This window comes from Lygodium microphyllum, chromosome 9 (assembly GCF_053477565.2).
Source record: "Lygodium microphyllum isolate KBCC chromosome 9, Lygodium_microphyllum_v1.1.10, whole genome shotgun sequence".
Taxonomy (NCBI): Eukaryota; Viridiplantae; Streptophyta; class Polypodiopsida; order Schizaeales; family Lygodiaceae; genus Lygodium; species Lygodium microphyllum.
The window spans coordinates 85,876,134-85,948,222 of record NC_141143.1 but is presented as its reverse complement, the minus strand read 5'-3'; the positions used below and the strand labels follow the sequence as shown (position 1 = coordinate 85,948,222).

At 41.0% G+C, this 72,089-nt stretch overlaps 1 protein-coding gene across 1 annotated transcript; it reads left to right on the top strand.

The window, feature by feature from the left end:
* Positions 1-38,924: 38,924 nt before the first annotated feature.
* On the top strand, positions 38,925-42,352 carry LOC148031260 (uncharacterized). The gene is made up of 5 exons (XM_087685713.1): positions 38,925-39,305; positions 39,528-39,796; positions 39,921-40,360; positions 40,570-40,690; positions 41,073-42,352. The coding sequence occupies exons 1-5, from the start codon at positions 38,965-38,967 to the stop codon at positions 42,197-42,199; spliced, it is 2,298 nt and encodes a 765-aa protein (XP_087541839.1). The 5' UTR covers positions 38,925-38,964; the 3' UTR covers positions 42,200-42,352.
* The last annotated feature ends 29,737 nt before the right edge of the window (positions 42,353-72,089 follow it).

The following is a 72,089-nucleotide window of genomic DNA, read 5'->3' as shown; positions in this document are numbered from 1 at the left end:
GTCTCAAAAACCTCACAACTCAAATGGTTTGAAGAACTTTGTGCCAACTTAGCCATCTAATCTTATGAATGTTCTTTACATGAAGTGTAGAACAATCAAACTCTTACTCTAATTGTTCTAACATTTTTACACATGAAGGACTTTGTTTTATGAAGGTATCGATTTCATTAAGAATCATATATACTTTACATGCATAATCACTTCTGCTCATTGCATCACTTGCACATAGATGCACTTGATGTGCAACACAACGGATTGCAGTAAGAAATGGACTAATTTTCTTTAGCATAGTAGCAGGGCCATTTTCTTTTCCCACCATTACTAATGCACCATTTGATCCAAAACTAACCATCTTTGACACATCAACTCCATGTTTTGCAAAAAATTCTGAAAGCAATGCATACAATCCTTTTGTTGACTTGTCATGTACTTCCAACAAACTAAGAAAAGAAAATTTTGGCTCATGTCTCCACATGTAGCTAACATATACAATCATATGTGGAGTAGATGAGACATTTATAGACTCATCTACATATAGCCCAAAGAAAGAAGATTGCTTTACCTTGTCAATAATGTCATTTTTCATAGAATCAACAATAAAAGACATAAACATGGGTGCAACCTTGTCGTTGTTATACATGTATTCTGGAACACTTTTAGCCCCACAACAATGCAATAGTTCCAATTGTGGAGAAAATTTCAAAAAAGGCATAATATGCTTTGCAATGAAATAAGCTACTTTAAACATACATAGCACACTGTCATATGCATTATCCTGCTGTCTTTATAACCCATTTTCAAATTCCTTTTGATTGTGTCCTTGCACATAAGCTGCAAACTTATGTGCCTTGGCATGCTACTTTATTATGCTAAGTTGAATATTAACAAATACGGTAGTGTCGTACTCACTTTTACACTTCTTATGATTTTTGCATATGTTACAAAATACTCTTCCTAGTGATTTATCAAAATATACCCACTCAAAGAGGGATTCATTCCATGTATACCTTGCTTTTTTAATACGATTTGTCTCTCCCTTACCGACATGTTTTGTAATACTTGCATCTACCTTCGAGAGGTACTACCATTGCTTTCAACATTCAAGTGCTTAGAGTTTTCTGCTTTCATTGATGTAAAGCCTTGTATACTTAAGAGCGATGTTTGCCATTGCTTTTTTTTACTATCTTTTATTTTTTGCAATTAAACAAAAGAAATTTAAGATTTCTATTACTTTTATTTCAAAAGTTTACCCCATCAATATTAAAGCCTTTTCATAAGATCATTGGAAACCATTGCAAAAGGAGTGTAAGCTACTATACTAAAGGTTCTTCCACTTAGATTAATTTATAATTAGTGTAGTGGAAGATCATGCTCAACTGCCAAGACCCACGAATCACTTACTGTAAGCGAGCACAAATCTCTCTCTCTCACCCAGCCAACACACCTTCAATCCTACAGGGGTGTAGTGAGCTTACCTTGATGCCCAAATGAGTAGCCTCCTTCCTCAAGCAACCCAGTAGCTCCACGATTTGAGATGCAAGTGCAAGCAACCTCAAGCCTCCACCTTCAAGCTCTATCTTCCATAGCCTCATGCGAGACAAGAGAAGAGAAGATAAGAGAAGAGAAGAGAAGAAGATGAGAGGAGATGATGGAGAGCTTCTTCTCCAAGATCGCTCACACTCACTCCCTCACTCCCTTACACTCCCTCTCTCAAGCACACAAAAGCAAGTCAGAATGAGAGAAGAAGAGATCACTTTTGCCACACACCAAAGAATGAGTCTTTTATTCACTTTTTGAGTTTATATACAAAACCCTAAATCCCTTGGGCACCCATCCTCTTTTTGAGTTTATCTTGCCAAGACCCTCTTTCTCTATTCCCTTCTAGTTGCCTTATACCTTCACCTATGTCCGTTTAGACTTTACAACTTGCACAGGAGGGAGCCTGGCACTCTTATAAAATGAATTACATTGTGTCCCAAACTTTCCCTCAGGAAGTTCTCCCGCATCCTTGAGAGAGCTTTGCTAAAATATTTGGTGCTTTCCCACGTTCTTTCTAAGCATCTTGTTGGAATATTCGATGCTCTCCCCATCATCCTTGAGAGCACCTTACTAGAATATTCGGTGCTTTCCTTCATCCTTGAGGAGGGCACCTTGCTAGAATATTCAGTGGTCTCCCATGTTTTTTCTGAGCTTGCCTTCTCCTCCACTTTTTCTTCCTGGGTAGAATGAGCTTCTTCATTCCCTTTTTGATTTGGGATTCCTCGGTCTTTCTCTGCTTCCTTTTGGTTGCATCCTTGTCCATGACATTTCTTGTATTGTTGCAACATTACCTCCCTCCTAGATGCATGCTAGTCCCATGGCACTTGCAAGTTCAAATTGAGGGAGATTCGATGAGTTGATAGGTGGTCATGTGCATCAATGATGATAGGGCCTTAGAAGTCGGTGGCTTGCATTGTGTAGAGTTACATGTAAAGAAAAGAAGGTGCACTACTGGGGGTATGTCTATCTGACCGTGTGGTGCCTTATGCTTGTGTGAGTGGAACTAGGAGTTGGGTCGACAGGCAAGCTTGGGTGTTGTCCCACACTTGAGGACCTAGTTTGTGCATAAAGGTGATGCAGTGAATGTGGCTTAGGGAGACAGGTCTAGATGTAGGCAAGAGTGACCTCCCTAGGTATTTCTTGCCCTTGATGCTCCCTAAGCATGATGAGAGGAATCAAAATGGGCTAGGGGGTTAGAGACAAAACTAATCGATCGAAGCCATCAAATGTTTCTAACTTGAGGACCCCTAGGTGCAGTGACTATGACCTATGTGTGATGCATTTTCCCTATGATTTCTTCGAGTGAGATCTTACTATTTTCTTTTCTCTACTTATTATTATTATTATTATTATTATGGGTATATATAAATATATAACTAGACGAAGACCTAGTCCTCGTCATCAGAGATAGGAGAGGGGGAGATTAGGGGCTTAAGAGATTTGCTAAGGAATCTTTAGCTTTGCATGTAACCTTTGAGGTTCATTCATGCCTAGAGAGGAGTGGTGGAAAGGAATGGATGATTTCAGTGAGTGAAGCAACTATCATTTATATCTTCTAAGAGATCTAAGCAGAAAGAAGGGAGGAGTGTGGCTCACATCATTAATCTAGTCATCATGCAACCATCTATGCCATTGGGATAAAAAAAAGAGTGGTAGCAGGCAGTACTCCTGTGATGTAGGCTCCTATTTTAATAGCATTGTAAGTAATCTAAGGTAATTACATGCGGTTAGGAAGGCGGGGTCTGGGCATGAGATGAATTCATTTAGGAAATCGGTTATGGAGTCATGTAGATTTTGTAGCATAAAGGTGAGGGCTTCTTCGAGATTTTTGGCATTGACATTGTATGTTTTGGAAAAGACATATTGACCGTGGTTGTCAGGGTCTTAATCCACTCCTATACTTCTTGGATACGGTTGGAAAGTGGGGTTATTTCTTTCAAAGGGTAGGGTGCTGCAAAATGACAATCAGGTGTCAATGTTACACTCCTAGATGTGCCTCCTCCACTTCAGCCCTTTACTATTCTTGGCACTTCATAAAATTTATTTTCCCAATAGGCTAGAGTGTCTGTTCTCCATTGGGTAGGATTTCTATCTTTCTCAGAGGTCCACCTATCTCCCAGCCTCCTTTCAACTTCGATCACTTCTTTCACTACCTTGAGTGATAGTACCCTGCTTAACATAGTAGGAAATTAGAAATCAAATTCGAAGGGCTTGTGATTATTCTCCCTCTGCTCCCAAAATATGAGTTCAACATTATAGACAAGGAACTCTATAGGTAGAATGTCTTCAGTCCCATAGGTTAACTTGAAGGGAGTACATCCTATCATTGTCTTATAGACTATTCGATAGGCCCATAAGGCTGCCATCAGCTTATTATCCCAGTCGTTGCACAAGGCAGAGACCACTTTGGTTAGGACGTTCACTAAGATCTTATTGGTAGAATTAGCTTGACCATTTGCTTAAGGGTAGTAGGGTGATGATTTTCAATGGATAATTAAAAAGGTTGATAGGAGTGAGTGATTACTTCATTAATGAAGTGCGTGCCTTGATCACTAATGAGCTCAATGGTACAGCCAAATCATGAGATCACCTGCTCCCAAAGGAACTTAGCAGTAGTTCTAGCATCATTTTTCCTTGTGACTCACACTTTTGCTCACTTTGTGAGATAGTCAGTAGCTATGATGATGTACTTGGCTTGCGAGTACTGTGCCAAGGGACTAATTAGCCCAATGAAGTCAGTTCTCCATTTCTCGAATGGTTTTCTTGCAATGATTGGACTTAGTTCCATTTTGTCCTTGAGAATAGGTACTTTAGTCCATTAGTGTTCGTTGCAGTGCTTTACAAATCGTGCCGCATCTCGAAAAAGAGTAGGCCACCACAGTTGAGACTGCAGCACCTTGCGGGCCATTGTGTCTCCACTTAAGTGCCCTCTTACAATTCCACCATGTACTTTTGCAAGTACGCCATGCATCTCATATTCACATACATATCTATGTAGCAAGCCATTGTGCCCTAACCTATAGAGTTGTCTTGCAATCCATTGATAGGGTTGCATTTTGAGGATGAGTCACCTAAGTCGGGGCCTTCTTGATATGTCTTTTAGGTAGTCTATGCTCAACAACTTGGACTACATTGTCTACTCAGTATGGCACCAAGTCAGCTCTAAACAAGTCTCACTAGATAGGGTAAACAGATGTGCATTAAGAAAGTCATCTATGATGCCCTGTCTAGTGGCTTCTCCTGTGGGTAAGTTAGACATATGGTCGGCCATGTAGTGCTACTTCCCTTTGTGTACAACCATTGGCTTCTCCTGTGGGTAAGACATATGGTCGGCCATACAGTGTTGCTTCCCTTTGTGTAAAACCATAGAGAAGTCGAACTCTAGAAGCAAAAGTAACCATCAAGTGATGCATCCCATAATGCAAGGTTTGTTAACAAGATAAAACGAGCCTTGATGGTCAACAAAGAAGACAAAGGGTGTAGCCAAAAGGTAATGCCAAAATTTCATCACAGCAAACACCATGGCTAACCCTTCCCTTTCCATGTGGTGGAGTAGTTCATCTCGATATCCGTGAGTTGTTTGCTAGCAAAGCTCATTGGGTAGTCTAAATTGTGTTCACTTGGCTAGCATAACACAGCCCCCCTGGTAGACTTTGAGGCATCAATATGAACGTGGAAGGTTATGGTCCAATCTGGGGCTCATAAGATTGGTGTTGTGGTTAGAGCCTTCTTTAGTTCTTCATATGCACACTGGCATTCCTCAGACCATTCAAATATCATGAACAATCTGTATAGAGGCCGGCCTAGCGATTAAATCATCAATAGTACCATGTATGGTCGAGGAAGCAATGAACTCCCTTGTATCGGTTGGTGGATGGAGATCAATGATAGCCATGACTTTTGAGAAGTTGGTGGCAATGCCATTCTTTGATACCACATGTGCCCTAGGATGCATCCATGATTCACCTAGAATTGGCATTTCAAGGGGTTCAATGAGAGATGATACAGTGTGCATCTTTCAAAGATTGCTTGGAGCTTACCTAGGTGTGCCTTCCAAGTGGAGTGGACACATAGATCATCGACAAATACCTCTAACCCTTGCCTAAGCATGTCTTTGAAAATGGCACACATGAGCCTTCGAAATGTGGCTGGTGTGTTTGTCAACCTGAAGGGCATGACTACATAGGTGAAGATGCCCCACCTAGTAGCAACAACGGTCTTGTGCCTATCATCCGTTTGTACTTGCACTTGGTTGTATCTGAAAATCTGTTCAAGAAATTGTAGGCCTCTTTACTAGCCACCCTCTCAAGCATATTATCAATGTATGGAAGTGGATAATTGTCTCTCTTTGTGGAAGCATTGACTTTTTTGTAGTTGATGCACACTCTGATTTTTCCATTCTTCTTCATCACAATCACTATGGGTGACACCCAGTCTGTGCGATCAATCTCATAAATGAATCTTGCTCTCAATAGCTTATCAATTTCCTCCTTGACATCATGAGCATGTTTGAGATTCATTGGATACAATCATTGCTTGATTGGTGTTGCATCAGATGTCATTAGGATGTTATGAGTCACTACACTCGGATCTACCCCTCTTAGCTCATTGAGGGACCAAGCGAATATGTCTATGTATTCTCACAAGAGAACAATGAGAGTTGCCTCCTCTTCCATGGTTAAGTTATCAGCCATAAAAATAGGTCAGGGTGTCTCCCCTTCCTCAACTAGGTTGACCTCCTTGAATTTGGTGGGTCCTTCTATAAGCTCACTTGCTTGACCTCGTCTCTTGGCCCCTAGCAAGACCACTACCCTCTCGCCCTTCTTAAATATTATGAATTGTTTCGGCAAGTCTTGCGTCTTCCTATACTCCTCAGCTTGCAAATCCCTAGGATGTTTTCTCTTTTCCTCCTTCAATCCTCATCACCTTAGGTGAACTAGTAGGTCCCCTTTGGTGCACTTGGTCTTAGGTGGTCAGGGTAACTTGGGGTCACTGTTTGAGCTTACCTTTGACTCGGAGTCATACTCTTCGTCTTTGCTAGAATAGGAAGTCTCTCTAGGGGGTCGTAGCTCAGATGGTGATTCCATTCTGAGTATTGGTGCATCATGCAAGACCCACTCGTTCATAATCAATGGCTCCTATGTGCTCCAACCAACTGACTCCTTTTGCAATTGTGAAGTTGCTCTTTTTCTGTGATCTGGAATCTACATGTATTTGTTCAATCTCATGCCCCTCCATGTCATACTCTATTGTGTTGATCTCTTCTCTACTCTCGTCGTTGGAGGAACAACAGTATTCATACTCATTGTTAGAATCGTCCTCATCTGACTGCTTGTCATTTCCCACGTGAAGTTCCTTGTTGTTGGTGGTTAAGGCCCAATTGTACATCAAGTTTAAGTCATGCACCTGGGTCCATTGCCACTTGGGTTCATCCAAGAGATCCTTGAGCGGTCTAAGATTTGTGGTTAGGTTATTAGCTAATTTGTTTGTTAGGTGCTCTAAGATCTCGTATAGGTCCAGTTTGTTGTAAGGGATGTGAAACGTGATAGAGGCGAGTCACCCATGCGAGCTCCTACCCATCATACAAATCGGCACTGGAGATGTGCCTTTAGGCTTACTAACATCCTTAGTATCTTACTCAGATTCCTCATAATCTGAGAATGGCAAATCGATTGTGGCTAATGGATGCATCCAAACTCACTCATCCTCCGAGTAAGGGACATACTTAGTCAGCAACTCGTAATATTTCCTAACCTAAGCATCACCCTTGAGCATAGTTGAGATGTGTTTAGGTTGACTAGTGTATTCTTCTAAATATCCATCTCCACCCTTACCCCTTCCATTTGATTGCCTAGGAAGATCATACCATTATCCTAGTCTTCTATGACTCGTGCGTTGTGCATCCAGGGTCGACCTAACAAGATATCGTAGTCTACTCTTTTCATGACTATAAATTCCATGGAGAAATGAACTCATGCAATCTTCAATGGCCAATTTCTCAGCACTCCAGATGGCCTCACTTTCATTCCATTGGCCAGCGTGGCATTGAACCTAGCATTCTCGACACGCGGGTTATCCGAAGCCTGAAGTACTGCGTGGCTAAGTATTCGGACACTTGTCCCCATGTCCACGATCCCTTTCCTGCTGGTGTCACCTAGAGCTTGTTGAGATTCAAGCTCATAGTCCTACCTTAGTTGAATAAGGTTAAGTCATACTGACTTAACCATGGTTAGTACTAGGTTACTTGCTTTGTGTATGTGTGTGGTACACAGTTGACTTTAGACTGTGTTGAAGAAATGGAATGTCAGGGATCATGTCTGCTACCCTTCGTGCTTGAGCCTTTTTCATCTCTCTCTCTCATTTTTTAATATGGTATCAGAGCATATGCAGAGGGCACTGCCATTGCTTCTGTTCCTCCTACAAGCTCACAAGCTCCAATGAAAAGAGCAAGGTATATACACTTGTTGCCAGAAGCTAGGAGAGAGTACCACATCATCTCATGAATTTTATTAGGGAAACGCATAGGCATACATTTTTCCAGAGCAAGATGCACTGCAACAATGTTTGACTTCATAAATCCTTTGAAATCAAACTCCTAAGTAAGCTTCTACTCAATTGTGGCCTCACTAGTAACATGGGCAGATGTCGGGGGAACCATGGATTTGGTTCGAAGCTAGACAACAGTGAAGGAGGGGCTCCCATTCATCATAGCCTGTGGCAAGAGGAGGATAAAATAGACGAGTGAACACAATCCCTCTTCATGTTATGATTTGTCCCTAAGACAGGTGAGGTGTAAGCGATGGCATTGATGAGAGGCCCCATTTCTCCTCATATTCTGCATGTAGTTAAATGCATGGAAAACTAATAACAAAAGAAGAGAAAGAAAGAATCAAAAGAAAAAAAAACCCAAATCAGGAGGAGGACACGAAGAGCAGAAGCTTTAGGAAGCCACACGCCCAACAAAATAGTCGGAAGGAGCTAGAAGGAAGAACGTCACAAGGATTGTTATGGCTGTCTTGGTTGCCATCGCACAGGGTATGCAAGATGTGGAGACTCGTTGGAATCTTACTTGGTAGCACTCTAGCTATTTTCTATATCAATGGATAAACTGTGGAATTGATCGTATTGGAAAATGATAACACTATTTCCATTGCTTCAACCTTTCCTAGACATCATGAAGTTGTGCAAGATAGAGATTACATGTTCTTGTCAAAAGCAGTAGAGGAGGCTTAGGAAGGTGTCAATTGATGGACGTGGAGGGCCTTGAATTGCTGCAAACTCAGGTGCATATGGAAAATTAGGTGTTTACAGACATGTTCCAAGTTATGGCATACTGCCATTGCTACACTTGTGTTTACCATTGAGGGCTGAAATGATGAATGGGTTGCCTCGTACCTATCCAACCTCCAATCCTCACTAAGAGAACTAAAGAGGGGCACCACCTGGCCAAAGGGAGGATGGGCTAGGACATCCCTTTTCTCAAAGAGAATCAAAAGAACCAAGACACAAATTTACAAGAGAGAATATATGTACTAGATACCATATTAGAATATGAGAGAGAGAGATGAGAGGAGAGGGAGACAAGAGAAAAAGAGGTAGAGGAAGCTTTCCATTATGTATTCATGGAATGAGAAGATGAGAAGAGAGGGAGACAAGAGGAGAAGAGGTAGAGGAAGCTTTCCATTATGTATTCATGGAATGAGAAGAGAGGGAGACAAGAGGAGAAGATGTAGAGGAAGCTTTTCATTATGTATTCATGGAATGAGAAGATAAGAAGAGAGGGAGATGAGAGGAGAAGAGGTAGAGGAAGCTTGCCATGATGCTACATAATAAAAGAACTCACTCATAGCTTACCTCAAAGAGATTGACTAGCATGAGGGTATTCTAGAGTGCTCTCATGTGCTTGTCATTCTCCTCCTTTTTTTCTTTACATCTCCATGGACTTCTTATATAGCCTCCATGAGGGATTAGATTAAGCTAATCTTCTTGATTAACATAATCCTAGATTATGTATGGCATCTGTAAAAATATGGAGAATAGTGAATGGGACAAGCCCCCACCTTGGTCATCATGCAAGAAGCCAAGGGTGGTTGTAGACAAAATAGAGAAAGGGAGCTAGATTACAAGAGGTGGGTGGCCAAAGCACATTATTATACTATATTTACAAGAATGATAGAATGGAAAGTTGATGTGGTGAATGAGAGAATAAAATTGCATGTAGCCAGCAGTCTGCGCCTTTGTAGCTTCAAATTGGTGAAGAATCTGAAAAAAGTTTCTTCTACAACTTTGTAGACGAGATCGAAATGATCAGGTAGCATCATTAGAGCCAAAAACGCTTCAAAAAATGCACTTTTGTTAATCATGGGATTAAGGAAAGGGCCAAAGAGAGTTTGCCACGTGTGCAAGAATATGGTATTCTTGTCTCCTCTTTTTTAGAGATAGTGGAGTCCATTTCGTGATTCTCTCTTCTTTTTTAGCCAAAATCCCTAAAGTCTGACATGTTTTGGAGTCCCAAATACGTTATTTACTTACAAATCTGACAAAATACGTGACAGAGATGTGATGAAATTAATAATGAGTTTTTTGAAAGTCGGGAGATATTTCAATATTCTTTTCGGCGCCCAATACATACTCATTTGTGTTCTTGGCGCTACGTTTTAGTTCATTCACCCCTCTTTGAGCTTCTTTCTCTGCGCTTTCATTCTTTTCCTGGCTTCCTCTAGGCGCCCTTCTCGTTTAATACACTCTTGCACAGTCTATACCCAGGGAGCAGATGGAAATCGGGAGCCCAAAACCTTTACTGTAAACGATTGGATTACCATGCTGCCATCTTGCAAGGGCTCTCATAAGGTGAAAAGAAGAAAAGGAGATGATATAAAACATCACTGGAAGGGCCGTATCATTGCCTTCAAAATTATGCCCGAAGGGTGGTTTGTCAAGGTGCAACATGTTTACATGGCCAAGGATATGCACTTGCCTCCAAACGAACGTGTTCCCCAACAAACACATTGTAAGTTATTAGTTGAATAACATATATAATTCTTTTCCATTTAGGCAAGTTCTAACAAACGGTTCGTCATTGCAGATATCTTTCTGTCAACAAGTATTGAATGGCAACCTGTGGAAAGCCTAAGTGGGACTTTCCATGCCATTCATAAGGTATTGGCAGACATTATTTATGTCGATCAAATTGTGTCTTTTTTTAGTAAATGCAAGGTTTTTATTTATTATGCACAATATGTGGTTCCCTCTAAAGTGGATAGGTATGGGAATATCGAAGATTTGCCATTGCCATGCCTTTCATCTCTAAACTGGGAGATTCCTGACAAGGTAGCGGTGCAGAGTTTCAAATTCAAAATATCTCAGGATATTCAAAAGTCCATGACAACTGGAAGGATCTCAAGAAAAATACGCTTATCATGGTTTGTACCCCTCCATATCCTCGTGGCTTGCTTCAAAACAGCAAATTTACAAAGAACGAAGGTATCCTGGCTAAGTAGAAACTTTTTGGAAGAGGATTTGGATAACACTATAGGGACGCTTTGGAAATCTAGAGAGTGCGACCATAAGGGTGATATCTTGAGGTGCAGTGCATGCCCTCAATCCTTGGCTTTGGCTTAGAGTATCCCTTGACAAACTCTTGCTTTGGGCTTTGATTATAAGAGATACAAACTAAGATTGGGTATTTGGGTTCCCTTGGATTCCGATACAGATTGCACATCATATAAACTTGTGGTGCACGTTTTGCCGCATGAAGAAGTAAAGAAGGTGAATGTTACTTCCAATTGGAGTCTGAAAGATGTGAGGGATACCTTGGAATTGCTAGACAATACATTTCCTAGATATAAGTTCAAAGTGAATGGTATAACAATTGGTAAAAGAGCCGAGCACTCTTTCTCTTGTACGAGTTGTTTGTCTCCCACAATTGTGAGTTTTGAGCCTTGAGAATGAAAACTTTGGAGGAATTTATCTTAATAGACTATCCTTAAGATATTTTTTAGTGGGAACTCATAAGCTATCATGAAGCAAGTTGCCTTTCGAATGTATATAAATAAAATGTACATTACATTCGATTTACAAGTGAAAAAGTTCATTACATCACGAGGTACAAAAATGTTATATAAATGTACAAAGCCAAAATAATAAGGCTTGTGTATGCTTATGTTTGCTCTTTTGATTCTTTATCTGCTGCCTTCTCCTTTGTTGGCTTTGTGGCTTCTTTATCGATTTCTTCAAAGATGTTTTTTCTCAAGGGCCTTTCTTTGATTGTTGAAAGAATTTCACATTTACATGTACTCTCTTTTCTTGGGGTTTAAGAGGGGATGGATTAACTTTCAGAGGAGAAAGCATTGGCATTTGTTTTTTTTAGACTCTGCAGCAACCGTGGTCCCATTGCCATTGCCATTGGCCTTGCCCTTGCCCTTGCCCTTGCCCTTGCCCTTGCCATTGCCATTGCCATTGCCATTGCCATTGCCTTTACGCTTTCCCTTGCCCTTTCCCTTGCTTGTGCCCTTGGCCATTGAAGTTTTGGGAGGAAGAGGGGAGCCAGGATCATATGGTGTTATTACCTTGTCCAAAATCAACTCAATGCATCTCTCCCTTATCCACCAAACATATGAATCAGGATAGTCTCTACACTGTAAGAATAAATGTTATAAGTTAGTGAAAAGAAATCATGATAAGGGTTACACAAAAATCAAATGAAATTAACTTACATTCACTCCTTCTATTTGTAACAACTTTGAATCCACTATTCTGCAAATATTTGATATAACTCTCCATCCACAAGAATGCGCATCGCTTTGCAATGGAACTTCTTGTAGAAGAAATGTATAAGGCTTTTGAGGATCAGCAAGATCCTCATATGTAGTATCCAAAAAATGTAGAAACAAGTCTACTAGCACTGCAAAAGGAAGCTTTGTAAGTTCAAAATATTTTTTGTAAATATAATCAAAGCAAGTAATTTTCTTTCAACATACATTCGTGCTTGGCCCATAAACACCGTTGAGAGAGTTCATAAAGATAATTTCTCTAGTAAGACAGTTAATATAGATGAGACTCCAATGCCCTATGCAAATTCAAAATAGAGGTGAGCAGAAGGGTGAAAGCAAATGAATATAAATTTTCCTCTACAGAAACAAAAAATACCTTTCTACATAAGGAAAAAAGATATGGTAATTTGTCACACTATCGAAAGTACGAAAGAATGGTGCAATATTAGACCCAGATCTTGCAAGTAGCTCCACAGAGAGAAGTGGATCAACAATATATATGGTTCTACGGATATTGAGAGTGAGAGAGGAGACGAATGCCCTGCAGTCAATAGCAAAAGTTGTTTGAATCAATCAAAATCAATACAAATTACATATAAAATATACTTGAACCTATAAGCCTTACCTTATGCAAAAAAACCCAAAAAATATAAGCCTTACCTTATGCAACAAAAAAAAAGGAGTCAGATAGTTGGACATCCCTTTTCTCCAACATGGGCTTGTCCTCGGGAGATATACTAAGGTATTCCTCCTAAGGTTTCGCAAAAAACATTCACAAGTATTTACCCATACACTTTACCCGTCCTCTTGTTGTTGACGGGAGCAAGTGATGCGGCTTTTCTCTTGTAAACTTCGTCTTCAGTTTCCAACACCTCCTGAATTTTTTCACTCAAGAAAGACTCCTACTGGGTGGCACCCCTTGTAGAGTAAAGGTGAGTTACATCCTCAACCTTTACCTTTTTCCCTTTCCTGGACAATTTCGGGGGAATGTTAAGGATTTCAAGGGCTTTTTGATCGTTGGAAGGCAAGGGCCTCAACACTTTATCGAACCTATACCTGATTTTGCTTATGATGCTGAAATCTTTATTCATAAGGGTAATTCTATGAGCATGCACAGCAACAATGTAAGCATCGTTCATGAAATCAATAACAAAATCTTCTGCGGCCTCTTGTAGAGCAAGAATGGCTGAGAGTTGCCACTTCTTATTTAGACCAGAGATAGTTGCCACTTGAGACAATCTATTAGAGATCTCTTTAACAACTCTTATGAAAGTAGCCTTTGGAATCACGTGCTCTGTAGCTCTCTGGGCTTTTCTAATCTCACTGAAACACCTCTTCATGTAGAAGAACCGGGACTTTCTCTTTCTCTTTTGTGGCTTGGGAGGCTCAGTGGCTTCAGCAGATGTAGGCTCAGGTGCAATTGGAGACGAGAACAAAAATGCCGATATGGCGCGAGATGGAGATTGCGAAGACTATGGAAGGATGCCCTCGCTCCGTATCGGAGACGAGGACAAGAAGACTGATATGGCACGAGATGGAGATTGCGAAGACTACGGAAGGACATCCTCACTCCGTATCGGCGCACCGACTGAAGACCACCAAAGTGAGGAAATCAGCAAAGAGGCACACTTGCTCTGAATTTAGGAGGGAGCTGATACGACGCGAGAGAACAGAAATGCAGTAGATGCAACACTTGGATCGCACCGTATCGGCAAGCAAGGCGCAAGAGCTCGAGAAATGTAAAGTGTACACATAAGCAAAATAACCCCTTATATACCCTCGTCAATTATGACATGTGTTAGATACGTCTCTCGCACTGATTGTGCCACGTGTTCGCTTATTGTCCATATGCCACGTGTCGACTAACGATCAGTCCACGTGTTTGCCAATGGCTAGTGCCATGTGTCGAAGCCCAATGACTACTACCATGTGTCGGAGCCCAACGGCTAGTGCCAGGTGGCATTATTGCGCACCTACATAAGGGGGTGTCCCTCATCCGTACGGCTTTTTTTGCTTTCTTTGTGGACCTCTGTTTCTTCTCCTGATACGGTGTGAGAGCAAGTGTTTCTCTTTTGCGCTTTCGCCTGTTCACATCGTTTTGGGCTTTCTTATTCTCCAGAGTCTTCCTTCGGCTCTGCCTCTCGCGTCGTTATGGTTGTGGCCCTTTGCTTAAAGTTACTAGTTTCAATTACTGATACAGCTCGAGTACGAACATCCGTGTCTAGCGTTTGAGTCTTATCGCGCCGTATCAAGCACAAGTTGGAAACATATCTGAACCCACAGATTTTCTAGGCTCCAAGGTTTTGCCAAGAACTGGTAAAAGAAGAAGGCTTTCAAAAGGCTCAAGGGCTTCAACATGTGATGAGCCTATGTATTCTGTTTCTTCTCCATGCTCTGCCATCAGTGTCAGAATGCCAAGCACATCTCCAAGGAAGCGAAAGTCGGCAATGAGAGGTCTTGGAGTATTAGAGCTTACTGATGTCACTCCATCAGAGAGGCTTCTTGATTTTATCCTTCAGAATGGCATGGATCTCTCTTTCTATGGAGTTGTGAAGAATGTCTTTAATCCTGATTGGGACCTTGACAGTGTTTTGAAATCTTGTAAAAAATATATTTTAGAGGACTTTTTGGAGTTTGAAAATCTAGCAGGTTCTTCTATTGAAGTTGGTACAAATGAATATGCCCATGTTCCCATTGGGTCAACAAGAAATGAAAAGTCAGTGTTTACTAAGAAGTGTGGTGCCCACTCTCTGGACAGGTTTTATGCAAGAGATATATTGTGTTCCACTCATTCCAAAAACTGCAAGATGATGACGAAATCTGTTGCTTTTATTGTTTTCATCCTTGTCAAATATCCTCTGAAAGCTGATGAGCAACAGTTGGAAGGAGCAAAGTCTGCTAGCTTTTGCATGTTAGATGATCTGGTAGATGAAAAGGAAACAGATGAGGTTGTAGATGCAGATTTTGAGGCTTCTATTGCTGAGAATTTGGATGTTGCTCACTTCAAAGCTGAGACTATCATTGAGGAGAGCCAAGGAGATACAAACCCTGCAAAACTGATGAGAGTTCTCACCATACTGTTCCTTCTCTACCATCTATACCTTTCAAGGAGAAGGAGTACATTTTACTGTCAGATATTCAAAAACTTTTCAATCTTAGGGAAGATTATTATCTAGCAATTATTGCAGAGGCTTCTGATGCTGCAAATGGGATAATTGACACAGAGAATGAATCAAAGGAAGAGATACTCAAACTTGATAAAGAAACTCTAGATGATAAGTTTATTAATGCTGGTGAGGCCCTCTCTCTTTGTTTTGAAAAGGCCAAAGAAGCTGAGAAAGAGTTGAGTATTACTGATGAGGACTTCGATCGCATTCAAAGCCAACTTGGGATTTCCAATTTTGGAAGAGAGGATTCTAAATATGTTAAAGAATTGATTAACACCAATGAGACATCATCATCAATAAATTTATGGAATCCAGTTAAATTGGAGTACGATGAAAACCAAGTAGTAAGATAATTTTGAATTTGCTTTTATACATTTATAGGTTTGCATTTCATGCTCATTCAGTATGGGTTTTATTTGCAGTTGGAGATTGCTGATTCAGATAACTTCTTGGGACGTGGCAAAGGATCGAGAGCTGGTGGTACTACATTGAAAGACATTGCACTCGGCCACTACTTGGCTAGGATTGACCTTGATTCCTTTTTAGTACTTCATAGTAGTTTCTCAGAGGATGCAGCATGGCCCATACTTTGTATTAAAGCTCTTACAAGGCTTCTAGGTTTCTTAGGATTACAATATAATGCCCACAAAGTAATGTTTTTGGAAAAGACTATAGCAATTAGGATTTTTGGCTATGGTCCAAGTTACTCTACTTCTAGAGCAGGATACTTTTTGGCGTTCACATCCTACGCCTTGGCTGCAAATCGAACTGATGTAAAATCTATAGCTGGCTACAAGAGAAAAAAATTTCTACGTTATAGAGGAAAGATTCCTGAGGAGAAAGAGAATGTGAGAGTTTTGGAAAGCTAGCTTTGTATATATTCTTTCTTATATATAAAAGTGTGACTGCTCATGTGTCATTGCCGTCTTTTATCTGCATTCTTTGAAGTTGTCGTCGAAAAAACCAATTGAATAGATCCTCCAAAGCATTGCTTTTTGTAACTCCTCTTCCATGCCTTGTGCTTCGAAAATAACTTGTGCGTGCTTGATAGTGGGATTTTTCCATGCCTTGGTTACTATAAGTTGCTAAGGGGCCATGCTCCTCCACAAAGTAAGGCCCATGAATATGAAGAATATGCTGCAATACAAAGTAACACTAATTTTATACCAATTGGAAAACCTATCAAAATAAACCCATATTAAATAATTGTTACTTTACCAGATAAAAAGTGATATCTTTTTCTCCCCATGCCTCTTTTATCGCCTAAACAAGTTTTGTGATTGATCTTTTGAACTCTTCCGCATATGTATATGTTGTCTTATGTTACCTGAGGAGTTTCAGAAAAACATCAAGGTGTATCCAGACCTCCATTCTAAGAAACACAAGCCTCGACATGTTTGCAAGATTTGTTGTGATCTCACATAGCTCTCTCCAACACTCCCAAGCTGCATTCACCTGCTTTCTTGAATGGTTTTCTAAGAATCGTCTAGCTTTTGAGCCTCCCATAGAGACATCGACCAAGATATCTCTTGTTTTTCCTAAAAGTGTTGGATCCTTTCTCAAGTGAACTTGGTCCCCATGAAATCCCATTTTCGATAGTAATGCCTCGCATTTATCAATACACTCATCTGATAAAGATAATGGCTTAATGGAATATGCGTAGTCAAGATACAACCTGAGAAGCTTATCGATTATTCTAATCTCTGCATGCAAAGTACAAATATGAACATTCTTAAGAGAGATTGAAAGAATGGGATCCCAGATGTCTTCTATGTTTTTAAATTTACTCAAATCTATAGAGTCTCTATTAGGGGCTCTTCTTATTGGTCACAAACTCCTCCAATCTTTGGATCCAATACTTTTCATGCAATAAATGCAAGAATATTTCATAGTTGCACCATTATATATTCCAAGCATACATTTGATAGTTTTTAAATCAGCACTCATATGCCATTCCACATTAAAATTACCAACCCCATCAAATACCAACATTTCGCCTTCACTTTGAGACTTAATGATATTTGGAATACCTGTATGGTTGAACAACCATTTCAACGTTTGATGATTTTCAATTGGTACCTGGGCTGCACCAATCCACCAAATCTCCATCTCGGATTGGATCTTATGCAATGGAGCTTGGCCCTCACCATTGCTATGGTCCAATGCCATGTTCATGAGGCAAATGCTAATTCTTTCCATCTTCTGTCCCTCTTGAATCTGTGCTTCATCCAACTTCAAGGCAAACTTTAGAACACCATAACTTTCTTCTACTGTGATTTTATACATGTGAACCATTGCAATTTGCACCTTTTTTAGATCAACCCATATATTGTTAAACGCATTGTAATAAAAAATTGCATTTTTTTTTCATAGGACATAGACCTTTCGATGTGAATGTAATCTCCAAAAACATGTGGAATCTTGCGATTCATGGCAATTCTTGTAGTCGAAACGGCAAGGGCTGAGGGCAATCCAAATATAGTTACCCTATTGCGTTTAAGATTTTTAAACCATAATCCAGAGATAGCACGATAACCTTTTCAACTTATACCCACAGTATCACATGTCTCTACAATTTCATTTGCTTTCACCATGCCTTTTAAGTCCTTCACTAACTCTTTGAGAGTTGGACCTCTCAAATCCGCATTTTTGGGTGACTTAAGAATCCTCAAAATATCTTTCTTATTCATGGTTTCCTTCAAAAGTTTGATTCGTTCCTCATTCTCTCGGATATTGATGCCTAATATGTTAGATACATATTTCTTTGTAAGATTTAGTCTCCTTTTCTTTGCTCTCTCACACAAGTTGGTTATATTTTTTAATGGTCTCTTCCTCTCTCCTACTGGAGTTTCTCTCAAGCGTGTTAGCTTATCGTGCAATGACTTGTTAACATTTTTCAAAACATCAATCTGACTTGTCAACTCTAAAATATTTGTTTGTGTAGTTTCTAGTGTTTTTTTCATTTCGTGCATTTGAGCTATATATGTGTAAGATGGAGAGTATAACCTCATATAGTAGCCAAGCATCCCATTGTAACCTTCTCCAACATATCTTATATAGTCATGGACATTGAAAAAAGGAGGTGGTTTACTTGTAGAAGGATCCCTGGGATAAATATTTCCGTCCACCCACAAATCTATATGCTTCATTCCTTGTGTTCGCAACTTGTTGGCTTCGATCTCATCTATCAATACTCGATGATGTATACTTCTCCAAGATGTGTAAATCGGATCTAGCTGAACAGTTAGCTTGTTTTTATGTGTGCTTGCGCCTGTGTTATTTGAAGAGGTATTGCTAGACATTCTACAAATGAATCGAGCACGAATCTCACAATGATAGGAAGCAAGTGCAACAAAAAGAATGGCAAAAGAGAATAGTGTGTAGAAAGAAAATGCGGGAGCAAACAAATGTGAATTTTGTACAAAAATCTCGAAAATACAAAATCTCTCGAGTTCCAAGACAAAAACGGCCGAAAAGGTGACCCCTGACCTGGATTAAAAGATGAGGGCAATTAATGGCCGACCTCTTCAATGAACAAAATATTCTCTCATTAATCACATTTGGACAACCAAATTTAGAGGTTTTATTCTTCCTAAACCTCAACTAATTAGCAACTTAATCACTTTGTTACAAGTGCCATTTTTGAAGCGTTTTTGGCCCTAATGGGAAATTTTCTTGAAATTAGCTTTTCCTTGGGAGTTATTGAGATTTTATAAAATACGGCTTCCAAAAGCTACTTTGACTTTAGTCTTCCATATATATATAAATACATATAAGCATGTGACAGAAGGCGTCCATGCTTGTAAGCTTTTGTATAAGATCCAAATGACACCATGATGTGGATATTGACTTGTGTACTAGGGTGAGGTGTCCTCTAATGATGGTGATAGATTCCAAATCTTAGTGATGCAGGTGGAACCCATGTATAGTTGGAGGCTATTCCTTTAAAAAATCTATGCACTCACTCAACTCCTAGTAGGTGTAATCCATTTCCATCTTCACTAAGATAACCATCCCTTTTACCCTTTACATTGACATCCCTCCTAAGAACTTGTTCCCCCCATTTGCTAGAGTTATCATAATTGAGAAGCAATGTAGCATACTTAGTGCTTGAAGAGTAAAACCAAAGTGATATGGTAAGGCTCTTGATAGGGGTTTTGGCCAAATTTTGTGATAGAAATCCAGTTTGTAAAAAACCCGAATCATTAGCCCTCCCCTTAGGCTAGAGGCATTCATGTCTCTAGCTTGCTAATGATGGTCCAATAGAGCAAGGAGGACTGCATCCCCTCATTGGTGGCTCTTCATTGAATGACTACTCCAAAGTGTTCATATTTCTTTGAAAATAAGGCTTCAGTCTCGCCATCCATTTACCCTTGTCTTGTGAACTCTCCCATCCATGTCACCTAGCTTATAGCTTCCATTTGGATATCTCCTTCTGACCATGAATGGCCCTTTCCACTTGAATACAAGTTTAGCATCCTTTCTGTTATCAAAGCGGTTATCATAGCGTAGCACAAGTCATCCTTCCCTTATGTGTTTGCTAGCCAGCTTCTTATTAAATGTCTTCCTCCTCTCTTTAGCCTGCATGGAATAGTGTTGGATTGCTATTTCTCTGTCTAACTCCAGGCTCTCTAGATTCAAGATCCTTTCCTCTAACTTATTATCTTGATTATTCTCTCGATTGGCTACTAAAAAACGCAAACTAGCCAGTTCCATCTCTATAGGAAGCAAAGCCTCTTGGCTATAGACGAGGTGAAATGGAGTATAGCCAAGTGAGGTTGTGAATGAAGTCCTATAGGCCCAAAGAGATGCACTCAATTTTTTATCCCAGTGTTTGGGATGCATGTGTACCTGCTTGGTAATTATCTTACAAATAAACCCATTTACTTTTTCGACCAAACCATTATACTGTAGGTAGTAGGGAGTAGAATGTCTGCGCTTGATTTTTAGCATTTCCATTAGCTCCCCTACTAGATTGGCCCTAAAACCAAGACCCCAGTCAGAGATAATTTCCAAAGGTATGCCAAACCTGCAACAAATGTTTTCAAACACATTTTCCCACTTCTTGGGCTGTGATCCTACTAGTTGCTAAAGCCTCTACCCACCTCGTCATGTAGTCCACACCCATTATGATGTATTCCTTGCCAGATTGAGTTCGTGGGAGTGGCCCTATTGCATCAATCCCCCATTTCTCAAATGGGCCATATGTAGTTATGGGATTTTGTTCCTCATGCACTAGCTTCCTTGGTCCGGCCTTTTGGCGCAATCATCACAAGTGTGGCACCAATGTTGCACATCTCAATGTAGACTAGGCCACACAAAACCAGCATGGAGAATCTTCCTACTAGTTATTTCTTGAGCAAAATGTCTGCCACAAACCCCCTCATGGCAGCTCTTAATTGCATCCATAATCCCCTTTGCTGTTAGTACCCTTCTAAGCACTGCATCCTTTCCTTTGCAATACAACACATCATTTATCAAGCGGTATTTAGTGGCCTTAGTAGCGAGAATCTTCCTATTGGTTATTTCTTGAGCAAAATGTCTGCCACAAACCCCCTCATGGCAGCTCTTAATTGCATCCATAATCTCATTTGCTGTTGGTACCCTTCTAAGCACTGCATCCTTTCCTTTGCAATACAACACATCATTTATCAAGCGGTATTTAGTGGCCTTAGTAGCCAGCCACCTTTTCTCACTCTTACTCATATGTGAAGGTGCCTCACCATGCTCAAGAAAATAAAGCACATCTTTAAATTGAAACTTACCCTAAAACAAGGGAAGCTTTACTGCAATGATGCCCACCATTACCTCTTTCAATTTTTCAATTGCTAGAGCATTTGCATCGCCATTTGTGCACCTTGGCACAAAATTGATTTGGGATTTCTATAGCTTTCTCATGAGAGTTTTAGCTTCTCTCATTTTCACTACTAAGTTATCATTTTTACAAGCCCAGATTCCTTTCATTTGCTTAACAATTAGTATAGAATCCCCAAAACATTAAGTTGAGTGACACCATGTGAGAGACACCACCTCAAACCTAAAAGCAAGGCTTGATATTCTACCTCATTGTTAGAACGGACATCCTCCAAGCTGATACCTTCTCCATAAATTTTGTCACCTTTGGGACTGAACACCACTATTCCTACTACTGCTCTGTCTTTAATACGCTTGTAGGCCCCATAGAAATAGAGGGCATGGGCATTCTCCACCTGTGGCGGCTCCTCAAGAGGAGGTGTCTCCTCTTTTACCTTTCCCTTCTCTTTTTCCTTCTTTTGATGGCATCTATGGGTTAACATATCAGCTAGGCAGGCCCGAGTAGAGTCCTTCACCTTGAAGGTGTAGTCAAACTCTTGGAGTTGTATCACCCACTTAGCGATTCCAGCTGAAACATCCATGTGCTGTAAGGCATAGGGAAAATGCTCTTTTGTCGTGATCACTGTGAACTGCCTAGGGAGAAGATAAGGACGAAACTTTCTTACAGTAAACATTAGAGACAAAACCATCACCTCCACCATCTTATACCCTTGTTCTGATGATGTCATTACTCTATTAGAAAAGTAAACTGACCTCATCAGGCCAGTTTTAGCATCCTTTTGTATTAGTGTTGCCCCTAGAGCATCTTCTCCAAAACTCAAGTTGACAAAAAACTCTTGATTCCATTAAGGCTTTAAAATTATAGAAAGGGTGCTGAGAGCCTTCTTCACCTTGTGAAAGCACCTTTCGCTTTCATCACTCCACAGGAGCTCCTTAGAGTGGGTCAACTGTTGTAGTGGAAATACTAATTGGGAGAGGAGATGAATGAACCCCCCCATATATCACACCTTCTGAATGAAAGAGGTTAGTTGCTTCATAGAAGATGGTGATGGCACCGCTAATAGGGCCTTAACTTTGTTTGGATATGCTTCAATGCCTCTCTCACTTATGACATGCCCTAACAAAGTTACACTACTTTCGCCAATGCGGCACTTCTTATGGTTTAACTACCCCCCCATTTGTGCTTGGTGGTTGAAAGCTTTATCCACCTTCCCTAGATGTAGAGCCTTAGAACTATAAATACAAAAATCATCAATAAAGACCCTACTGGATTTCCCAAAATATGGTTGGAAGACATAATTCATGAATCGTTGGAAGGTAGCTGGGGCATTTGTTAATCCAAATGGCATTACTTTGTAAGAAAAACACCCCCAAGGTGTGATGAAGGTGGTCTTCTGTTGATCCTCCTCAGCTATCTGGATCTCGAAATAACCTGAATACCCATCACAAATAATGTATCTCTCATGCCTGGCCACCTCATTGAGTATTTCATCTTGAAAGAGAAGAGGAAAGTGATCTCTCTTTGTTGTAGCATTTAGCGGCTTGTAATCCACACAAATCCTCCATTTGCCATTCTTCTTGGGTGTTACCACTACAGGTGAAACCCACTCTGAGTCCCCTATTGGATAGATGAAGCCTGCCTTCAAAAGTCGTTGCATCTTAGTGAGTAGAGCATTTTGTTGAACTACTCCCAACCGTCGTAGTCACTACACCACTGGCCTTGCTCTCTCTTTTAGATTAATGTGATGTTGTACTGTTGTCACACCTGTGATGTGTTCATAATCAAAAATAAAAAGTGTAGAGTGTTTTATCACCACTTCCATCTTTGGAAGCTGCTGCAAAATTTCACTACTAGAAGGTGTTGAGATGGCAAGCTCAACACGTGCGGACATTGATGATGGACCACCTGGCTAGATGGGTCCGCATGTCTACACTTAGCACGTTGGTGGTCATTATGATACTCACATGGCCACTGACTTATCACTTATTATATTTAGTTTATTACACCTACCTACAGCTGGCAAAAACATAGCGCTAGTCGATTAGTGTAGTCGGTTATGCACTGTTTGACTTAGTAGACCACTTTCCTTTATGTTGTATCTTATATATACTTTGTGTGCATTGTATAGTGTGTGGAAGTTAGGGCTTTCCCATAGTTAGTTTGGGCGTCTGAGGCCATTTCAGGCACCGTTTTAGAGCCACAAGGTTGCGGACAACAGTTTCAGGGTACACTGTGATTTCAGCTGCATTAACCGAAAGTGGGTGCAGCTCCAATTGGGAGAGCAGCTCGGTGACGTACTCGTCGTAATTAGCTGATGGCGTCATCGTTGTGTGGATGGGTGAGATTGAGGCTTCTACCTTCTGCCTTTTAGGCTTTTGCTTGGATTCCGCATCAGTAGTAGCTGGCCTCTTTTGTCCTGTGGCCGTGGTTCCTGTGCTCTGTCCCGGGTCATCTCTTTGTTGATGAAATATTGCATCCACGCCACGAAATTTGACACGTCGGCACTGGTCGAGATGCTAGGGGTGATGGTGGTGGGTTCAGTGTGAGGCACCAGGAGGGTAGGAATTGGATGAATTGGGGCCTTGCCCTTGCCCTCCGTGACTGCAGGTGGCACGATCTTCAGCACCTGTGTGCTAGACCCTGGCCTTTCTTCCCTTCTTGGCTCTAGTTCCCCAATTCATCCGCTCGGCTTTGTTGCTCGATGAACCGGTGTGTGGCTTCAGCCAGGTCCTCTTCCTCCTTTCTTCTTAGTTCTTCCTCCTTATTTGCCTTTCTCTCCTCTTCATTCTTTTTCTCTTTTTCTTCTTTTTCCTTTCTTTTCTTCTCCTCTGCTTCCTATTTCGATGCCTTCTTTGCTTTCTGTAATTCTTCTTTTTCCTTCTCTTCCTCCTGTCTCTTCGTCCTCTCTCTCTCCTTGGCCTCTTTTAGGGACTCTTTCTTTGCCCTTTCCAAGTCTTCTCTTTCCTTCTATCTGCCTTTGTCATCCTTCTTCTTTCTCTGCGTTGTCTTCTTCTTGGGCTTCTTGGTTGTCTTTTTGCTTGTCTATCCCTCCCCTTCTTCCTCTGTCTCAGTTCTATCGGTGGACCTATCCTTGTCCTAGTGAGGAGTCAACCTTTCTGGCGTTTCTCATTCTCCTTCTTCTGCATCCTGTGCTCCCTTCACTGCCTCTTGGATGAGCGCAGTCAAGACACCTCCATACCCAATGAAGGAGGCTTTGGAGGAGGCTTTCTTTCTTTCTATAACTTTAGAGGTTGGAGATTCTCCTCCTGCTAGTACACTTCCTAGGGCCAATGCTTTGGCTGCCTGATCAATCATTTTTTGCACGTACTCGTTCCAATCTACTTCGTCTAGGGTATGGGCTGCTACATTCTCCAGCACAGGTACGTTAATTCGATGCATCAATGAATTGTAGCACTGGGCTGGAGAATAGCACATGTATCAGCTTGGCTTGCATCTTGGCTTCTGCGTCAGGGATATCTTGGATGCTTATGCCATCATTTGTAAGCACATCTTCCTTCTTCATTTTAAGCATGGCATAAACATCCCTTTTTTGTTTCCTCTTTGTCTTTGGTACCAACCCTAAAGCCTTCTCCACCAAGGCTGGGTCTAAGTGGACCTGTATATGCTTTGCATCTTCTCCTCTGCCCACCGTCATAGTACCACATTCTTGATCTGGGTTGTACGTTTTGAGGAACTCCATGCACTTCAGGTGGTCCGGCTCCTACGAGAACTTTTCAAGATACCTCGTGAGGTTGCATTGTTCAACCACCCTCCTGGATGCTTCCTCCTTGGCCACCACAACTTCTATGTTATGGATGGTTCGAAACTTGAGCTAGCTGAAGGTGCGGTTCTCTAGATGGATGCGGTATTGCTCCCTTTCCTCGTCTGTGAACGGGAGTTGATGGGCGCGGTCTTGATGCGACATTTTATGCTCCTAACCATAAACGTAACTTTCATTAGTACTTTTCACATATTAATTCATTGATTGTTGGAAAAGAAAAACTCTATGCTTTTTGAATGAATTCATTAAGAAGCCATGTAGATTTTCCTTTTTAGACTTGGACTTGTTGCCCTTTACTTCAAAGTTTTCATGCCCATTTTCCTACCCCGTCTGTTTTTTCATAATACATGTTTATGCTTTTCATTGATTTTACTTTGATTTATCCCCTTTGATTCATTTCTCATCTGTTGGGATAGGAGTTACTTGTGAAGGAGCCAAGTATAGAAATTTGGATTGTATTCCAATTGAGCTGCGTGGTCCAAATCAAAGGGTCGAATTTCCACGTGCGTGATGTATGTGAGAACATCTGTGAGGAAGTCACCAGAGTCGACACGGCTAGCAATGTGTAGCTCTTCCTTGGTCAACAAGCAATAAAGGTAGGGGTGTCCTTTGAGGTGTTCTTCCATGGGTCAGCCTCGAAGAGTGGTTAACACTCTATACGAGGTGGACGCAATGTAAGTGGGATTATACTCTACTGTTTTGATGGCGTGATGTTGCTCAACGTTGGTCATTATGCGACATCCTTCAACTTCCCAGTGCAACCTAAGAGCGTACCACTGCCTCAAGAAAGGTGATCCAGTATCAGCGAGGTGGATAACTCTACGATTTCTTGGTCAGTAATAGCAAAAGTGGTTCGTGGATCGTATGACATGATAAGGCATTGTTTGATGGCTTGCTCCTTGGAGATTTCACTCTTAATCATTTCAGTAGCGGAGCAAGAAGATTTTGCGAACGCGAATTCAAAGGTTTCCCAAGAGCAAGGCATATTTTGCACTTCAGTTGCAAAGGGTTCTTCTAATAGACCTAGGTCCAAGCGGTCGTAGCTTAGCGCAAGTGACACGAAAGTGTCATCTAGTCATTTAATACAATCCACCATGTCATCCCCGGTGTCCTCAGTGAGGTCAGCAGCTAGCGCTAAAAAGGATTTTCGTTCATAGGATGGCGTAAGGCCGACAGGTGGTCGAGGTTTGACAGAACAAGAGCTTTTGACAATGAAGATGGGCGGTTGGGAGGGTTTGTGAGTTTGTGGTTGGGCCGCTTGGATGTTAAGTGGATTAGGAGCAACCACGAAGGACGGGCTGCTGCATTCAGGTTGAAGTTGGGGAGGTGGATTGACTTCGACGGGTGATGACTCTTGTGATAGAGCCTGCGGTTTGGGCCGGTAGGCTTGTGGGACTCTCTTGGGCCTAGACGTGGATGAGGCGGATGGTTGTGGTTTAGGAGAGCACTGTGGCTTGTGGTTTTGAGGGTTTATGGGAAGCGCGTGTGGGCCTTAGGGATCCACAGCTAGGTATTTCCCTCATAGTAGCCTTGCGCACGTAAGAGGGCTTTAGGGATCCATCGTTGCTTGATCACGCGGCGCTTCTTGTGATTGCGTCTTGGCCTCCTAGGGCTAGAGTTTTTGGTCCTACGAGGGTAGGAGTGTTGACTCCTAGGCGGCGGTTGCGGCTGTTTGGGCTTTCATTGAAATCTAGGCGCTTGAGCCTGATATTTTGCTACTATGGGCTGTAATTCCTGAATGCTAGGAGGTGGCGACCGCGCACTACCCCCCTCCGTAGATTTGGTCATGGAGAATTCTATCGGTGGCTTTGCGGATGGTGATGAAGTCGCACAGCCCTTGTTGAAAGCTGTGACAATGCGAACGTTGCCTATTGCGAGGTGGATGCGCTGTGACTCATAATTAACATTGCAGTGAGTCTGCTTTTTGAAAGTGCATCCTAGCAGCAACTCCGTGCCTGCGGCTTTTGCATTCGACAACACGTAAAAAATCATTGCGAGAGTCTCAGACTCGATAGAAATGGCTACTTTGCACTTGCCAAGGAGTGCGTAGGGATGGGCCCCATATGGGCTTAATTTAGCATTCGTGGGCTGAAGTGGTGGTCTGCCAAGTTTGGTCCAATGATCGTGAGTTAGGACATTGAAGTATGCTCCCTCATCGATCAAAGCGTTGAAAGCGCAGGTTTGTTTTGCAGTGACCATTATGTGGAGGTATGTGAGCTCTACGACTTCCTCATCCTTGTCATCAATCTCAGTGATTATGGCCACTTGTACTTTGACAGGCGGTTTTAACATCGGTGGCTCGTGCAAAGAATGGGTGGGAGGGTAGTACTTCTTGACATGAGTGCCATTGAAGAAGCCTATTCCCTCACCATCTAAGGTTTCGAGTTCGACATTGCATGTGCAGTTGATTGCACGAACTTTGAAGGGTCTAAGGCCTCGAAATTTCATTTTCTGTTTATATCCCTTAACAGAGTAGAGGAGTACTGTCGCCCTGTTCAAAGTCGCGCTGCTTGACATGCTTGTCAAACCAACTCTTGTGACGGGCCTTCTCGCATATAAGTGCATGGGTGGCTAGAAGACGGGTCTCTGATAGGGGTTCAAGCTCGACCAGGCGTTGCGTCCATGCCTCCTTTCCTTCTCATCGTTCTTGAAGGGCTATTCTCAGGCTAGGAACAAAGAATTCTAAGCGTAGGATTACTTCTGTTCCATAGGTCAACCTGAACGGGGTTTGATCGACAGTCGTTTTATAAGCTATATGGTAAGCCCACAAAGCTGCCATAAACACAATATTAGTGAGTTTGGGAATCTCCCAATTCCCATTTTTTGAATACTAAAAAGGTGGCACCTGGATAACATGCCCATAAGTTTCTCAAAACCATATGATCTGACCTATCATTGGAAAGCACTTTAACAATGGAATCTATTGAGCTATAGATCGCTTGATTTGGAGTTATAGTGTTCAAGTTATAAGAAATCCAAAGATTTGACCATGTGTCCCAAACTTATGGGAAATTCCCATATTCCCCAATATGGTGTTCATAAGCTTATTGTCCCAGTCGCTGCGTGAGGCTGAGACTACTTTGGTCAGGACATTGACGAGAATCTTATTCGTGGATTCTACTTGACCGTTCGCCTGAGGGTAGTATGGCGATGATTTGCGATGGATAATGAGAAAGGTGAACAGGAGATGCACTATCACTTCGTTGATGAAGTGCGTGCCCTAGTCATGACCAATTCGATGGGGCAGCCAAATCGCGCGATCACTTGCTCCCATAAGAACTTGGCAGTCGTCCTAGCGTTGTTTTTACGTGTGGCTCTTGCCTCTGTCCATTTCGTGAGGTAATCCGTGGCCACAATGATGTACTTGGCTTGTGAGTACTGCGTCACAAGATTGATGGGTCCCATGAAGTCAATTCCCCATTTCTCAAAGGGTTGTCGAGCAATAATTGGGGTCAACTCCATCTGATCCTTGCAAATCGGGACTTTTGTCCGTTGGCACTCGTCACAATGCTTGATGAATCGCGTGGCATCGCGGAAAAGCGTGGGCCACCATAGTTGAGACTGCATCACCTTCCGTGCTATCGTGTCTCTACTAAAATGTCCTCCTGCAATGCCGTTGTGCGCCTTCGAGAGCACATCGTGCATCTTATACTCACACATGCATCTACGTAGCAATCCGTCTTGCCCCAGCCTATAGAGTTGGCTTGCAATCAGCTGATAGGGCTGGATCTTAAGGATCAAGTGCCTAAGTCGGGCTTTTTCTATTGGTCGCTCAAGTAGTCCGTGCTCAAGCACTTGGACTATGTCGTCCGCCCAATATGACATTAGATTAGCCTTAAATAAATCTCTCTCGTTGGACAGGTGGAATAGATGGGTGTGGGGTAACTCATCAACGATGCCTTGTCCAGCGGCTTCCCCCGTGGGAATGCGTGACATATGGTCAGCCATGTAGTGTTGTTTTCCTTTCCGCACAACCACAGAGAAATCGAATTCCAAGAGCAGAAGGAGCCATCGAGCTATGCGTCCTGTAGCACAAGGTTTGTTTACTAAATAAAGCACGGCTTGATGGTCCACGAAAAAGATGAAGGGTGTGGCCAATAGATAATGCCGAAATTTCTTTGCAGTGAACACCATGGCTAATCCCTCTCTTTCTGTTGTTGTCAAGTAGTAGACAGTGGAACGATATTTAGTAAATTCTTGCTGCTCTCTACCCACCCTAAACTGACCAGCGTCACACTTAGCAGAAAAAACACTAGTATCATCATGGCGCTAATATGTGTAACCAAGCATATCTTGCATGGCAGTTGTACCATAACATCAAAAGTATGTGCAACACTGCCAACATAAGAGCTGCGCATGCACAAATAAATGTCGTTGTGACAATACGTACAACCAAATGGTGGATGATACTGTAAACAAAAAATAATCACAAAAGAAGAACCACAATATGCCTCCCCTCTCGGTGCATATAAGAACATGTCATGCATCTGAAAACGCAGAATGTCATAAGGCCTGACATGAATAGGATCGGAACTATCAGTATCAAGACAAGGGTAAAGTGCATCCATCCACAAAAAAGCCATACCTGCATCCCAATAAAATCCCCCCCCCCCCAAAAGAAAAGAAATCCAAATGTAGATTAATCAAAAGATTAACCAGGCTGGTCAGGGAGTTGAAAGACCACGAGCAGAAACTCATGATACTAGTCCTAAAGCAAAGAGAGAGCTTGGAAGAAATAAACAAAAGAGCAGAGGAGTGGGCTGTGCACAATGAAAAGAGGGTGAAGACACTGGCGCGGCACCTTGCTCTGGTAGATAAGGAGAAAATCATTGCAGAGAGCAAGGCAGAAGCCGCCCAAGTGGCCTTTGGCACTCAACAAAAAGCCTTCCTCGACACCATCTTGGACACCACCCGCTCAGCGCAAGGAGAGTCGTTGGAGGTGACACAAAGAAAGCTTGGCATCGCACGTAGAGCCTTATACGCTGGATTGCAGATCCCACCCCTACCTGCAGAGGTTAGGCTGAGCTTGGACGAGCAACAAAAATACCTATTGCTGGCCGGCCTAACCCCCCAGGAAATCGACGCCCTCGGATTCGAAGAGGAAGCACCACAGGGAGAACGGCATGGGGAGGAAGCAGAACTTGAAATCGACATGAACCGATTCAGGGAGGATGTAGTCCCACAACCCCCCTCGCCGCAGTCTCAAGAGCCACCACAAGAGGACCCATCTGCGGAAAGAAAAGCCGCATCTAGGGAAAGACGCAAAAAGCTAATAGAGGAAGCCAGGAAACAGCTGAGAGCCAAACCAGCCGTGCTGCCGTCCTCACCCCTCCCACCATGCCCTGATGATCTCCCCGTGGGATTCCACGTAGAACTGGTGCTATGGGAGATACAAGAACAAGGAAAGGATCCATTCACCTTTAGTTTTTTCCTACCCAACAGTCTGTGGAGGGTCTTGCTGCTCAAGGTGATGGATGAGGTAATTGCGATCGGTGGTCGGTTGGGGCAAAGATGGCTAGAAGAGCGAGAAAAAACCCCGACCTCTTGGGGCACAAAAGCGGCTAATTACTGGCAGAACAAAGTTTTTGAAGTCCCACACACTATACAGGGCTACAAAAGCCAACCCCTGTGGAGGAGGCGAGCATGCGACATCAGTATGCTCGCCTGGATGGCGTTTTGTAACACCCTACCATTCGAGCGGAACAACCCTACCCACATGGCATACCCTCGAAGGGTAGGGGTGGATTTTGATGCCACCCTCCACGGGCGGTACAACTTTCCTATTATTTATAACTCTAATGTAGTATCCTTCAAGCATGCCCTTCTCTTTATCTCCGAAAGCCTAGATGATTCTATGACACGCTTTCTTGCGGATTTCTCCTCATGCCCTGACCCCGCCTTTGTAACAACATGTAATTATCTTAGGTTACTTAAGCTACTCCTTAAGCTGGACCGGACTCCACAAGAGCGCGGCCTACTTGTAATTATCTTAGGTTACTTAAGCTACTCCTTAAGCAGGACCTGACTCTACAAGAGCGCGGCCTACCTCCCCTCTTCTTTGACCCTAATGCTATTGACAGCTGCGCCATGGCTGGGCTAGTCTCCTCCCCTCTTTTTGTCTAGCCCTCCTAGAAGATATGAAGGACAGCCAATTCACTAGGTGCAATCACCCTTTCCTCTCCACCACTTCTCTTCATGTCCGCATGAATCTGAAAGATTACATGCAAAGTCGCTAATTTTTGAGCAAATCCATCCGACCCCCCTCCCCTCCTCATTCAGATGAAGACAATTAGGCCTGGCTGTCATTCCACAATTGTAATTTTAAAAAAAAAAGAATAACATGAAAGGAAAGGCACACAAGCACTCAATTGCAGAAGTACTTAAACACCACTTAGAGCACTATCACTGCACCTAGGGGTTCTCAAGTTAGGCGTGTCCAGTGGCTTTGGTCGGCTGGCTCCACTCCTAACCCCCTAGCCCTTTGTGCTCCCCACTTCATGCTTAGGGCACATCAAGGGCAGGACATACCTAGGAAGCTAACACTTGCCTATGGTTAGACCTGTCACCCTAAGCCACTTGCACCGCACCTCCCTTAACACAAATGGGATCCTCAAGTGTGGGACATCACCCATGCTTTCCTGCAGTTAGACCCACCTCCCCATTCCACTAGCACGAGCACATTGCACTAACATAGTAAGGTAGACACTCCCCTTAGGGAGAGCACCGCACCTTCTCCTTTCAGGCATCAGGCAAGCGGCAAACCACCAACTTCGAAGGCCCCCGTCAACCACTCGCTATCCAACTGGCTTCCCTGACAAACATCAGTTTGCACACGCACCTAAATCTACATATGGCCCTTCCCTTTACACCATCATTGCCAAGTGCCTACCACCCTACAACATAGAAGTGCCATGGGACTGGCACCCGTCTCGGAGGGGGGTAATGTTAACCCCAAGTGGAGATGGCGAAAAATGACGAAAGATGAAGGAAAAAGCGAAAAAGCATGGAAGAAGAGCAAAGACACGTAGGCGACCTCTAAAGGCTAAGCCGAGACCAAAGGCACGATTTTAAATGAAAGGCGCCTCAAAAAACTTGAAAAACTCTTGTAAATGAGCACCAAGCTTCCTCTTGTGCCAATTGTAAGATATTAGATGGGCATAGGCTAGAGGCATAAGAATAGAAGAGGGAAATGGAAAAAGGACCTTGCCACAATGGCCGATCATGTAAAAAAGGGGATGGGCACCCATGGGATTTTAGGGTTTGTATATAAAGTTCAAAAAGTGAATGAAAATCCATTCTTTTGGTATGTGGCTAACAAGAGTTCTCTTCTTCTTATCTTATTCTTGCTTGTGTGTGCTCTTGAGGGAGGGAGTGTGAGAGTGTGAGGGAGTGAGTGTGTGGGAGTGAGGGATCAAGAGGGTGAAGCTCTTCACCATCTCCTCTTCTCTTCTTCTCTTCTCTTCTCTTCTCTTTCCTCGCGCACGCAGCTATGGAGGATGGAGCTTGGAGATGGAGGAGGCTTGAGGATGCTTGAGCTAGCATCATGAATCATGGAGCTACTGAGGTGTGCGAGGGAGGAGGCTACTCATATCGGCATCAAGGTAAGCTCACTACATTCGTAGGATCGACGGCGCATCGTCTAGGTGAGAGATAGCCATTAGAGCTCGCTTGGAACACTTGAAACAATAAGCAGTCTGTGGGTCTTGGTGGTTGAGCGAAGGCTCCCACAACTACTCCCTAGGAAACACAATTTTGCATACAAGTTTTTGTTGACATATTAGTGGAATAGTAGTTTGGTTACATGCTATTGATGCAAGCCTAGCCAAGTGGTATCCTAACTCCCTTGTAGTTTATCCCCTTCCCATTTACTACCTCTAATGTAAGGTGCCTACTAGCCATCTACTCAGGCAAGGATGTCCACATCTATCATATGATACATTTTGATTGTTATTTCAGTTCTACTACTAGCAGTTCAACATCTATGCTCTAAAATTGTTCAAGCAGAGATGAACTTTTCACATGAAGTTGAGCATACTGCAACAACAGTACATGGCTTTGGTCATACAACCAGAAGCACGATTTGATCATATGGTTTATAATCATACAAGTACATGCTGAGATTTCAGCATCATGTGTGCATAGCTAGGAGCCTCATAAAAGTGAAATAGAAATAAGTAGTAAGCTGACAGATTAGGCTCTGCACAGTTTTTCTCAATCTAAAGTGAGACACAATGTCAGTTGAATCTATTAGATCTCCATAGAGACTAGAGGCATCCCCATTCAAGACTCAACTGGACTTTGCGAATCTAGATAGCGTTACCAAACTATATTGCATATATGCAAATTTAGAGAGATCTCGGTTTGCAGATCTAATGAAAATACCTATTCACTGAAAGAGAAAAAAACGTGCTGCTCTAACTACTCGCAAGCATATGAACCTTCAATTATCCACAACGATCATCATGAAAATACACGCTTGTAGTTTGCTAGGGAGAAGTACTTTCAAGGATTGCATGTTATTTTTGAACAGGTTCAGATATCAACATCATGGGCACACCTAAATGACAACATGTGATCAAAGGTCATGCAAAATATATTGAAGGAAAGAGAGCTTGTCATAGCTACAAATGATGGTGTAGGGGTTAACCTTAGAATTTAAAGTATTGAAATGGTTGGTTGCAGACTTGATTTTACAAGCTACAGATGCTCTAGTTCAAGCAAATAGCAACAATAGCCATGCCAATATCAAGAGCACCATTGCTTATATAGCACTAGTTGAGAGAAGGAAAGCCACAACATAAACATGTCTAAACTTGGACATGAAAATATACATGCTGGCATAATCAAGCAAAGCTTCATCTAAGGAATTATAATGGTTCCATGGTTGATAGTAAATGCCATGGCATCTTCCTTGTACTATCAAGGACATTCTTACACCAAATATATAAAACCTTTTTGCAAAGCCTCTTGCAAACAAGAGAAATGCTACAAGCTTTTTCTTCTTCTATTGGCCATGGCATTTAAGCCAGTCTATCCTTGGTATCTACCATTTTAGAAATTTTATTTCAAACCATTGAAAACCTATTTCGAACATCCAAAGCTTCATTTAATTACAACCACCATCATGAAAAGACAAGCTTGCACTTTGCTGAGATTAATTATTTTAAACGATTGCAAGCTACTACTGATGAATAGGTTGAGGAGAGAGCATCACGAATACATCTGCAGGATAACACAACATCAAAGGTCCTACATGGTTAGGCTAGTAGAGATCAAAATATGTCCTCTATTTAGCTTTGAGTAGAAATACGTACAACACTCAATCACAATGCAAATGAAGGTGGAAGCTTTGTCAGGAGTAGAAGTACCTTATTATACTGAATCCCTGACTGAATCTTGGTAATGTCTGATAATGATTGCTGAAGAGCAGATAATTTCTGCTTCAGACATAATAATCATGTTTTCAAATGTTGCTTAGAATGTTTGGCTGCCTTGCATGTTTGCCATTTTTGATCTGCAGATAAACACACCATAACCATCATCTTCTGCAACAACAAGGCCCTGGTCCAGCACAAAAACATTTACTTGGTCTAAATAGGCAGCTCTCTGAACCTTGACACATTTGAAATCACAACGAACACGAACACACACATGTGTGTGTGTGTGTGTGTGTGTGTGTGCGCGCGTGCGCGCGCGCGAGGGATGAATGCCATCACACACGAACATGAAATCCCCACATAAGAAAAGTATTACCAAACTATTATCTTCCATGACCACAATGCCATGCTTAGTGTAGCAAAGTGCTATTTCCCTGAAGCAATCCTGCAACATGAAATAGCCATCAGAGAAGGGTAGAGTGCACAACCTCAGAAGAACTAATCGTCTAGCTACATAGACTGGCTCCACAAACACTACACGAAGATTGTGATGGCCATGGACGGTGGGGAGAGGGGCAACGAAGGAGGGGCCATGGTTGAAAATCTCCCGACGGCACCTGTATAGGCCCTCCATGGCCCTTTTACCCTACAGTGCCATCACGCTAAGCTCGAGTTTCCACACTGATCCTCGGCTCTTTGTTTGAGGTTTCTAAATGTGGCAAGTTTATGGGCTAGATCTGTTGTATAAGAGCACATGTTGCATTTCCTCCTCCTCTCTTCATCTACATCTCCTGTCCAATAGGCCTCTCTTTCGCAACTTCTCAACAAAATTAAATGCCCCACAGACTACTGGCCATGCAAAAAGCTTGAACTTTGGCAAGATTTTGCTTGCCTAAAGCTTATTAAACACATTCATGACCCGCTCCTCTAAGGGTGTCACTCCCCAAGCACTTCAAACATCCTACTACTATATTATTTTAGCTATAGGTTCAGAAAGCCCCAAACCTCCAGAGGGCTTCCCGAACCTACCCCCTTTTCTAAACCTCCCTCTCCTTCCCCTCCTTTTTTTCTCACATGTAATATCTCATTTTCTCTTTCCCCTCCCTTTTTTCATTAAAATCTCCTCTCCCCCTCCCTACCTCACTTTTTTAAATAAAACCCCCTCCCCTCTCTCTCACTTATAATCTCTCTCTCTCTCTCTCTCTCTCTCTCTCTCTCTCTCTCTCTCTCTCTCTCTCTCTCTCTCTTAATTAAACAAAAAGTTTACATTTAAAAGTTTAATCTGACTCTCTCTCTCTCTTTTAATTAAACAAAAAGTTTACATTTAAAAGTTTAATCTGAGAGAGAGAGAGAGAGAGAGAGAGAGAGAGACACACACACACACACACACATACACACAAAGAGCAAAAAAGAAAGAAGAGAAGAGGGAGGGAGGGAGGGAGAGGGGGAACAGAGAGAAAGAGAATTATAGAGAGAGAAAATATAAAATTTAAGAGAAAGAGAGAGGAAAATAAAAAAGAAAAAAGTTTAATCTGAGAGAGAGAGAGAGAGAGAGAAATATACAAAGAGCAAAAAAGAAAGAAGAGAAGAGGGAGGGAGGGAGAGAGAGGGGGAACAGAGAGAGAAAAAGAATTATAGAGAGTTAAAATATAAAATTTAAGAGAAATAGAGAGGAAAAGAAAAAAGAAAAAGAGAAGAGAGAGAGACAGCGAGAAGAAAATGAGAGAGAGAGAGAGAGAAAATAAGAAGAAGAAGAAGAGAAAGAATTTGAACACATTGAGAAAATTATAGAGAGAGGAAAGATAAAATTTAAAAGAAAGAAAGAGAATTATAGGGAGATGAAATATAAAATTTAAGAGAGAGAGAGAGAGAGAGAGAGAGGAAAAGAAAAAAGGAAAAGAGAGGAGAGAGGGGAGAGGGGAGGAAGAGAGATAGAGAGAAGAAAATGAGAGAGAGAAAAGAAGAAGAAGAAGAAAAGAAAGAATTTGAACACGAAGAGAGAATTATAGAGAAGAATTTGAACACGGAGAGAGAATTATAGAGAGAGGAAAGATAAAATTTAAAAGAAAGAGAAATTTTTTTTAAAGAAAATAAAGAAAATAAAAGAGATTTTTTTAAATTAAAATAAAGATAGAGAGAGAGATATATATATATATATATACAAAGAGCAAAAAAAAGAGGAGGAGAGGGAGGGAGAGAGAGGAGAAACAGAGAGAAAGAGAATTATAGAAAGAGGAAATATAAAATTTAAGAGAGAGGGAGGGAGAGGAAAATAAAAAAGGAAAAGAGATAAGAGAGGGGGAAGAGAGACATAGAGAAGAAAATAAGAGAGAGAAAATAAGAAGAAGAAGAGAGAGAATTTGAACAAAAATAGAGAATTGTAGAGAGAGAAAATATAAAATTTGAAAAAAGAGAAAAAATTTAAAGAGAGAAAAAAGAAAAAAGAGGAGAGAGAGGGAAAAGAGAGGAGAGAGAGAGAGAAAGAGAGAAAAGTCGTTTTAAAATTTAAATGTTTTTTGAGAGAGAGAGAGAGAGAGAGAGAGAAGATATATTTTAAAAGACAGAGAGGGAGAGAAAAAAAAGATAAAATTTAAAAGAGAGAGAGGGGGAGAAGAAAAAATGGAAAATTAAGAGAAAGGGGAAAAGAAGGAGAGAGAGAGAGAGAGAGAGAGAGAGAGAGAGAGAGGAGAAGAAGAGAGAGAATATAAACATAAAGAGAGAATTATATATAGGGAAAAGATAAAATTTACATACTTTAAGAGAGACTAAGGGGGGAGAAAGTGAAAGAAGAAAAAGGAGAAAAAGAGAGAGAGAGAGAGAGAGAGAGAGAGAACATGTAGAGAGAATTATAGAGAGAGAAAATATAAAATAAAGGAGAAAGAGAGAAGAAAAGCACAAAGAGAAGAAAATGAGAGAGAGAGAGAGAAGAAGAAAAAAAATGAAAAAAGAGGAGAGGGAGAGAGAAGGAAAAGAGAGGAGAGAGGAGAGAGAATAAAGAGAGAGAGAGAGAGAGAAGAAAAGCGGGGAGAGAAAAAGAGAGAGGGAGAGAGAACTAGGAGAGGAGAAAAAATAAACTAAAATAGAAGGCAGAGAGAGAGAGAGAGAATTAGACTTACGGAATTTGGAGGGGGGAGAGAGAGAGAGAGAGAGAGGAAAAAGAGAAAGATGAGAAATGGATTGTTGAGCAAAGTTGCCATGCGATAGCATAGCTATTTCACTCGCCGCTGCAAGGCAGCGAAGCTGCTGTGAAGCAGCCTAGAGTTCCGTGCGTGCGAAGCACGTGTGGAACGCTAGTTGTTGACTATGTTGCCATGATTGGATAGGATCACCCTAATATACTCGGTTTGCAATTTCACCATGACATCTTCATTTTCCATCAAAAGGGATAGTCTACTCAAAGATCCTACATTGGGTGCGACTCGCATTCTCAACTTGAGCTACTTTTCAATGCCTTCCCAAAAGTGCGCATAGCAAGCCTCGGTAGATTTCGACCAATTTTCATCGTTTTTAATTTCTTGGTTCTTACAAATGTTAAAAATAAGAAAAAACTCCAACCAATGAGGAAAAAATGGAAATGAAAAAAACCCCTTTAGTTGCATGTATAAACATCAATAGACTAGGTAGATGCCCATGAACCATTAGCCCAAGATCCCGCTGCCCACATATCAACAAATTAATTACCGACAAACTCGTAGATTAGAAAAGCTCTCATAAACCCCTAATGGAAGGAGTGCAAATGAGGGTTTGGGAAAAGATGGGTTTGCTTCAACCTAGAACTTGTTCACCTTGACAAAAATCCTTCTCAATTCTTTGGGAAAAGACGGGTTTGCTTCAACCTAGAACTTGTTCACCTTGACAAAAATCCTTCTCAATTCTTTGGAAGAAGGAAATAAATCCTCTTCAAATTTTTCAAAATATAATTATACTTGTTAAATATATGTATAAGATACCATCTCAATGGGGGATAATTCCTTCTTGGATGATGATGAAAAGGATTTACTTCCTCTTCCTCAAAAGTTTTTTCCGGAATCCTAGTGCAAACCCATGCATTAGGAAGCTAGAGACCCATGAGCAAGGGGAACACAATCTTCACCACACCCTCCATCCACGTCAAGTGCCTTAATGTAAAAAACCAGAGTTTTGTTTCTTTTTCATTTAGTGACAGAAAAAGGCCGGGAAAAAGAAATTAAAAAAAGGACACCTGGGCAGGGCAGTGGGCAGTGCCAAGTTCCAACTTCAAAGTGGCGACCTGAGGAGCCCGGCAGCGAGTTAAAGGAACACTTCCAAAGTCAATGGTGGATTCTGACCGGCAGCGACCCAGCGGTAATATTTTCAAAGCTAGTTGTGTTAACTACCTCCCAAAACGCGTCCCCCCGCGGTTTCGAACTTTGAACGGTCCAGACTCCAGAGCATATATTCATATTTATATTTATATTTATGTGTGTGTACACACACCAACAACTAAAGCGCCGCACACTACGTAACGTGTCATCGGCAAGGCCCATATCCCATCATGGCTTCCCATCCCGCCCGATCCGATGCCCGCCACACTGACCTGGCCGATCTGCACACTGGCTTCACCATCATCTTCTCTGCGGCCACCTACCTCTTCGACTTCGCCAGCAACATCGCCACTGCCAAGGAGTACTACCGCATCGTGCAGGAGCAGCCCTCCATGGTGGGCATCTTTATCGCCATCGTCTCCATCATCCTTCTGGCTCACACCGTCAATGCTGTGGTCTTCAAATTGGAGCTCCGCCGAGAAGACCGCCCCTTTGCTGCAGCCTACCTGTTCCCCCTTCAACAGCTCTACAGGCTTGCTGCTGTTGTTTCCCGCAACCGCACTTTTAAAGGGTACACTACAATATATTCCACGTCCCGTATACTACTGTATTACTGCGATCGAGGCTACGCTTAATATAGCCGGATATACAGAGGTTTATCTCCCCCGCATGAATTACATGGGCTTCGCCCTCAGACTCTCGTTTCCTCGATGTTCTTATAGGAAACCGAGGTTTGGCATGATTGTCAAGTGAATTGATAAAATTTAGCGTTCCTCATAATTGATGCTTGCAGGCTTAAATCGCTGAAGTCCGAGCACAAAAACAACCTATTCAATCTCCTGGCCCTCGCTCTCGAGACAGCGCCGCATCTCGGGCTTCAGTTCCCTGTCTTCCTTACGAAACTGGCGCAGGGCCAAGCATCCAAAGTGCTATACATCTCTTTATTCGCATCTTTTTTGTCTGGCACTGTGAATGGAGGTGTTCTCTTGCTGTCTATGTTTGCTACATCAACCTCGCAAAACCCGAGTCGGCGTCAAAAAGCAGGAGTAGTCATTGTGGGAGGTACGTGGGCTTAATTTTCTGTTACTATCTATCTATGTATGTGGATATATACACACATATACATACGTACTTGGGCATGCAGGTAAAAGCCGACGATAGATTTCATTTGAAACTGATTGTGCAGGTATGTTCACGTTATCGGCTCTCATCTTAGAATGTGTGACAGTTTCTGCATTGATTCTCTGGAAAGGCTGGATTTCTCCCCCCTCCTTTCTCCTGTTGGAGTTCTCCATGTACTACTGTTTGTTTCAATTCACGGTTTTCAGCAAAGGAGAAGCGGGTGATGGAGCTGGTGGAGGGGGCTTTTGCAGTGGCAAAAGAATACTTCGATCGTCGAGTTGGGCGTATCTAAGCATGACGATGGGGCCTCTCTATCCGATTCTAAGCAACATGAAATCAAGAGACGAACCGCCGTCGCAGGGACGTCAGCCGGGTGCTTGTGCCAATCGTACTGTACTGAGACTCTTCCTTGCGGTAGGACTGCATTTGAGCGTTGACGTAGCCGTCTTCATAGCGTCACTTGCGGGTCCTCAATTTTGTCGATGGTCGTACTATTGTGTCCAGGTCTGTGACCAAAGAGAGTACTTTTGTTCTCTACTCCATCAGACCGATGAGTATTGGCTTACATAATTATATACACTCACATCATTTGTTTAGATCTAATGAACATACTTAAGGATAACGACCATTCTTTGAAACTTTGTAAAGTTTGAAACTTGGAAGTTTCCTTAAATGAAAGCGCCTCACTTAAGGATTGCTTTGACATCGTTTAGGTGTTCCTAGTTCGACGTCATCACATTGTGTGCAGTTTCTATACACCCACAACGACCATTGGGATCACGACATTTATCTTGTCTTTTCTTGCTTATATATACTTGAGCAGCTTTATTGAAGGTGTGTGTCAAAATTCCTAGCTTTTCATGTTGATCTTCACAAAAAGCACCCATGACAATTATAAATAGCTTAGAAGTTTGAAAAATAAATTATGGCTTCAAGCAAGTCCTCAATGATGACAATAATCTATTTGACAAAGTAGAATTCGAACAATCACCAAAAGTACAAACCCATGGCTACATCCATGATCCCCAAAGCCCAACCTTAGGGATATGAAGTTATTAAAGAACTTACCAAATACTGGACATACAAGCATCCATATGCAATAGGCCTTTAACATTTCTCTTTGTAATTTTATCACATTAAATTTGAAAAGTGCAAAAATTCTAAAGCGGATGAAACTAACTAGTTAATTGTTCTCTTTGAATTCTGGTTTGTGCAGATGAGTTCATACATAACAATAGCCAAAGTGATAGTTCTACCAATCAACAAGGCAGTGATAAAGAGACTATTCAATATGGATCATCAAAAGTACCCACTCAAGGACCAAGGATTGAGTTTGGAGTCGACATTTTTGAGCAACGCCAATACACTGAAGGCACACTTGACGAGAAGGAAAAGAGCGTTGTCATGAAAGTCAATATTTTGCAAGATGTGGCAAGTCCATTTGCCATTAGTCCAAGTGCAACGTCAAGTCCTATCATGCCTATCATTGGTGATGAGCACCTTCACATTGAGGACAATGATGAGATTGTTGAATGTCTAAATTTCCACTTGTCATGCTCGAGTCCAAACCAAGGTGTTGAGGCAATGTCTCACTATCTTGAAAATGTTGCGCTATTCACCAAAGATAATGTTGATTGTGTAGAAAATTCAATGCCAAGGTGTGAAGAGAGTAATGGGGAGGTTAATGTTGTGCAAAACATCCTTCCCCATGAAAACGTTGTGGGATTCACCAAAGAGATGGATACTTTTATAGAAAACTCAATGCTCATTAGTGATGAAGAGACTGATGATAAGGTTGATGTTATCCAAAACATGCCTCATCATCATGAAAATAATATCGTATTTGCCAAAGAAAACGCTTCTTTTATAGAAAACTCAATGCTTACATATGGAGAGATAGATGAGGAGATTGATGTTGTGCAAAAAACACCTCAACAGTACATTGAAGTGCCTCTTCACTTATCAACTGAAACAACTGTCATCTCTATAAGGAATGAGACTATGCATGGTCAATGTGATGTAGACATTGAAACTCCTATAGAAAGAAATGATGGGGAAGTTTTCATAGGAATATCATCTCATAAATTTCGCCTTTGTGAAGAAGGTTGGGAGAAAAATGTTGATCTACAAATTACAATTCCCGTAGAAACAAATCATGGGCCAATTTGCACAAGATTATCATCTCATAAAGCTGTTGGTCTTGGTGAAGAAGGTTGGGAAAACAATAATACAGATCGACACAAAATAATGCTATCTTCTGAAATGTTCAATTCATCTCAACCTAAAGGTCATGAGAGATGTGGTACATCCAACTCCATTCAACCAACATCCCCAACTCCTTGAATAGTGAATGGAAAGAACATGGGAGGTACATAACCATTATGTACTCATGTCTATGACCAAAGAATTAGGTGCTAGAAACCAATAGTACAAGAATTCGGGTATTATGACAACAAGGATGCTCATCGATTATCCTCTTGTAAGATAGAAACAATGACCTATCATGTAAGGCTTTTGTTGTGTACATAGTGTGATTAGATAGATGATTGTGAGCATATTGATAGTGCATTTTTTGTTTGCCATTAGAGCTTGCTAATGTGAAGTTATAGACCCTTAAGAATCTAGACTAGATACATACACCGAATTGTGCAAGTTCAACAATCACAATCACTATTCCAAATAAAGCAAGGCGATTGCCCATTGAAGAAGGTTACAATGAAGTTTTGGTGCTTTAATAAAGGGAGATTATGACTAACTGTTAGATATTGTTTGCTAAGGTCATGAAATTTTGTATCTAAAAATCTAAGAGAAAAGAAATGTTAAAAATCTAGAAAGGGGAAAGTTTGAAGTAGGAAAGGGAAACAATGATCATAGAGATAGAAAAGCAAGCTCAAAGTCTAGTATTAAGAAAGAAACCATTACAAAAAGGCAAGGGAAAGGGCTATGGAGTTCACAAATATAGTTGTGTTGTCTTATACCACGTATATATGTGCATATTCTAATGAATGGGGGATAACACATGCCTTTAAGTATACATGGTTACTTTTGAAAAGGAAATAGTGAGATAGATATATGTTTCTTGTAGTTATGCACAAGAAGTGTAAGGATGAGGGACTTTTGATCCATGATGATAATCTTTTAGTGAACTATCCATCATATGTTTTTAGAGGTATACAAGTTGCATAACTAAATAGTGGTATATTTCCTTTTTGTATAAGAAATGATAGCATAAGTTGTGTTTACAACCTACTGATGTTAATGCTAGCTATGTTAAAGCTAAAGAGTTGATGTCTTTTTTACAACACATTTTTTGCAATATAAATAGACCCAAGGTTGTGGTTGAGAGGTACAATGTAGTAAATTTCTAAGTCCTATGCTTAGTCATATAAGTAAGAATAATGCTATTCTAGATGAACTTTTATTCACTATGAGAGAAATAAAGAATGTGGTCTTGAGTAAGAAAAAGGAAAAGTGTTTTTGTTGTTGATGGATTTTCTAATGAATTTATCAAAGAGAAGAGTAGTGTGATAGGTTTGGATTTGTGTTCTTATAACATCAATAGTGTTAGAACTTGTTGGGTATCAGTAAAGAATATGTAAACATAGTACTTGATTTTAACTTAAGGCAATACATAATTATTAAATTTTTTTAAAAAAATTAGAATGTGGCATATTTTGAGATTTTGAAATTTTCTTTGTTAAAATAGAGGTGTATTTTACTAATTAAAAATATGTAAATAAGGAGTCTTATATATGCACTTTGAATGTGCATGGTATAACCTCTATAGTAAACTCTTGAGTGGAGCCTTTGGTATGTTTCATTGGGACCTTGTTATGTGAATTTCCCATAAAGTTCATATTAAACCAATATCTTTAGAATCAAGTTATACATCAAGCTTTGAACAAAATTATGTATGAGATTGTATTGAATCTGCTACAATCTCAGTGTACATCAATTGTAGTCAAGCACCTAAGAGGCCATATGAGATTGTATTGAATCTGCTACAATCTCAGTGTACATCAATTGTAGTCAAGCACCTAAGAGGCCATATGTGTTGGTGAACATGGAATTAGACAAGGCCAATTGTAGGATGTGCTAGGAGTTGTATTTTTGTGGTTAGAAGAACATGATTTGGTACATAGGTTGTCAATGTAATCAAATATCATTTTGTTAGTGTCTATATATGTGATAATGTAAATGGCATGTTATTAAGCCTTGCTTAGCTACATAAATCTATGAAATAGAGGCATTCTCTTGCACCTCATGCTATTTGACATTGTAATAGTCCCTCTTATTGAATGGAATGGACTATTTGATGTAGAAAGGAATACTTTACGGGTTGCCCTTACATGAGAGAAGATAGTGGCCCATGCATATTTTTTTAATGCTAACTCTAACATCACCAAAGCTTAGCACCAAAGTAAATGTACAAAATGTAATAATATTTACTTTAGACTCTTTTGGAATTGTTATTTTCTTAGGCTCAATTTTCAACATAAAAAGAAATGAATGCCCTTTATGATCATACATGAGAAATGTGGTGTGCTAGAAAAGCATGGACTTAAGATGATAGGAAGGGAGGAGGTGTCTAATTATTTGGGCTACTCCATTGGCATTCTTGATGGTTAGTGTTCTAGCTAGTGTTTTGAAAGCATCTACTTGAATTTATAAAGGAAATTTAGATTCCCTTTGGAAATCAATTTGAAGATTATAGTGGCTAAGCACGTGTTGAAGTCTAAGGTCATTTAGGTGGTTCGGTGTATGCTTTTTCTTATAAGTCTCGTGAAAAGTCCAAGATGTTTCTTATGGAGTCCTTTTGGAGGTCTAGTAAAAACTTTACTTGGCATTTAGTATCTCAATGAAAGTATAGTGATGTATAATGCATAGATTGCATTATATGCCTTTGTGAAATTAACTCATTTGCTACAGTTGCATGTAGCATTAAGATTAGTGAAAATATATAATCAATTGTGCACATGATCACCTTAGGATTGAATGGTAGTGATTACACAAGTTTGATTTGATTCTTCTAGGTAGGAATTTAACAAACAAAAAATGGGAAAAATTATCATATTTTCCCACTCATTTTCTATTTGAACTTCAACCTACAATACCAAATACTTCTCGTACACAATTTTAGGGAATTTTTGACTTGTAGGATTGATCTCCCATGTCACATAATGGCTAATGATTGCAATCTAGTTCAAAGCCATAGTATGCTCGAATTTGATTTTGATATCAATCAAACTACTATAGAAAATGGAGTGAAAAATCATGCTCATCCACACCTCATGCTTTATATTGATGCCTCCTCTTTAACTCCTCAAAGAAAAACTAAATTCTTTTTTCCATGTTAGCCCTACTTTGACATGGTTCTATGTAGCTACTTGCTAGTTTTCCAACTTTTAGCATTGTGCTTTCGATAGCACTAATCTATATATATGCTATTACAAGGAGAGGAGTAGTGAAAATGTGTGTTTGGTGGGTTTAAGAAGTCTTTAGTATAGAATATTTCTTGCTTGATACTTGCTTGATATAGATGCTTTCCATAAGTACTTTCATGGAAAGTGTGTGGTTTTCGCGTAGGTTTTAGGTTGTGACAAACATTCTTTCCATTGGCAACAACTAGCAGTAACAATTGTTCTTGGTCATGAGAATGAGGTTGTTTGAAAGTTATAACCATTATCATCTTTTGAATATTTAGTATGTACAAATCATATATATCACATGTTTTTGGAGAAGGTCTATAAAACCATTGTTTGTGAAATTTTCAATAAAATTGCATGGTTAAGTTTACAAATCTATTATTTTTTAAAAATTTCCTATTGATATACATTTTTAAAAAAAACCCACAAATGTTATAACTTAAACATTTCGTTATGTTGAACTCATGTATTGTGTTTATGTATTCTTGATTAACACCCCTAAGAGTCATATGAATAAGCCTTGTAGGCAGTAGTAACTTCAAAACAAAAGTCAATGTTAAGTAAAGCATGGCATGCCAGGACCAAAGCACATGCATGTCACTTATGGCTAACAAATCAACACATAGAAAAAGGGTTTAGAGGGTTCAATGAGCTAATGGGATGATATGCACATCATGGCATTTATGACTATTTACATCATTTAAGATCATTATGCCTATTTAGTCTTACCATTTATTCCAATTGAAGAGTTGTCTTAGCACATGGTTGCAATCGATACAATAAGGGAATAGTGGATGGGAAGTGAATGTAGGAAGATAGTGGAGAGGAGGAGAGCCTAACTAGGAAGACAATTAGCACTATCAAGGATTAGGATTATATGCATGCAACTCTCTAAAAGGTGGAGCAAGAGTGGAAGCACAAGTGCAAGTAAGAAAGAAGTAAGAGCTATGGAGGTTCAGCAAGAGAGAGCAAGACAGTATGTGGGAACTCCAATAATGACAATGTGTGACCTATCTTCCCTTATTCTATTGCCATAGTAAAAATAAAGAATAAAGTGAGAGTGATGGGTGGTTGCCTCTTACAATGTATATATGTGCGGGTGATAAGTACAACTAAATGTAGGTGGCTAGGTACATTATTGGAGATATATATAGCTCACCCTATCTAGACTAGGTCTCACATATATATATGTGATATGATATAGTCTTTGGGAGCGCATATGGTGTATCTCTTCTCTCTCTATTGCATCTCTACATATATTCTCTCTTGACATCTCAACATGGTATCAGAGCTATCACAATCGATTACAACCAATTCCATGAAGAAGACAATCAGGAAGTATACATATGTACTATCTCTTCAATTGTTGATTCATGTTCTTTTCATGATTAAATTGATGTATTGTGTATGTTATGAGCATCTTATGTTTTTAATTTTAAGCATAGAAGAAGTTCACTTGATCATCACCAATCATCATTTAGATTGTAGATATATTGAATTGTATAATTGTCTTGCTTGGATACCCTAAAATTTTCTATTTGGAAAACTCTTAAGGAAATGCCTTTTTCAAGTAAACCGGTTTTGTGATGTGCTAGGACTTACAAGCTTTCTTCGTATCAAATCTATGCTCAATTTGGAGGAGGTTTGTGTCACAAGTTATGTCCGTTTAGGTAAATTGTATTTGAAAGAGGAAAACAAACAAAACAATAACTCTTTGTGCAAACTTCTACACCATTGGTTTCATCTCACGAGTACTCGTCGTGACAATTACTCAGTCTTGCGTTTTTGCTTTTCTACCAAAATTAGCCAAATCATCATCTATTCTTGGCCAAAAAGTAAAGCAATAACATTTTGAGGATTGTTTATATTTTTCATCTATGTTAGACCGCTTTTTTCTCTCACACATTTTGTCTATTTTGGGTCACTTTATTTTTGCTCATGTTTCATCTGTCTTGGGTATCTTTCTTTTTGACTATGCTTTTTGAACTAAACATCTTTCCTTACAGCATAACTTCTGCGTATGATTTGTTGTGCCTGCACTTTCGTCTCGTCGTTTCGTATATGCTGTGCAAATTCTGTGATCTCATATTGTACATATTCTCTCATCCAGCTATGTCAAATTCTATAATCATCAATGGATTTCATTTTGGACAATGTTCCGTTCCTCACTTTCAAGGACAAAGATTCCTTAGATGAAAAGTAAAGATGTTGCTAGTTCTTGAAGGTGATGACTTGCATGATATTGTTCTTGGTAATTATGAATGTCTGCCTCAACCAATTGGTCAGGCTCATGATAATACCCTTGTAATTGAAGGACCTATCTTTGAAGAATGGCAAACTATTTATAATGAGTGGGTCAGATGCGACAAAGCATCTTATCAATACATTCTTTATGCTTGTCAAGAATCTCTTATGCTTGATGTATGTAATCTTTCAACCTCACAAGCTATATGGGAGTATTTGATAGCAAATTTTGAGAAGAATCTATTACAAAAACACTTTATCTTTGTAGTCAGCTCACTGAGCTACAATACAATATTGGAACTTCTATGACAACACATATCGAATCATTCAAGAACATTATCAATTAGCTTGTTGCTGTTGGTGATGCTATTCCATGAAAGCAATTGGTAACACAGCTTCTTGATATTGTAAAGAATCGTGGTTATGATAATATTGTTAACATATTATCTAACAAAGATGGGATCAATTTTGATCAAGCTTGTATATCTTTGATTGAGTATTCACAACGACATGAGCAATGACATACAAATCAAGAAATAGTTATGATCTCACAAGAGGACACTCAATTAGAACACGTAGGAGTCATCGTGGTGGTAACTTCTCTCATCTCAAGTTTCCTAATAGACATTGTTCTTATTGCAATAGAAATGATCACACTAGTACAAATGGAAAAACAATATGATGAAGAACATGGTATTACAAATAAACAACCATGTTTATGTAGAGATTGTTCTCCTTGTGACTACTACAAAAAGAGTGATCATCCAATCCATCTATGTTTCAAGAGGTGTTTTGCTTCAAATCATAATAGAGCATATGTTGCCACACATGACAACACTACTGAAGAAACAAATTGTGTGAGTGATTCTATCTCTCTAGAAAGGATACTTCATGTTCGTGATGGATCTCTTTTTATTATTGATTCTGGTGCTATAGGAAACATGACGTATCGGTCCCAATGGTTACATAATTATCATTCTGTTCCTATCAAGAAATTGGTTGGGATACTCCTCAACTTATACATCCACTTGTATAGCAATGCATCTTTTCCATTGGGCAAAAAAACCAAATTCCATGTACAATTTTTTTATAGTGAACCACAGTTAAACTACATGGCCCTCTCCCAAGAGTGACTATCACCTCTCTACATAGCCTAGTCATAAAGTGAGAGGCTCACCCCAACATCTATCACCACCCATGACATAATGCATAAAGGGCTCAAAATGATCAAGAGGACATAATGCTATAGTGGAGCACCTCAAAGCTAGTTTTGGGGCCTATATGGTCTCTCCTCTCTATCCAATATCATGATAATCCACAAGAGGTGGATTTAGGGCTATTACATCATCAACCGCTGCAACAACAGATTGTCTGATTGGGATTGGTATAGTACTATAATAGGAAGCTCCTCCAAAAAGATCACCTTAGAATACCTCAATCACCTACTCTAGTCTCATATGCATATTTTTTCCATGGAATATAGCATTATGGCTATGCATAATCTTTTGAGCCAATGGATCCCAAAAGTGACACTACAAGATAAAGGCCTTATACCGATGTTAAAAGTGACAAAAATATTCATTAAAAAAATTTTCCCCGTCATCGCCATATCTCTGAATCTTGGAATCTAATTTGGAGACATACGCTTAAAGATCTCCTGTAGCTCCTCGTCGCTCATCCCTCAACTCATCCTGATGATCTAAATATCCACAAAGGTCACCTGCATAGACAAAAAATGATGTTAGCATAACCAATATAAATCATACAAAGCACAATAATATAAATCTTTAAAAAATGATCTTACTTAAAATGCATATCTTATGTACACTTATAACGATTCGTCAACGAATTGAGTAGGTGGATGCCCCAAGTATGAAGTACCCTATGGTCCCATGTCAATCTCCTAACACAACTCCGCATACATTGGAAGGTCAATATATATGTCACCACAAAAGGATGAGTCCACCTCGTTCTCACAGACTCCTGTATTTCCATCATTGTTACCCGACGTTGGCTTCTCTACATGCTCCAAGCTCTCGTTGGCCTCCACCCCTTGCAATATCGATCCCTCTATTTGCAGATTGTCCTCATCTATGCTTGAAACATTGCTCATTTCTTTTTTTCTCTCTCTCATTCCTTCTTTCTTTTTCTCTTCCTCTCCCTTTCTCATTTCCTTTAATAAAACATATCTCTCTCTCTACCACTACCACTACCACTACCACTACAATAAACAAGAAAAGAAGAAAAAACAACAACTACTACTACTGCTGCTACTGCTGCTGCTGCTGCTGTTGCTCCTACTACTACTACTACTACTACTACTACAATAACAAACAAGAAAAGAAGAAAAAACTACTACTACTACCACTACTACAACAATAACAACAAACAAGAAAAATAAATTTTAAAAAACAAGGAAAGAAAGAAAAAAACAACAACTACTACTACTACAAACAAGAAAACTAAACAACAATAAACAAGAAAAGAAAAAAAAAATAACTACTACTAAAATAACAACAAACAAGAAAACTACTATTACTACTACTAGTACTACTACTACAATGACGACTACGACAACTAAGACCGCGACTACGACTACCACAACAACTCTCTCTCTCTACTACTACCACTACAATAAACAAGAAAAGAAGAGAAAACAACAACAATAACAACTACTACTACTAAAAACAAGAAAAGAAGAAAAAACTACTACTACTACCATTACTACAACAATAACCAAAAACAAGAAAACCACCACTACTACTATAACCACGACTACGACTAATGCAAACCACTACCACTACCACTACAATAAACAAGAAAATAAGAAAAAAAAAAACAACTACTACTACAATAACAACAAATAAGAAAAGAAGAAAAAACTACTACAACAACAACAACAACAACAACAAACAAGAAAACTAAACAACAATAAACAAGAAAAGAAAAAAGCTACTACTACTACTACTACAAACAAGAAAACTACTATTACTACTACTAGTAGTACTACTACAATCATGACTATGACGACTATGACCATGACTACCACAACAACAACAAACAAAAAGAGAAGAAATTAAACAACAAATACTACTACTATCACTACCACTACCACTACTACTACTACGACTACCACAACAATAACAAACAAGAAAATAAGAAACTAAATAACAACTACCAGTACCACTACCGCTACCACTACCACTACCACTACCACTACCACTACCACTACCACTACCACTACCACTACCACTACCACCACAACAACAAACAAGAAAAAATAAGAAGAATAAATAAAACAACAACAATAATAATAACCTCCCCCTCCCTTCCTCTCTCCCTCTCCTTCTCTTTCTCTCTTTCCCTATTATGTTTAATGTTTTCTTCCTCTCTCCCTCTCTCTCGTTCCTTCTTTCCTTTTCTCTCTTCCTCTCCCTCTCTCATTTCCTCTCCCTCTCTCAATACACATTATTTTTAACAAAAACAAGTAAAATAAAAGGAGAAAAAACAAAAACAAAGAAAGAAGGAACAATGCACTCACCGCAAAGGCCTGAGGATGGATTCAGTAGCTCCTCTTCACGACGGCGGCTCCTCTTCGCCCTCCGTACACTTCCTTCTCTTCTTCGCAAATGGCGGCGGCGATGGTGTTGAGAAGCTTTTCTTCTCCCTCTTTCTCTCTTTCTTACCCTCTCCCTCTCAAATGCAAGATGGAGTTCACTCTCCCTTTCACTCTCTCTTTCATTCGTTCACGCAAAATAACACGCTCGGATTTCAATCTGCATGTTTTCATCTGAGCACCGTCGCTATTTGCATCGCAAATGCGATGCAAATAGCGACGCAAATAGTGGCGCCGCTATTTTGCGTTGAAAAGCGCCGTCGCTATGCCTCCATATCGTTGTAGTTTGATAGCCCATCTCACTTGCATCACCATGTCTAAGACTTTGGATCCAACATGTTGCACTTATCTTTGGGGACATGGAAGAAAGTCTCGTATACAAAGGATTAGAACTATGCATATGAGAGAGATTTATCAAACCATATCTTCTCTATAACTCTACTATCAAGAATAGTGCATGGGGATCTATTAATGAGATACATGGTAGTAGTAATTGTCTCAGTCCAAAAGTAATGTGGTGAGCCTACTTAACTAAGCATACTATAGAATCTTTCCTAAATATTTATATTCATATGCTCTACAACAACATTCTGGGGTGTGGTGTATGGTCTATCAACTAACGCTTAATATCCCTCTCATCACAAAGTGCTTAAAGGCCTTAGATGCATATTTATCCCCATTATCAGACTATTGGCATTTTAGTTTATACCCAAACTGATTCTCAACCATGGCAAGAAAGCACTAAAACATAGACAAAGAATCTTACTTTTGATTAATAGGATAGGCTCAAATCTTATGCAAATAATCATTTAATAATGTAACAAAGTACTTTATGCCACCCAATGATTGACAAGTCATGGCACCACAAACATCTAAATGCATAAGAGTCAAAGGCTCACCCACGTGCATAGAACCAAATTTTTTATAAGAGTTACATTATGCCTACCATAAAGACAATGATCACATGAATCAAAACACAAGTAACCAAGAGATAATGTCAAAGTGCAATTGGGTCAAGCCACAAATTCACAAGGAATTTAAGGAAGCAAGATGGAGAAAAGAAGAGATCCAAATGATTAGCAAGGCTTTTAACCTTTTGAACCAAGAAATTAGCACATGCTAAGATCCACTTAGCAAGGGTTTATGTCCTTAAAAGAATCTATCTTTAAAACACATGCAAAGGCCAATTAAATCCTTCCTTGAAGGGAGCTCTCTCGCTCAACCCCCAAGACCTAGAGACCGCTTATTGGTCAAGTGTTTCCAGTCGCAAGCGGCCATGGCTACCTCTCACATAGCCGACGCACTCTCCCTACCTATGGGGTGTAGTGAGCTTACCTTGATGCCAGATCGAGTACCCTCCTCTCCCGTGCACATTGGTAGCTCCACGATCCTCGATGCAAGCTCGAGCAACCTCAATCCCTCTCTGTCAAGCTCCATCCTCCATAGCCGTGAAAGACAAGAGAAGAGAAGAGAAGAGAAGAAGATGAGGAGAGGAGATGAGGAGCTTCTTCTCCTTGATCCCTCACTCTCACACACTCACTCCCTCACTCTCTTACTCAAGCACACACAAGAAGGCAAGAAGAAGAGAAGAAGAAGAAGAAGAAGTTTTTTGCCACACACCAAGAATGAGAGTTTCCATTAACTTTTTGGCTTATATACATGCCCTCTTTCGCTTGGGTGGTCATCCCCTTTTTACATGGCTGGTTATGGCCTTCTAGGCCCTTTTTCCCTTTGCCCTAACTTCCTAGCTTAGTCCTATCACCCGTCCATGGTTACAAATTGCACAAGAGGGAGCCTGGCACTCTTTTACAAAATTTTTTGCTCTGTCTTTATATTTAGAGGTGTGCCTTCTCGCTTTTGGCTCTTTTACAGCTTCCATGGTTGCGCCTTGGACTCCTACTAGTTGTTCCCATGCTTTTAGATTTTTTTCAGGTCAGCTCCCTTGTGAGGTACCTTTTTCTTTTTTCTACCTTGCGCTTTTCCTCTTGATGCCTCTTTTTCCACTTTCTCTGCTCTGCAAACCCCCTCCTAGCTAAGTGCCAGTCCCATGGCATTGCTAGGTGGTGAGTTGGACGGTGGTGATGGGATAGTTGGGTGGCTTTTTGAGTTTGTATGCAAGCCCTGGTTGAGGATGTGTTGGAGGGATTCATGCTTGAAATTAAATATGGTATTGGAGTTGTTAGAAAGGTGCAGGATCTAGAGCATGGCAGATGCGGAAGCTATGGAGGTTGAAAGAGGAAGAAGAAACTCACGAATACATTAACCTTGACAAAGACAAATTGTCACACAAGTGAATTAGGTTCCAAGATTGAGACTTCGACTCTTAAACACAATCTTGTGTATGGGAAGTGACATTGACACTTTACTAGAAAGAAAAGAGTACTATCATTGCATTTGAAAAAGAGTGCAAGTATAATGCTTTATAGGAATTGAGTGGTGGTACTTTCTCCTACTGTGCATATGGGATTCTGGTCCTGAGCCCTCACTGCTTCTCACAAAGGGACTAAAGCAGGTGTGATTGCAAATATCTCAATACCCCTCCTCAATCACAACCAAAAATACAAAGTGTGTAGGGGCTTTAGTGTAAAGCAACACCTGCAAAGTGTGGACACACCATAAACATGGCAAAACACCAGAGGCTGTCCGCAGAAAAGGCTAAGTGTGGGTACCATAAACATGATGGACATCCAGAGGCTGTAGTAGGGGCCTCACAAAGTGTACAAAGGTTGTAGTACAAGGATAACTGAGGAGTTCACAAGTTTATGTTTGAGGCATTAGGGCTAGGAAATACAAAAGTAAAAAATTCTATCTGAATAGAAGGACTGATGAGGTTTTGTCCTTCTCCTAGTGGTTTTCTTCTTCTTCTTCTTCCTTTGCCCCATTTTCCTCTTCTTCTTTGACTGCAACTAGATAGGGCTTTTGGGACCTCTTTCTAGCATGACAGAACTTCTTGGTGTGTCTGGTCCTTTTGCAAAAGTCACAAAAGAGCTGATCCATCTTGCCTTTGTACATGTTGCCAACATATAATGCATGCTCATCTCTAGAGGTACTTGGTTCTTCCTTAGTTTTTAGCTTCTTTTCCTCTTCTAACAGTGATGCCTAGATATCAACAAGTTCAGGATTTGGCATGTTGATTAAAATTGTTGATAAATTATTATATTCAGGAGGCAAACTCTTAAGTAGAACACCGATGCAAACATCTTCTTCCATTTTAATGTTGATTCCTGCAAGTTGGGTTAGAGGTCCTTCCATTTTAATGTTGATTCCTACAAGTTGTCTTTGTCAAGGTCAATGTATTCATGAGTTTCTTCTTCCTCTTTCAACTTCCATTGCTTCCGGATTTGCCATGCTCTAGATCCCACACCTTTCTAACATGGTATCAGAGCCCTCACTGATTCTCACAAAGGGACTAAAGTAAGTGTGATTGCAAATATCTCAACAGGAGTGAGCTCCTCCGAGGAGCTCATTGTGGTGAAGGTCTGCCTTTGAAATTGACGATGGTGTTATCTTCTTAAGGTTGGCCAGGGGTGGATCTACCCTTGAAATAAAAAATGGTGTTGGGCAGATCCTCCTTAGAGAAGCCGAAGATGGTGGACCAATACTGGAGGTTGAGGATGTTGTTGGTCGGGTTTCTTTTGTTTTTCCCTCTCCTTGATGTGACACGATCTTAACCTATAAGAAAAATTTGTGAACTTCCTAAGGGGTGTGTTTGCCTTACCATGTGGTGTGTGGTGCATGTGCTTGTGGAACTAGGAGATGGGTAGCCTTGGGCAAGCCCTTGGTGGTGTCCCACACTTGAGGGCCCAGTTCATGCGTCGTTGTATGTGCGGTGCATCTCTTAAGGAGATAGGTCTGGGAGAATGTCCTACCCTTGATGTGCCCTAAGCATGTGCAGTGGAAAACTAGGCTAGGTATGGAAACCCTAGATACAATGATTGTGACACTCAAGATGCTTTTGGGTGATCCAATGTTTCCATCTTTTTCTTTCTTCATCGTTTTCTTTTTCTTTTTCTTTTCTCTCTTTCTTTTTCTCTTTTTTCTTTTTCTTTTCCTTCTTCCTTTTTTTTTGGATTAGATGACTACATCTGGCATTCTAACATAGGGGTATGCTCAGCTTGTGCCCTAATCTTTCTCGGACGATTCGCAAGGTGGTCTTAGAGACTTAGTCAAAAAGGTGCAGGTCTGTAGGTATTCCTTGATACTAGCCTTTACATTAAGATGTGAGGTTGACAAGAAAGGATGATTGCATCTCGTAAAGTGGCTATCGTTCATGTCCTCAAGGATCTTCATACAAAAAGAGGGAAGCAAGGTTGCCCTCATCATGAGCCTACATAACACAGCTATCTATTCCTAAGTTAATGTCAAAAAAGAGTGGGGAAAGGTGGGCTTCCTCACGTGTTGGATTTTTCTTAAGTAAAAACCTAATGGTTCTAAGGTAGTTACATGTAGTTATAAATGCAGGATCTAGGCATGAAAGGAAATCATCGAGGAAGCGGTTGATGGATGGGCGCAAGTCCCTTGCTTTGAAAGTCATGCATCCCTCAGGAGTCTATGCGTTGACGTTGTAGATATTTAAAAAGTTGTATCTTTCATGCACTTTCCTATCATAATCTACTCCACATCTTCACAAATAGGGCATGTTGATAGGATCATTCAGTTCCTCAGGTAGCATGCCATCATAGAAGGCCATCCATGCATCAAAATTGGTATTCCAAATCCTCCTTTGCTACTTTGGCTGTGTCTTGTAGCCTCAAACACTCTTGGGAGACTAATAGACCTTTTCCTACCAGTAATCTGCGGGCTCCTGCCTCCATTGCATGATTATGATGCTCTGCTCCTTGACCCATCGGTTCGCTAGGGTGTTGCCTAGGCGAATGATCCTTTCCACCACATCCAAAGGTAGGACTCATTCTAAGGCTTGTGGGTAGAGGATGGAGAACTCGAAGGGTCAGGATTGGAGTTCCTGTTGTTGCTAGATGGTTAGCTCCTATGGCCAATTGACAAGATGGTGATCCTCGCGTAGTGGCATGGGCTTGTTAGGAAGCTATCATGGCCGTGCTTGTGCTCTTTGTTGGGATTGCTCCACAAGTTCCCATCTTCTTCTTTTGGTAGCAATGATGCATTCGGGGACTTGAGCACCCTCTGGCTCTTCTGGGGGTAGATCAGGCAAGGGCCAGACTAGGCTCTCTAGTTTGTGGTTCTTCTTTGAATTCCTACTCGAAGTCCGGCCCTTTCTTGGTGTCTTGTTCCATCATGGATTGGACTGGGGGTGGATGGGGCTTGTCGTAAGTAGCTACATTGATGCTCCTTGGTTGTGCTTGTGCTAGTTGGGAGTGCGCGCTCTTGCAGGCCATACCTCAAGGCTCTCATCATCAACTCCAGGTTCCTTTTCATTCTCTCCACCACTGAATCCTCGCCTTCACCTTGGGTGGCATGAAGCACGTGCTCAAAAAGGCTTGCCTTTGAGTGTCTGAGCATAGTGTTACAGCTTCTTCTCTAGATTCTATGAGCACCCTTTTGCACTCCACCACTGCCAAGTGCTCTTTCAATCCTCGCACTCTTTCAAGATTGTGCCTTTCCCATTGCTATGCTTTCTCTTCTAAATCTTCCTTGCCTTTTTCCATCTCCTAAGACATCATCATTACAACCTGCTGCTGCTCATTTCACACTTCCAGCATTTGGGTCTTTTCTTTGTTTTGACATTTCAGTTGCTCTTTTGCTATCCTCCTACCTTGCTCAACCAAGGAGAGTTGATGGTGGGCATCTGCAAGTATTTATGATAGATCTTCAATAATTTGCACCAGGTTCAGCTTTCTTTTGGTCATGGCCATGGACATGAGTCCCTCCACTTCCTGCTGGGCATTTTGCAGGTTGTCCTGCAGGCTCCTAGTGGCTTCTTCTATGGCCTCTTCCTTCTCCTTCGACATGACTTCTATCTCTCTCTCTAGCCTTCCTTGCTCCTCCATTGCCAACCACAGCCAAAATACCATAGCATCTTCATGTTCTTGACATTGTTCTTCTCGTGCCTGGTCGATTTCCTACAGGTTCTCTCATAGTTCTACATTCATTTTCTCCACGTGTGCCATTTGTTGCTGGAGTTTAGCATACTATTGGATGAGAAACTTGTGGCCCCATTGCTCCACCACTAGGTCTTGGGCTTCATCCTCTAGTCTTTGCCTTAGGCAATCTTCATTCTCTTTTGCCTCTTTTTCTTTGGCACTGAGCTATTCTTTTAGGTTTTGAATTTCTTTTTGATGTTCCGCAACTTGTCCTATTATCTCGAGCCTTAGTGCCGCAGAAACTTCTCTTTCATTCTCTAGTTCTGCAGTAGTGGCCTTCTTCTCTTCCTTAGCCTTCTTTAGTCATGTTAGCTGCAGCTAGTGCGGGCATTGTTGGCGATGCTATGGTGGTGGATGCTTCCAACCTTTGCTACTTTGGATCTTTCTTTGACTCGACATCTGCTGCAACTAGCCTTTTGGCTCATGTCCCCCTGGCACCATCTCTTGTACTTTTGTGACCAAAAAGTGCATCATGGACATGAACTGAGTGGTGTCCATGGTAGACTCTAGCTTCTATGTTGTAGCTGTGGTGGTGTTGGTTTGAGGCACGAAAGTCAAAGGTAGTGGGGCCTTGCCCTTTCCTGCAACAACAAGGGCTGCTCCCACACTACCACTAGGTTCGCCTTCCTATCGCGGGATCAGGGGGTTCATCCCTTCAACACCATGGTTCTCCTCGATAGACATGTGCATGGCCTCCACCATGTCTTCATCCTCCTTTCTCCTTAGCTCCTCAGTCTCTTCTTCTGCTCTTCTTCTTCTCTCCTCCTCGGCTTTCTGTGATTCTTCTCTCACTTTCTTCATTTCTTTCTCCTCTTTTCTCCTTCATTCTTCTTTCGCCCTTTTGGATTCTTTTTTGGACTCTTTTTAACTCCATCCGTTCTTCCTTCATCATCTCCTCTCTCCTTTGTTTTTAGGGCTTCGTGGCCTTCTTCTAGGTAGTCTGCACTTCCTGCTCTCCGCAGAATTGCTAATGGTTCTCTCGTTGGATTGCTCCACATTAGGGCACGATGACTGCTAGGGTTTTCTCTCCTACCTCCTCTTCAACTCCCTCTACCTCCTTTATGGCCTCCTGGATGATGACCATTAAGAATCCACCAAATCTTATCATGGATGCCTTAAAGGTGGGCTTCTTTCATGTCGATCTGGTCGGACGCCGCTGAGGCTGGGAATTCCCCTCATGCTAGTGCTGCACTTGATGATAGGACATTGGCCAAGTTCTTGATGGTTTTCAAGTCAAACCCATTCCATTCCACTTCTTCAGGGGACCCTGCGACTATGCTCTCCAGCAGACAGCAGCACACCAATTCTATTCATCAATGTGTTGTACCTTTCTCACGAGAAGAGGGCATGGGCCATCTTTGCTTGCATCCTTACTTTTGGATTTGGGATATCTGCCAGACTTATCCCATCCACCATGTGCCCATCATGCTTATTCACCCCCAGCATGACATATACATCTCTCCGAGGGTGTCTTTGGTTCTTGATGGCCAAGCCTAGGGCCTTCTCAATCTTTGTAGTTCTCAGTGGTACCTCCACTTGACGTTCTTCTCCTATCTTGCTGACTGTTACTATGCCGCAGTTCCTTACATTGTGAAAACTTCTCAAGTACTCTGCGCAGATGATGTAGTCAACTGCTTGCCCTGCTTTCTCCATGTACTTCCTGAGGGCACACTTGTCCACTAGTTACTTCATAGTCACCTCCTCCAAGATGGCTTCGTCTAAGTTTAGTGTGTGCTTGAAGGTGAATTGGCTGAAGCCCCTTGTTTCCACACTTAGGCCGTATCTCATTTGTTCTTCCTTCGTGAAGGGGAGTTTGCCGCCTTTATCCTACCCTGCCATTATGGGTACCTATCATTTACCATAGTCCAACATTAGTATTCCTCCAACGGCTTTTCGGTGAGCAGGAAATTGATTTTTCTTCCATGAAGAGAATGAACAAGCTAAATTAAAGACATGAAATTTTTAGAGCAACAGCCTATTCATTCCAAAACATTTTCGACATTTTCTTTCTAACATTTTTTATTCTTTCTTGCTTTTAACTTTGATTAAGGCTTTTTGCTTCCTTATTTTTTCCTATATTTTCTTGATCACCTTCACGTTACCCCCTCCCCCTCAGGAAATGATGAGAATCCTTCCTAGGATTGGACATGGGAGAGGCAAGGGCATTTGAGCACAATATAGTGATATCTACTTTGGCATAAGCCAATTGTAGAAATCAAGGTTATATTCCAAGGGCATGATGATTGAGATTGCGAGGGCTAATGCATACTTGGGTAATGTAAGTTAGAACATCGGTTAGAAAATCACTCAAGTTCATGTGGCTAGCCACATGTAGCTCCTCTTCCATAAGGATGTGATCAATGTAAGGGTGGGCCAAGGCTTGGTCATCTATGTGTTTGTTTCGAGTGATGGCCAAGAACCTGAAAGAGGTTGTGCTATGTAAGTTGGGTCATACTCGGTTATTTTAATCGCATGCCACTGCTCAACATTAGTCATTACTTGGCAACCCCGTTTCTCCCATTGGAGACCTAGGTTACACCATTTTTGTAAGAATGAAGAGTCAACGTCAACGAAGCGAGTGAGTTCCTTAAGCTAAGAAGGTGACACAGGTCTTTGGGGCTTACAGTATGATGTTATTAGCCGTCTGATGAGTGTGTGCTCTTTTGTGATTTCACTATTATCGATCAACTCCTTTGTGATCTTGGAAAATTTTACGATCGTGAACTCGTATTCTTCCCAAGTGCAGGATGAGGAACGAACATCAGAGGCAAGGGATTCATCAAGCAAGCCGATGTCAAGTATTTCATAGCTTGACAAGACCTAAAATGGGCCAGCACTAGCTATGGCACTAGCCGGACCTCATGCACATAACAGACAACCCCACCACGTGGTGTCACGGGCCAAGAGCCTCTGAGACTCACTCTACACTAAATGCTAATGTCGATTCTGCATTTGTTTAGTTCATAATCCAATGTTTACCATCCCTTCTCCTCAGAGGGAGATTCCATAACATATAGGCATAATACCTTGTAGCACAAACATAAGAAAGCACCTCTCGGCTGACTGCCGCAGCTCCACTGCGGCCCTCCTACACCTCGGGGACTGGCCCCAAGATGTGTCGCTCCAACATAAAGTACACACGATACAAGCTCCACTCTTTCATTTTGAAAGTATTCTAGGAGATGCCATGTGTCCTTACCAAATAATTCCCTAAGAAAATGATTGACTAGCCTATAGCTTTGGATGTCTTCCACACTCAAGCGTAGGTCTCATCATAATGAAAAACAGGTGCTATGCATCCAGTTCTTTATATTCCAATACCATGGTTGATATGCACATGTAAAAGTGGATGATCCTAATGTGCTCAAATATAATTTTCAATTAGAAACATGTTGTGTACAATCGAGCTTTCCAATGCTCATTGACTAACTCATTGCGGCAATGTAAGAATATAATCGAGACAGCACTCATGCCACTATCCTCTTAATTAAAATATGACGAACCCTATATCATGATATGCATTAGAAAAATCAGCCATAATCAACACTCAAATCGCATCATTCAAACACCCTACCCCCTACTTTTAGGTATTGCTTCCGTTGCATAGATGTAGGGGTTCATTTTATCATATTTTGAAAAAGCAATAAATCACAAACTTTGACAAAGAGATAGGAAAAACTGAGGCTAAAACTCATGGTCCGCCACTACCATACATTCACAAACACTCATTGTATTTTTTCTTATTTTTATGAAACATATTTCTATTTTTTTCTTATTTTTAATATTTATTTGACAATAATCACTATTATTTTCTAATGTTCCTTAAACCATTCATTTTAGCATACTTAAACTCAATTTTACTTTCCATTTTTTTCCATAGAAACACATTTCACCTACCCGAAACGACAAAACCATCATTTTACCCTTAAAACCCGCATTTCGGGTTTTGCGAGATTTAAATAGTGCATGTAAATCATTATGAAATCAAAATTTTTTGATAGATAGCAATTAAACATTATGCAACTAGCACTCAAGTAAATTTTCATCACATGAGAACATCATTTCCATCATAAAATGTAAAAAAAGCTCCTTCATAAAAAATAGTCATATCGTGTTTCTATGAAACCTGAGAGGCATTAAATGACTGTGTGACCAGCAGATGGAGCCTCCATTTCTCCCAATTCCATGCTGCACATCAAGCTTCATCATTCCCATTAATCTCCATCATCGTTTGCTTCAATCTCCTTCCCGATTCTTCCTTCAAGGTAATGTACATAAACAACCCATAGAGGGGAGAGAGAGGGAGGAGAGAGAAAGACTAGAACAGGATCTCTTCATTCGAGCAGCCATTGGAGGAGCAAAGAGTGGCAATGGAAGGTGTAGGCATCAAGCATCAAGCTGATAACATCGGTTTCATGCAATACATTGAGGCTCCAAAATGCCTATAGTCCTCCTCTCCCTCAAATCGTCGTCGCATATCAATAACACCTCCTTTTTTTCTTCCATTCGAAAAAAACCACAGTCCCCCCCACGAAATCAGTTTTTTTGGGGGGCCCCAAGGGTCACACCCTTTTATCTCAAGTATTTTTAGACTTCCTCTCTTTTGGTATTGGCCTCAGGCACTCTCGTCCTGGCGTCCGTCCTTCAATTCGAGGTCTAAAAATATGACACGTCTGTCTTGAGGTCCCGCACTTCCTTGCATCTCCTGAAGTCTCATCTGACATCCTGGGAAATTATGAAAATTTTCCAACTGTTGCGTGGGTCGTTAAAGCACTTTTGGAACCTGTCGGCTACTTGCTGCTTAAAATTGACTCGATTACTTATGCTGCCTTCGACGAAGTCTATTTTTTCCTTGAAATTTAGATTTTTTGGGTAATTTTGAGTATGTTTCCCAAGCAAAATCCACCGCTCATTGGCGACCATGGGATAGGGCGACTCAGCCCGTCGAATCCCACGAATAGATCTGCACATAAGCACAACCACAAAGAGCATCAAGTTGATACAAACAATACTCAACAAAACATAGCATAGCTCTCACCCTACCCCTTGTCAAAACCAAGGCATGAAATCCATGAGGAGTAGGTCTAGTATAATCTGACAAAAAGCCCGAAGCTAGTCACTAACCAACTGCTCCAACAAAGCCAAGCTAAAAAGAACCATCAAAGAGGTCATCCTAAGTAGTGGTCTGAACTACCTACCTAACTAACGACAACTCAACCAGGAGCTCCTCCTAGGCGAGGACTCCTATAACCTGATCAAGAAATATTGTATGTTAGCACATTGTCCTCATAGGCCTTTATTTTCCATACTTGGATGTGTAAAAAGGAGGGAGCTGAGCATAGTGATCCAAGGAGAACAAGGCATCGGCTCTACAGGTCTTATCTCGATACCCAAGAACCTACCAAGCCCTCACAAGGCGACACTTAATCCTTTTATGACGCTCACATTTATTTTCCCTCCAACCTTCTCTTAGTTTTATTTGCAGCTAGATGCCACCCCTAGGAAGACAAGGCATTGGCCCCGAGTCTTGTCTCGTCCCCAAGAACCTACCAGGCCTTTGCAAGGTGATGAATAACTGCTCAAGGATCTTTCTCTCTGACCTTTTCTATTTTTAGAGGGGTTAGAACCCCTTTTTACACACCTCTATATATTTATATATTTTCTTTCAAATAATTAGGATTTTTCTTCATTGTACCATCAAGTTGTCTAGCAGGCTTTTCTACTTTCCGTACACTAACAGGAACTCCTATAACAACTACCTAGTAGGTCAACAGAACAGGGTCACTTGAACTCCCATCTAAGATAAGACTTGAAGTGCTTGACAATGCCTTTGCAGGAGGCAATGACTACTCAAACCTCCCCCGAACATATAGAACCTAAACTTGGGACTTCATGCCTTGATTGCCAGTCCCCAACAAACAAAAAGAAAGCACCCTTACATACACATATATTATTATCACTAAAACACAAAACTCTTAAATGTACCTGCACCAAACAGACATATAGCCCTCTTGGCCTAAAGGAATAGCACATTTTACTACAAACTAAATGGCTCTCTTGGACTAATAGCATCAAACATTAAAACCGTAAAACAACTAGCTCTCTTAGCCTAATGAGATTAAACAAAACAGCTCATATAGATCCCTCCTTGGAAGAAGGCAGATATACGAAAATACGCTCTATTCCAAGGGGAAAAATAGGGCTCCTTCCCTAAACTAAATGCATCAAGTTGTGGCCCATCCCTCCTGCATATATAGCAAGAGGGGTATGCATAACATGTCGTCTAACCAAACTATGGGTCCAAGATAATAGTGATAGATGGATCTCGGCCACTCTTCGCATTACCCATATCAATCATCGCCTGCCATATAACTAATGATCTGATAAAATGTCCCACAAACCACCAGGTCCTGTCTTATTATCAATAACAACATCCGGACTAGGACCACAGTTGAAGAAGAGGTCCTCTTCATAAGCAAAATTTGCTAAAGAATCCACAAATTGATTCCAAGAATGTGGGATCAGCTAAAGAGAGACGCTCTCAAATTCATCAAGTAGGGTTATAGTAGTTCGATGAACATGTGAAGGATAGGATTCCTGACTGTGTATGTCTCATTTAGTTAATTTAAGATTAGCTGGGAATCCCCTTTTACTAACAACCACCGAATACTACCTTTCTTGGCAATATTCAGTCCCATAATCAAGGCTTTATACTCCGCCATGTTGTTAGTGAATCCTACCCCGAGATAAACAGCTAATTTCATCGTAACTCAACATCGAGGATCTCGAATAACTACTCTAACACTCCCTTTTTTATTAGGGCCCCTCGATGCCCCATCAAAGTATAATGTGTACGTCCACAATGGGTGTACACAGCCAACCATCAAGAACTCCCCTATTCATAATTATGATAGTCAAAATTCAACATACTTAGAGGATGAAGTGATGGCTCCATCCCACCTTCTTTATTAAATTCAACCGGAATGCTTGTCAAAACTTGTAAGCAATGATAGTAGAAAACTTTGATCTCCCACACAAAGGTACCATCTTCTTGCTCAATCACTTTGTATCCTTTGCTCCACCAGATAAGCTTCCCCTGATGATATCTTTGATCTAGATATGGGTGCTCTAAATAAGGGATTAACCACCCCATCAACCAATTTAAGATCTCCTGCAGGTCTCAAATCAGCCCTAGCATGGACCTGCAATGCATTTAGCATGTTAGCATACTCAACAATAATAAGGTTTGATCTTATTAAGATTAGCCTTTTTTTAAAAATTCTACTCCTTGTAGATCAACCAGTAAAGTCATGGACTTATTTTTACCTAGCCTAACTACCTTGTAAGGGCCATCCCATCTAGGCTCTAGCTTCCTAAGAAATAGCTCTCTACGTGCATCATACTACAAAAATAATTGTCCTTTCTTAAAGGTATATTTCTTTGCTTTTAGATCATGCAGCCGCTTCATCCAACACTTAGCTACTTCCTCATGCAAGAAACTCTGCAATTTGAGCTCATCTAGGTGGGCTAAAGTCGTAAACCACTCGAATAAGGCATCTTCGTCATCCAAAGAATGATTGATTGCAAATCTTATGGTTGGGAACTCAATTTCTAAGGGCAAGACACACTCTTCCCCATAAACTAATTTGAATGGGGTGTGGCAAGTGGCTTGTTTGAACATCGTGTTATACGTCCACACTGCCACATATAATTTTGTATCTCCATCCCATTTCTTTTCAAAGATTATCTTGGACAGGATACCCACAAGCTGCTTATTGGTACTTTCAACTTATCCATTTGCTTGCGGATTATAGGGTGTCATCTTATTGTGCTTAATTTTCCATGCTTCAATGAGGCTTTTAATCACCTTATTCAAAAAATGGATTCCACGGTTCGATACTATTTCTTTGGCGGACCGAAATGGCAAATGATCTACTCAAGTAGAAAACTGGCCGTCTCTTTTGCATTGTCCTGCCTCGTCACCCGTACTTCTAATCACTTTGTAAAGTAATCAATTGCTACTATAATGTATCTCTTCTAAGTAGTATACAACATGGTAATATGACCCACAAAGTCAATGCCCCACTTCTCAAATGGAAGGGTAGCCATAACAGGCGTAAGTGGGCACTTCCTATTCTCTCTACTATCATGTCTTTAACATGTATCACATCTCTTAACATACTCAAATGAATCCTGGAAGATGGACGACCACCAATATCTAGCTCTTAAAGCCTTTTGTGCCATCAACTGCCCATCAAAGTGGCCCCCAAGCAAAGTCATGGCACTCCTCCAAGATAAATGGAACCTTGACAGGCATTACACATCGGCGATAGATATCATCAACAACCTACTGATATAGTGTTCCTACAATCAAGGAAAATTTCAATGATTGCTATTTAATTTTCCTCTTCTCGAATTTTGATAGAGTAGTTCCAGTCTCTCCTATAGATAGATAGTGTGTTATAGTAGCATACCATGAGGGAATAGACACCGTATCAATCTTAAAACATGTTTCCATATCAATTCCTTCAGCCAAGACCTCTTTTGGCTCTCCGAAATCCACAAGACATTCTACAATGCCCTCTAGCTTCGGTGGCTTGCTCTTAATCTCGTAATCAAACTTCTGCAAAGTGATTATCCACTTTGTTAAATGATCAGGTGACTGTAACTTGTTCAATAACAATCGAAGTCCTTCTGCCTTTGCATAAAAAACCACCTTCTCATAGAGAATGTAATGCCTGAACTTTTTGGTCGCAAATACCATCACAAGGCACAACTTCTCCATATAGGTGTAGTTGATTTTCGATATGCCCAACTTCCAACTAGCAAAAGCAATCTAATGGTATTATTTTTCTTCCCAAATTTGGGCCAAATAGCAGTTGATACTATACATTGTTGCTGTTGAAAATATGAAGAACATTTCTCCCCTTTTAGGTACTTTTAAAACAAGTGCTTTGGCAAGCTCCTACTTCACATCCTGAAAATATACTTTGCAAGCATCACTCCATGCAAACTGATAGTTAAAGGATAGTAGATTCATAAGTGGCAACGTTCTTTTTGCCAAGGCCTTGATAAACCTCTGATAATATCCTATCAATAACAGAACGCTATGCACCTCCTTTGGAGTATACGACGAACTCATTACGACTATGACCTTGATCTTTTCAGGGTCTCACAATCCCTACTAAACTAACCACATGACCTAACAATAGCCCATAAGGCACTCCAAAGACACACTTCTAGGGGTTAAGAGCTATGCAAAATTGTCTGCAGTTCTCAAAACACTTCCGCAAAATAATCAAATCCCTTTCTCTTGTGGTGGATGCGCCCAAATTGTCAATGAATACTTTCAACTCCTTAGGGGAGATATCACCAAAGGTCTTGTCGGTTGTTCTTTTCCACGAACTAGGTGCATTACATAACCCAATGCTATCACATGATACGCAAAGGTACCAAAGATAATAATGAATGTCGTTTTAAGCTTCACTACAAGGATATAAGAGTATAGCGACGGCCATTTCTAAGGCAAATTAGCAATGTCACTATTTGAATCGCAAATGTAACGCAAATAGCAATAGTACTAAGGCGAAAAACAACGGGCTGAAACTCGAGCGTGGCATTTTGCGTGAAAGAGCAAAAGAGGGAGTGAAAGGGAGAGCGAACTGCATCTTGCGTTTGAGAGGGAGAGGGAGAGAAAGAGAGAAAGAGGGAGGAGGAGAGATTCTCACCACCGTCACTACCATCGCAATTTGCGAAGAAGAGGAGGAAGTGTGCGGAGGACGAAGAGGAGTCGTTCTCGCAAAGAGGAGCAACCGAATCCATCCTCAAGCCTTTGCAGTGAGTGCATTGTTCTCTCTTGGTTTGTTTTTGCTTTTTCTCATTTTCTTTTGCTTGTTTTTGTTAAAAATCATGTACACTGAGAGAGAAAGAGAGGAAATGGGAGAGGAAGAGGAAGAGAGAAAAAGAAAGAAGGAACGATAGAGAGAGGGAAAAAACATAAAACATAATAAAGAAAGAGAGAAAGAGAGAGAGAATGAATGGATAAAAAACAAAGAGAGAGTAAGATCTTGTTCTTTAATTTCTTCATTTCTTGTTTGTAGTAGTAGTAGTAGTAGTAGTAGTAGTTCTTTAATTTCTTCTTTTCTTATTTATAGTGGTAGTAGTAGTGGTGATGGTGGTGGTAGTAGTAGTAATAGTAATAGTAGTAGTAGTTGTCAAGATTGTGGGAGAGAAGGAAGGAGTCTCACTTGTAGCTTTCTTGCTTGCATAATGGGGGAATACACACAAAGGTGAAGGCTGAAAACAGTTTTCCTCTTCTTAGTTGTGTAAGCCAAAAAGAACTCTCATACAAAGAAATAGAAGAACCCTATATATGGGTCTCAAACCAAAGACAACTAACTAAGGTGGCATACTAACTGAGCCACGAACTAGAGTAGATAAGGATAGCTGTCATTTAGCTATTATTCATGGGTGGTGTACCAACCGCATCTGCAACTGACAAGTCGGTGACATAAATGCACAACGGTCACCCTGGCATATCACGAGTGGAGCTCGATATCTCAACACTCCCCCTCGAGCTCAATCCCAATTCCTGTACACCAAGCAGGTCTCTGAACTTGCGCAGCTTCTCTGCGCCCAATGCCTTCGTAAATATGTCAACTACCTGATCCTCTATGCTAACATAAACTAGATCAATAAGGCCTAGTAAAACCCTCTCCCACACATAGTGATAATGCACCTCAATGTGCTTTGTTCTAGCATGATAGACTGGGTTATTTGCCAAGTGTATACTACTCATGTTGTCACAATAAATGACAACTGGCCCATCTGTAGACTGATGCATATCATAAAGTAGCTTATGCAACCAAGCTACCTCACATGCAGCCATTGCTGTACCCCTGTACTCGGCCTCTGTGCTCGACAAGGCAACTGTAGGCTGTTTCTTGCTGCTCCAAGTGACTGCAGCACTCCCAAAAGAGAACACATATCCACTGGTAGATTGTCTATCAGAAATACTACCAGCCCAATCAGCATCAGTGTATCCATACAACTGTATCTGAACCCCAGTCTCATAAAGTAGTCCATACTGCAATGTGGACTTCACATACTTGAGTATGCGTCTAGCCGTATCCAAATGCGGTTTTCTTGGAGCCTGCATAAATTGACTTACCAATACAACAACATAGCTCAAATCTGGCGTGGTAATAGTCATATAAATCAAACTTCATACTATGCATATGTACATAGTAGGGTCTTTCAGAAGCTCACTTGCATCTGCGCTCAGCTTCACATTCTGCTCCAAAGGAACTGAAACATGCTTACAGCCTGTCATCCCATATTCAGACAACATGTCCAATCCATACTGCCTCTGCAAGAGCCATATCCCACTTGGTGATCTAACCACCTCAATGCCCAAGAAATAACGCAGCTCTCCCAAATCCTTCATCTCAAACTTCTGCTTCAATAGCATTTTCACATGAAGGATATCTTCATCACTATCACCTGTCATAATCAAATCATCAACATAAATGACAAGTAGCATAATACCTTTCTCTGTTTTTCTCAAATAAAGTGAGAAATCTGCCTCGGAAATCTGAAAGTCAATAGTGATAAGATATTGTCCTATCTTGTCAGACCATGCTCTAGGTGCTTGCTTCAAGCCATACAATGCTTTCTTCAACCTGCAAACAAACTCAGGATGAACAGCATGCACATAACCTAGTGGCTGCTCCATATATACCTCTTCTTCCAAATCACCATGCAAGAAGGCATTCTTTACATCCGTCTGATGTAAAGACCATTCCTTTGATGCAGCCATAGCAATGACTGCTCTTACGGTTGCCATCCTTGCAACCGGACTGAATGTTTCTTCATAATCGATGCCATATGTTTGTGCATACCCCTTGACTACTAATCTTGCCTTGTATCTATTCACAGAACCATCTGCATTGTGTTTCACTTTATAAACCCACTTACAGCCAATTGCATTCTTACCTTTAGACAAAGGTACCAACTTCCATGTAGCATTTGCTTCCAAGGCATCCATTTCTTCATCCATGGCTTTCTCCCATTTTTCTTTTCCCATGGCTTGCTCAAAAGAAGTGGGTTCTGGTTCCTGTATCACTTTGACCATATAGGCATAGTGAATGGCTGTGAATCCATCATATTTCAGCCTATCCACAGGATACCTAGCTCTGCTAGACCTGCGCAAAGTAGGTTCACTCCCAGGTGCTCACTCCTCAAAATCAAGAAATCTTTCACGGACGGAAATGGATGTTCGGAACTATGCATAATCCTTTCCTAGACCATTCAACATCACAGAAACTAAATCATCATCTTCCATTGGCGACCCAATGGAAGCAAGTGCATTTGCAATCTTCTTCACCTTCATGTGGTAGTCATTGATGCTCATATTTTCTCTTTGCACATTATGCAACTCTTGCTTGAGCTGCATTTTCCTGGCTTGCGTATTTGTGCTATACATTTTTGACAAAGTATCCCATGCCTCCTTTGGCGTACTTGCATCCTGAATATGCACAATCATAGAGTCTGAAATACTGATAGACAGCCAGTACATAACTTTCTTGGCTCTCTCATGCCATGCTTTAAATGCCTGCATTTGCTATTGATTGGGAACATCACGAAGAACTGGTTCTTCTTCATTTCCTGCAACAAATTCCCAATATCCTTTCCCATAAGGAAATTCGTCATTCTAAACTTTCATGCTTGGAAGTTGTTCTTGTCAAGCTTTTCAGTGACAATCTGTGAAAGAGAATCAGACACCATTACAGAACACTGCAAAAAATTCTGTCACTGCAAAGAACACAACTTCAGCCTCACAAGGGCTAATCTGCAAAACTGACGAAAGTGGTATTTGATCACACAGTCACTTTCTAGTGACGATTTTGCATCAATAGGCAACAGGGATGATTCCGTAACTTCCAATGTCTCTGCGCACAGGCATACGATGCAATTTCTGCAGTAACTTTTCACCGACCTGTAGAACAGTGGTCGCACAGCATAAAATAGGGCCTTTTTCTGAGTGCGTGCAGAAATCTTCTGCCTCCAAAACAGGCCCCGAAATGGCCTCAAATAAAAAAAACAGGGTCACCAAGGGCTAAAGCCCTTGCCTGCAGCATATACTACCCTCTTGCTTCACCGTGAAGGGCGTCTCAACCTGAGACAATGCACTCTTGCAATTTTCGGTTGTGCTACCTGTAGAGATTTGCTCCCAAAACAGAAAATGAAAGCAACATTGCTCCTCTTACCAGAACACTGCAAGCTTGGCTTGCTTTCTTGAGCTCCTTACCACGAACAAGGCTCTGATACCATGTCAACATTGTGGGAGAGAAGGAAGGAGTCTCACTTGTAGCTTTCTTGCTTGCACAATGGGGAAATGCACACAAAGGTGGAGGCTGAAAATAGTTTTCCTCTTCTTAGTTGTGTAAGCCAAAAAGAACTCTCATACAAAGAAATAGAAGAACCCTATATATGGGTCTCAAACCAAAGACAACTAACTAAGGTGGCATACTAACTGAGCCACGAACTAGAGTAGATAAGGATAGCTATCATCTAGTTATTATTCATGGGCGGTGTACCAACCACATCTGCAAAACTGACAAGTCGGTGACATAAATGCACAACGGTCACCCTGGCATATCACGAGTAGAGCTCGATATCTCAACAGTAGTAGTAGCAGCAGCAACATCAGCAATAGTAGTAATAGTAGTAGTGGTGGTAGTTCTTTAATTTCTTCTTTTCTTGTTTGTAGTGGTAGTGGTAGCAGTAGTTTTCTTGTTTGTAGTAGTAGCACTAGCACTAATAGTAGTTTTTTCTTCTTTTCTTGTTTGTTGTTGTAGTAGTAGTGGTAGTTATTGTTGTTTTTCTTCTTTTCTTGTTTGTTGTTGTTATTGTTATTGTAGTAGTTGTAGTAGTAGTAGTAGTAGCAACAGTAGTAGTAGCAGCAACAGCACCAGTAGTAGCCAGCAACAACAACAATTGATACCAAGTGCTATGAATCCGACTTGGACCCAATCACGCGCATCGCGCCACGAACCATCTCCACATGTCATCCCAGCACAGCACGACACAGCATAACACAGTCCTCCTCAACACAAGACGATACCTCAACACAGCATGGCACCTCAACACAGCACGATTTCTCAACACAACACGGCACCCCAACATGACATGGCACCTCAACACAACACGGCTTCTCAACTCAACACGGCCCCTCAACAAGACACGTCATGGTAACATGACATGACACGGTGCCGATGCAACTCAACAGTCCACCATTGCACCTCCCCCCATCAGGCAATGAGTTTTTCCCAAGGCACTTGAACTTTCTTGGTGCTTACGCAAGGGCACACCCATGAAATCCTTCACTTCGGGCCAACACCCCACTCACCTCTCAGCAACAGCAGCAATAGTAGTAGTAGTAGTAGTAGAGAGAGAGAGAGAGGGAGAGACGTTTTGTTAAAGGAAATAAGAGACGAAGAGGAAGAGAGAAAAAGAAAGAAGGAATGAGAGAGAGAGGGAATAAACATTAAATATAATAAAGAAAGAGAGAAAGAGAGGGAGAGGGAGGGAGAGCGGAGAATAAATGGATAAAAAACAAAGAGAAGGTAAGATCTTGTTCTTTAACTTTCTCTTTTCTTGTTTGTAGTAGTAGTAGTGGTGGTGGTAGCAGTAGTAGTAGTGGTGGTGGTGGTGGTGGTGGTGGTACACACACACACACACAGAGGTTTTGTTAAAGGTGCACCTTTGGTGTGTTCGAGAAGGCGAGTACTAGTAGTAGTAGTAGTAGTAGTAGAGAGAGAGAGAGAGGTTTTGTTAAAGGTGCACACAAAGGAAAAAAGGTGGCGAGGTCCGGTGGAATATCACGG

Bases quoted from the DNA above. Each gene is read 5' to 3' on its own strand.
- LOC148031260 (XM_087685713.1), top strand. From the start codon at position 38,965: ATGGCTTCCCATCCCGCCCGATCCGATGCCCGCCACACTGACCTGGCC. The intron at 40,361-40,569 runs GTCTGTGACCAA...GACATCGTTTAG, and splicing joins GGTCGTACTATTGTGTCCAG to GTGTTCCTAGTTCGACGTCA. The intron at 40,691-41,072 runs GTGTGTGTCAAA...TGGTTTGTGCAG, and splicing joins CTTGAGCAGCTTTATTGAAG to ATGAGTTCATACATAACAAT.